At 34.5% G+C, this 72,089-nt stretch overlaps 1 long non-coding RNA gene across 1 annotated transcript; it reads right to left on the bottom strand.

Moving 5' to 3' along the window:
* Nucleotides 1–33,778: 33,778 nt before the first annotated feature.
* LOC136799436 (uncharacterized) lies at nt 33,779–62,268 on the bottom strand. The gene is made up of 3 exons (XR_010845524.1): nt 62,221–62,268; nt 36,966–37,283; nt 33,779–35,051 (listed from the first exon to the last, which is right to left on the bottom strand). It is a non-coding gene; the product is annotated as an uncharacterized lncRNA (long non-coding RNA).
* Between the last annotated feature and the right edge of the window lie 9,821 nt (nt 62,269–72,089).

Genomic DNA, 72,089 nt, shown 5'->3' with positions numbered 1-72,089 from the left:
ACCATGAATGCTGCAACACAATGCAACATCCTACAGAAAGGTTGCTTTTTCGAAGATTTCCTTGTATTTATCTTGTTAATCGACGTACTGAATGAAAATGGAATATGTTTTTAGGCTTCCATTTTATTTTAACAGTTTTAAGGATTGCTTATTCTTGCCTATCATGCTTTACTGGACAACTCAATGACACCCTTAATGTTGCAAGACAGTGCAATTTCTATAAGGAAGGTTATTTTTTCGAAGATTCCTTTGTATTTATCTTGCAGATCGACATACTGAACGAAAAAAAAATATGTTTATAGACTTCTATTCTATTTTATTAGTTTTTAGGATTGTTTTCTCTTGCCTAACATGTATTACAGGACAACTCAATGACACCATGAATGTTGAAAGACAGTGCAACGTCCTTAAGGAAGGTTGCTTTTTCGAAGATTCCTTTGTATTTGTCTTGCCAATCTACATACTGAACGAAAAAATAATATGTTTATAGGCTTCCATTCTATTTTATTAGTTTTTAGGATTGTTTTCTCTTGCCTACAATGTATTACAGGACAACTCAATGACAGCATGAATGTTGCAAGACAGTGCAACATCTTTAAGTAAGGTTGCTTTTTCGAAGATTCCTTTGTATTTATCTTGTCAATCGACATACTGAATGAAAAAGGAAAATGTTTTTAGGCTTCAATTTTATTTTAACAGTTTTTAGGATTGTTTATTCATGCCTATCATGCTTTACTGGAAAGTTCAATAACACCATGAATGTTGCAACACAATGCAACATCCTAAAGAAGTGTTGCTTTTTCGAAGATTTCTTTTAATTTATCTTGTCAATCGACATACTGAATGAAAATGGAATATGTTTTTAGGCTTCCATTTTATTTTAACAGTTTTTAGGATTGTTTATCCTTGCCTATCATGCTTTAGTGGACAGTTCAATGACAACATGAATGTTGCAACACAATGCAACATCCTACAGAAAGGTTGCTTTTTCGAAGATTTCCTTGTATTTATCTTGTTAATCGACGTACTGAATGAAAATGTATATAAATGAATATTCATTCCATTGTCGCTATTAATGATAGCCTTGGGTATATGTATCTATTTTTGATGATTACATTGTTTTCATATATACATGCACAATTTTATGACTTAATTGTTTCCTTTTCTCTTTTAATACTTGTTTTATATTCCCATGTGATTTTATGATTTTTTTAAATTTTTTAGAAATAACTGAACATTTTACTTGTAGCTTACTTTTTATCTGATGATGGACGTGAATGTTCGAAATATATTTTGTGATTTTACCTTATGAACCATTGCAGTTCAAACATTTATCTGTGAATGAAAATGGAATATGTTTTTAGGCTTCCATTTTATTTTAACAGTTTTAAGGATTGCTTATTCTTGCCTATCATGCTTTACTGGACAACTCAATGACACCATGAATGTTGCAAGACAGTGCAATTTCTATAAGGAAGGTTGCTTTTTCGAAGATTCCTTTGTATTTATCTTGCAAATTGACATACTGAATGAAAAAGGAATATGTTTTTAGGCTTCCATTTTATTTTAACAGTTTTAAGGATTGCTTATTCTTGCCTATCATGCTTTACTGGACAACTCAATGACACCATGAATGTTGCAAGACAGTGCAATTTCTATAAGGAAGGTTGCTTTTTCGAAGATTCCTTTGTATTTATCTTGTCAATCGACATACTGAATGAAAAAGGAAAATGTTTTTAGGCTTCAATTTTATTTTAACAGTTTTTAGGATTGTTTATTCATGCCTATCATGCTTTACTGGAAAGTTCAATAACACCATAAATGTTGCAAAACAATGCGACATCCTAAAGAAGTGTTGCTTTTTTGAAGATTCCTTTGTATTTATCTTGTCAATCGACATACTGAATGAAAATGGAATATCTTTTTAGGCTTCCATTTTATTTTAACAGTTTTTAGGATTGTTTATTCTTGCCTATCATGCTTTAGTGGACAGTTCAATGATACCATGAATGTTGCAACACAATGCAACATCCTACAGAGAGGTTGCTTTTTCGAAGATTTCCTTGTATTTATCTTGTTAATCGACGTACTGAATGAAAATGGATTATGTTTTTAGGCTTCCTTTTTATTTTAACAGTTTTAAGGATTGCTTATTCTTGCCTATCATGCTTTACTGGACAACTCAATGACACCATGAATGTTGCAAGACAGTGCAACATCCTTAAGGAAGGTTGCTTTTTCGAGATTCCATTGTATTTGTCTTGCCAATCTACATACTGAACGAAAAAATAATATGTTTATAGGCTTCCATTCTATTTTATTAGTTTTTAGGATTGTTTTCTCTTGCCTAAAATGTATTACAGGACAACTCAATGACAGCATGAATGTTGCAAGACAGTGCAACATCTTTAAGGAAGGTTGCTTTTTCGAAGATTCCTTTGTATTTATCTTGCCAATCGACATACTGAATGAAAAAGGAAAATGTTTTTAGGCTTCAATTTTATTTTAACAGTTTTTAGGATTGTTTATTCATGCCTATCATGCTTTACTGGAAAGTTCAATAACACCATGAATGTTGCAACACAATGCAACATCCTAAAGAAGTGTTGCTTTTTCGAAGATTTCTTTGTATTTATCTTGTCAATCGACATACTGAATGAAAATGGAATATGTTTTTAGGCTTCCATTTTATTTTAACAGTTTTAAGGATTGCTTATTCTTGCCTATCATGCTTTACTGGACAACTCAATGACACCATTAATGTTGCAAGACAGTGCAATTTCTATAAGGAAGGTTATTTTTTCGAAGATTCCTTTGTATTTATCTTGCAGATCGACGTACTGAACGAAAAAATAATATGTTTATAGACTTCCATTCTATTTTATTAGTTTTTAGGATTGTTTTCTCTTGCATAACATGTATTACAGGACAACTCAATGACAGCATGAATGTTGCAAGACAGTGCAACATCTTTAAGGAAGGTTGCTTTTTCGAAGATTCCTTTGTATTTATCTTGTCAATCGACATACTGAATGAAAAAGGAAAATGTTTTTAGGCTTCAATTTTATTTTAACAGTTTTTAGGATTGTTTATTCATGCCTATCATGCTTTACTGGAAAGTTCAATAACACCATGAATGTTGCAACACAATGGAACATCCTAAAGAAGTGTTGCTTTTTCGAAGATTTCTTTGTATTTATCTTGTCAATCGACATACTGAATGAAAATGGAATATGTTTTTAGGCTTCCATTTTATTTTAACAGTTTTTAGGATTGTTTATTCTTGCCTATCATGCTTTAGTGGACAGTTCAATGACACCATGAATGCTGCAACACAATGCAACATCCTACAGAAAGGTTGCTTTTTCGAAGATTTCCTTGTATTTATCTTGTTAATCGACGTACTGAATGAAAATGTATATAAATGAATATTCATTCCATTGTCGCTATTAATGATAGCCTTGGGTATATGTATCTATTTTTTATGATTACATTGTTTTCATATATACATGCACAATTTTATGACTTAATTGTTTCCTTTTCTCTTTTAATACTTGTTTTATATTCCCATGTGATTTTATGATTTTTTTTAATTTTTTAGAAATAACTGAACATTTTACTTGTAGCTTACTTTTTAACTGATGATGGACGTGAATGTTCGAAATATATTTTGTGATTTTACCTTATGAACCATTGCAGTTCAAACATTTATCTGTGAATGAAAATGGAATATGTTTTTAGGCTTCCATTTTATTTTAACAGTTTTAAGGATTGCTTATTCTTGCCTATCATGCTTTACTGGACAACTCAATGACATCATGAATGTTGCAAGACAGTGCAATTTCTATAAGGAAGGTTGCTTTTTCGAAGATTCCTTTGTATTTATCTTGCAAATTGACATACTGAATGAAAAAGGAATATGTTTTTAGGCTTCAATTTTATTTAGGATTGTTTATTCATGCCTATCATGCTTTACTGGAAAGTTCAATAACACCATGAATGTTGCAACACAATGCAACATCCTAAAGAAGTGTTGCTTTTTCGAAGATTCCTTTGTATTTATCTTGTCAATCGACATACTGAATGAAAATGGAATATGCTTTTAGGCTTCCATTCTATTTTATCAGTTTTTAGGATTGTTTATTCTTGCCCATCATACTTTACTGGACAACTCAATGACACCATGAATGTTGCAAGACAATGCAACATCCTTTAGGAAGGTTGCTTTTTCGAAGATTCCTTTGTATTTGTCTTGCCAATCTACATACTGAACGAAAGAATAATATGTTTATAGGCTTCCATTCTATTTTATTAGTTTTTAGGATTGTTTTCTCTTGCCTAAAATGTATTACAGGACAACTCAATGACAGCATGAATGTTGCAAGACAGTGCAACATCTTTAAGGAAGGTTGCTTTTTCGAAGATTCCTTTGTATTTATCTTGTCAATAGACATACGGAATGAAAAAGGAAAATGTTTTTAGGCTTCGATTTTATTTTAACAGTTTTAAGGATTGCTTATTCTTGCCTATCATGCTTTACTGGACAACTCAATGACACCATTAATGTTGCAAGACAGTGCAATTTCTATAAGGAAGGTTATTTTTTCGAAGATTACTTTGTATTTATCTTGCAGATCGACATACTGAACGAAAAATAATATATGTTTATAGACTTCCATTCTATTTTATTAGTTTTTAGGATTGTTTTCTCTTGCCTAACATGTATTACAGGACAACTCAATGACACCATGAATGTTGCAAGACAGTGCAACATCCTTAAGGAAGGTTGCTTTTTCGAAGATTCCTTTGTATTTGTCTTGCCAATCTACATACTGAACGAAAAAATAATATGTTTATAGGCTTCCATTCTATTTTATTAGTTTTTAGGATTGTTTTCTCTTGCCTAAAATGTATTACAGGACAACTCAATGACAGCATGAATGTTGCAAGACAGTGCAACATCTTTAAGGAAGGTTGCTTTTTCGAAGATTCCTTTGTATTTATCTTGTCAATCGACACACTGAATGAAAAAGGAAAATGTTTTTAGGCTTCAATTTTATTTTAACAGTTTTTAGGATTGTTTATTCATGCCTATCATGCTTTACTGGAAAGTTCAATAACACCATGAATGTTGCAACACAATGCAACATCCTAAAGAAGTGTTAATTTTTCGAAGATTTCTTTGTATTTATCTTGTCAATCGACATACTGAATGAAAATGGAATATGTTTTTAGGTTTCCATTTTATTTTAACAGTTTTTAGGATTGTTTATTCTTGTCTATCATGCTTTAGTGGACAGTTCAATGACACTATGTATGCTGCAACACAATGCAACATCCTACAGAAAGGTTGCTTTTTCGAAGATTTCCTTGTATTTATCTTGTTAATCGAATTACTGAATGAAAATGTATATAAATGAATATTTATTCCATTGTCGCTATTAATGATAGCCTTGGGTATATGTATCTATTTTTGATGATTACATTGTTTTCATATGTACATGCACAATTTTATGACTTAATTGTTTCCTTTTCTCTTTTAATACTTGTTTTATATTCCCATGTGATTTTATGATTTTTTTAAATTTTTTAGAAATAACTGAAGATTTTCCTTGTAGCTTTCTTTTTAACTGATGATGGACGTGAATGTTCGAAATATATTTTGTGATTTTACCTTATGAACCATTGCAGTTCAAACATTTATCTGTGAATGAAAATGGAATATGTTTTTAGGCTTCTATTTTATTTTAACAGTTTTAAGGATTGCTTATTCTTGCCTATCATGCTTTACTGGACAACTCAATGACACCATGAATGTTGCAAGACAGTGCAATTTCTATAAGAAAGGTTGCTTTTTCGAAGATTCCTTTGTATTTATCTTGCAAATCGACATACTGAACAAAAAAATAATATGTTTATAGACTTCCATTCTATTTTATTAGTTTTTAGGATTGTTTTCTCTTGCCTAACATTTATTACAGGACAACTCGATGACACCATGAATGTTGCAAGACAGTGCAACATCTTTAAGGAAAGTTACTTTTTCGAAGATTCCTTTGTATTTATCTTGTCATTCGACATACTGAATGAAAAAGGAAAATGTTTTTAGGCTTCAATTTTATTTTAACAGTTTTTAGGATTGTTTATTCATGCCTATCATGCTTTACTGGAATGTTCAATAACACCATGAATGTTGCAACACAATGCAACATCCTAAAGAAGTGTTGCTTTTTCGAAGATTCCTTTGTATTTATCTTGTCAATCGACATACTGAATGAAAATGGAATATCTTTTTAGGCTTCCATTTTATTTTAACAGTTTTTAGGATTGTTTATTCTTGCCTATCATGCTTTAGTGGACAGTTCAATGATACCATGAATGTTGCAACACAATGCAACATCCTACAGAGAGGTTGCTTTTTCGAAGATTTCCTTGTATTTATCTTGTTAATCGACGTACTGAATGAAAATGGAATATGTTTTTAGGCTTCCATTTTATTTTAACAGTTTTAAGGATAGCTTATTCTTGCCTATCATGCTTTACTGGACAACTCAATGACACCATGAATGTTGCAAGACAGTGCAATTTCTCTAAGGAAGGTTGCATTTTCGAAGATTCTTTTGTATTTATCTTGCAAATTGACATACTGAATGAAGAAGGAATATGTTTTTAGGCTTCAATTTTATTTAGGATTGTTTATTCATGCCTATCATGCTTTACTGGAAAGTTCAATAACACCATGAATGTTGCAACACAATGCAACATCCTACAGAGAGGTTGCTTTTTCGAAGATTTCCTTGTATTTATCTTGTTAATCGACGAACTGAATGAAAATGGAATATGTTTTTAGGCTTCCATTTTATTTTAACAGTTTTAAGGATTGCTTATTCTTGCCTATCATGCTTTACAGGACAACTCAATGACACCATGAATGTTGCAAGACAGTGCAACATCCTTAAGGAAGGTTGCTTTTTCGAAGATTCCATTGTATTTGTCTTGCCAATCTACATACTGAACGAAAAAATAATATGTTTATAGGCTTCCATTCTATTTTATTAGTTTTTAGGATTGTTTTCTCTTGCCTAAAATGTATTACAGGACAACTCAATGACAGCATGAATGTTGCAAGACAGTGCAACTTCTTTAAGGAAGGTTGCTTTTTCGAAGATTCCTTTGTATTTATCTTGTCAATCGACATACTGAATGAAAAAGGAAAATGTTTTTAGGGTTCAATTTTATTTTAACAGTTTTTAGGATTGTTTATTCATGCCTATCATGCTTTACTGGAAAGTTCAATAACACCATGAATGTTGCAACACAATGCAACATCCTAAAGAAGTGTTAATTTTTCGAAGATTTCTTTGTATTTATCTTGTCAATCGACATACTGAATTAAAATGGAATATGTTTTTAGGCTTCCATTTTATTTTAACAGTTTTTAGGATTGTTTATTCTTGCCTATCATGCTTTAGTGGACAGTTCAATGACACCATGAATGCTGCAACACAATGCAACATCCTACAGAAAGGTTGCTTTTTCGAAGATTTCCTTGTATTTATCTTGTTAATCGACGTACTGAATGAAAATGTATATAAATGAATATTCATTCCATTGTCGCTATTAATGATAGCCTTGGGTATATGTATCTATTTTTTATGATTACATTGTTTTCATATATACATGCACAATTTTATGACTTAATTGTTTCCTTTTCTCTTTTAATACTTGTTTTATATTCCCATGTGATTTTATGATTTTTTTTAATTTTTTAGAAATAACTGAACATTTTACTTGTAGCTTACTTTTTACTGATGATGGACGTGAATGTTCGAAATAATTTTGTGATTTTACCTTATGAACCATTGCAGTTCAAACATTTATCTGTGAATGAAAATGGAATATGTTTTTAGGCTTCCATTTTATTTTAACAGTTTTAAGGATTGCTTATTCTTGCCTATCATGCTTTACTGGACAACTCAATGACATCATGAATGTTGCAAGACAGTGCAATTTCTATAAGGAAGGTTGCTTTTTCGAAGATTCCTTTGTATTTATCTTGCAAATTGACATACTGAATGAAAAAGGAATATGTTTTTAGGCTTCAATTTTATTTAGGATTGTTTATTCATGCCTATCATGCTTTACTGGAAAGTTCAATAACACCATGAATGTTGCAACACAATGCAACATCCTAAAGAAGTGTTGCTTTTTCGAAGATTCCTTTGTATTTATCTTGTCAATCGACATACTGAATGAAAATGGAATATGCTTTTAGGCTTCCATTCTATTTTATTAGTTTTTAGGATTGTTTATTCTTGCCTATCATGCTTTACTGGACAACTCAATGACACCATGAATGTTGCAAGACAATGCAACATCCTTAATATAGGTTGCTTTTTCGAAGATTTCTTTTGTATTTATCTTGCCAATCGACATACTGAACGAAAAAAGAATATGTTTATAGGCTTCCATTCTATTTTATTAGTTTTTAGGATTGTTTATTCTTGCCTATCATGCTTTAGTGGACAGTTCAATGATACCATGAATGTTGCAACACAATGCAACATCCTACAGAGAGGTTGCTTTTTCGAAGATTTCCTTGTATTTATCTTGTTAATCGACGTACTGAATGAAAGTGGAATATGTTTTTAGGCTTCCATTTTATTTTAACAGTTTTAAGGATTGCTTATTCTTGCCTATCATGCTTTACTGGACAACTCAATGACACCATGAATGTTGCAAGACAGTGCAATTTCTCTAAGGAAGGTTGCTTTTTCGAAGATTCTTTTGTATTTATCTTGCAAATTGACATACTGAATGAAAAAGGAATATGTTTTTAGGCTTCAATTTTATTTAGGATTGTTTATTCATGCCTATCATGCTTTACTGGAAAGTTCAATAACACGATGAATGTTGCAACACAATGCAACATCCTACAGAGAGGTTGCTTTTTCGAAGCTTTTCTTGTATTTATCTTGTTAATCGACGTACTGAATGAAAATGGAATATGTTTTTAGGCTTCCATTTTATTTTAACAGTTTTAAGGATTGCTTATTCTTGCCTATCATGCTTTACTGGACAACTCAATGACACCATGAATGTTGCAAGACAGTGCAACATCCTTAAGGAAGGTTGCTTTTTCGAAGATTCCTTTGTATTTATCTTGCCAATCGACATACTGAACGAAAAAATAATATGTTTATAGGCTTCCATTCTATTTTATTAGTTTTTAGGATTGTTTTCTCTTGCCTAAAATGTATTACAGGACAACTCAATGACAGCATGAATGTTGCAAGACAGTGCAACATCCTTAAGGAAGGTTGCTTTTTCGAAGATTCCTTTGTATTTATCTTGCCAATCGACATACTGAATGAAAATGGAAATGTTTTTAGGCTTCAATTTTATTTTAACAGTTTTTAGGATTGTTTATTCATGCCTATCATGCTTTACTGGAAAGTTCAATAACACCATGATTGTTGCAACACAATGCAACATCCTAAAGAAGTGTTGCTTTTTCGAAGATTTCTTTGTATTTATCTTGTCAATCGACATACTGAATGAAAATGGAATATGTTTTTACGCTTCCATTTTATTTTAACAGTTTTAAGGATTGCTTATTCTTGCCTATCATGCTTTACTGGACAACTCAATGACGCCATTAATGTTGCAAGACAGTGCAATTTCTATAAGGAAGGTTATTTTTTCGAAGATTCCTTTGTATTTATCTTGCAGATCGACGTACTGAACGAAAAAATAATATGTTTATAGACTTCCATTCTATTTTATTACTTTTTAGGATTGTTTTCTCTTGCCTAAAATGTATTACAGGACAACTCAATGACAGCATGAATGTTGCAAGACAGTGCAACATCTTTAAGGAAGGTTCCTTTTTCGAAGATTCCTTTGTATTTATCTTGTCAATCGACATACTGAATGAAAAAGGAAAATGTTTTTAGGCTTCAATTTTATTTTAACAGTTTTTAGGATTGTTTATTCATGCCTATCATGCTTTACTGGAAAGTTCAATAACACCATGAATGTTGCAACACAATGCAACATCCTAAAGAAGTGTTGTTTTTTTGAAGATTTCTTTGTATTTATCTTGTCAATCGACATACTGAATGAAAATGGAATATGTTTTTAGGCTTCCATTTTATTTTAACAATTTTTAGGATTGTTTATTCTTGTCTATCATGCTTTAGTGGACAGTTCAATGACACCATGTATGCTGCAACACAATGCAACATCCTACAGAAAGGTTGCTTTTTCGAAGATTTCCTTGTATTTATCTTGTTAATCGACGTACTGAATGAAAATGTATATAAATGAATATTTATTCCATTGTCGCTATTAATGATAGCCTTGGGTATATGTATCTATTTTTGATGATTACATTGTTTTCATATGTACATGCACAATTTTATGACTTAATTGTTTCCTTTTCTCTTTTAATACTTGTTTTATATTCCAATGTGATTTCATGATTTTTTTAAATTTTTTAGAAATAACTGAACATTTTGCTTGTAGCTTACTTAACTTAACTGATGATGGACGTGAATGTTCGAAATATATTTTGTGATTTTACCTTTTGAACCATTGCAGTTCAAACATTTATCTGTGAATGAAAATGGAATATGTTTTTAGGCTTCCATTTTATTTTAACAGTTTTAAGGATTGCTTATTCTTGCCTATCATGCTTTAGTGGACAACTCAATGACACCATGAATGTTGCAAGACAGTGCAATTTCTATAAGAAAGGTTGCTTTTTCGAAGATTCCTTTGTATTTATCTTGCAAATCGACATACTGAACAAAAAAATAATATGTTTATAGACTTCCATTCTATTTTATTATTTTTTAGGATTGTTTTCTCTTGCCTAACATTTATTACAGGACAACTCGATGACACCATGAATGTTGCAAGAAAGTGCAACATCTTTCAGGAAGGTTGCTTTTTCGAAGATTCCTTTGCATTTATCTTGTCAATCGACATACTGAATGAAAAAGGAAATGTTTTTAGGCTTCATTTTATTTTAACAGTTTTTAGGATTGTTTATTCATGCCTATCATGCTTTACTGGAAAGTTCAATAACACCATGAATGTTGCAATACAATGCAACATCCTAAAGAAGTGTTGCTTTTTCGAAGATTCCTTTGTATTTATCTTGTCAATCGACATACTGAATAAAAAAGGAAAATGTTTTTAGGCTTCAATTTTTATTTTAACAGTTTTTAGGATTGTTTATTCATGCCTATCATGCTTTACTGGAAAGTTCAATAACACCATGAATGTTGCAACACAATGCAACATCCTAAAGAAGTGTTGCTTTTTCGAAGATTCCTTTGTATTTATCTTGTCAATCGACATACTGAATGAAAATTGAATATGTTTTTAGGCTTCCATTTTATTTTAACAGTTTTTAGGATTGTTTATTCTTGCCTATCATGCTTTAGTGGACAGTTCAATGACGCCATGAATGCTGCAACACAATGCAACATCCTACAGAAAGGTTTCTTTTTCGAAGATTCCTTTGTATTTATATTGTTAATCGACGTACTGAATTAAAATGGAATATGCTTTTAGGCTTCCATTTTATTTTAACAGTTTCAAGGATTGCTTATTCTTGCCTAACATACTTTATTGGACAACTCAATGACGCCATGAATGTTGCAAGACAGTGCAACATCATAAAGAAAGGTTGCTTTTTCGAAGATTCCTTTGTATTTATCTTGCTAATCGACATACTGAACTAAAATAGATTATGTTTATAGGCTTCCATTCGATTTTATTAGTTTTTAGGATTGTTTTCTCTTGCCTAACATGTATTACAGGATAACTCAATGACACCATGAATGTTGCAACACAATGGAACATCCTACAGAAAGGTTGCTTTTTCGAAGATTCCTTTGTATTTATGTTGTCAATCGACATACTGAATGAAAATGGAATATGTTCTTAGGTTCCTATCATGCTTTAGTGGACAGTTCAATGACACCATGAATGTTGCAACACAATGCAACATCCTACAGAAAGGTTTCTTTTTCGAAGATTCCTTTGTATTTATCTTGCTAATCGACATACTGAACTAAAATAGATTATGTTTATAGGCTTCCATTCGATTTTAACAGTTTTAAGGATTGCTTATTCTTGCCTATCATGCTTTAGTGGACAACTCAATGACACCATGAATGTTGCAAGACAGTGCAATTTCTATAAGAAAGGTTGCTTTTTCGAAGATTCCTTTGTATTTATCTTGCAAATCGACATACTGAACAAAAAGATAATATGTTTATAGACTTCCATTCTATTTTATTATTTTTTAGGATTGTTTTCTCTTGCCTAACATTTATTACAGGACAACTCGATGACACCATGAATGTTGCAAGAAAGTGCAACATCTTTCAGGAAGGTTGCTTTTTCGAAGATTCCTTTGCATTTATCTTGTCAATCGACATACTGAATGAAAAAGGAAAATGTTTTTAGGCTTCAATTTTATTTTAACAGTTTTTAGGATTGTTTATTCATGCCTATCATGCTTTACTGGAAAGTTCAATAACACCATGAATGTTGCAATACAATGCAACATCCTAAAGAAGTGTTGCTTTTTCGAAGATTCCTTTGTATTTATCTTGTCAATCGACATACTGAATAAAAAAGGAAAATGTTTTTAGGCTTCAATTTTTATTTTAACAGTTTTTAGGATTGTTTATTCATGCCTATCATGCTTTACTGGAAAGTTCAATAACACCATGAATGTTGCAACACAATGCAACATCCTAAAGAAGTGTTGCTTTTTCGAAGATTCCTTTGTATTTATCTTGTCAATCGACATACTGAATGAAAATTGAATATGTTTTTAGGCTTCCATTTTATTTTAACAGTTTTTAGGATTGTTTATTCTTGCCTATCATGCTTTAGTGGACAGTTCAATGACGCCATGAATGCTGCAACACAATGCAACATCCTACAGAAAGGTTTCTTTTTCGAAGATTCCTTTGTATTTATATTGTTAATCGACGTACTGAATTAAAATGGAATATGCTTTTAGGCTTCCATTTTATTTTAACAGTTTCAAGGATTGCTTATTCTTGCCTAACATACTTTATTGGAGAACTCAATGACGCCATGAATGTTGCAAGACAGTGCAACATCATAAAGAAAGGTTGCTTTTTCGAAGATTCCTTTGTATTTATCTTGCTAATCGACATACTGAACTAAAATAGATTATGTTTATAGGCTTCCATTCGATTTTATTAGTTTTTAGGATTGTTTTCTCTTGCCTAACATGTATTACAGGATAACTCAATGACACCATGAATGTTGCAACACAATGCAACATCCTACAGAAAGGTTGCTTTTTCGAAGATTCCTTTGTATTTATGTTGTCAATCGACATGCTGAATGAAAATGGAATATGTTCTTAGGTTCCTATCATGCTTTAGTGGACAGTTCAATGACACCATGAATGTTGCAACACAATGCAACATCCTACAGAAAGGTTTCTTTTTCGAAGATTCCTTTGTATTTATCTTGCTAATCGACATACTGAACTAAAATAGATTATGTTTATAGGCTTCCATTCGATTTTAACAGTTTTAAGGATTGCTTATTCTTGCCTATCATGCTTTAGTGGACAACTCAATGACACCATGAATGTTGCAAGACAGTGCAATTTCTATAAGAAAGGTTGCTTTTTCGAAGATTCCTTTGTATTTGTCTTGCCAATCTACATACTGAACAAAAAAATAATATGTTTATAGACTTCCATTCTATTTTATTATTTTTTAGGATTGTTTTCTCTTGCCTAACATTTATTACAGGACAACTCGATGACACCATGAATGTTGCAAGAAAGTGCAACATCTTTCAGGAAGGTTGCTTTTCCGAAGATTCCTTTGCATTTATCTTGTCAATCGACATACTGAACTAAAATAGATTATGTTTATAGGCTTCCATTCGATTTTATTAGTTTTTAGGATTGTTTTCTCTTGCCTAGCATGTATTACAGGATAACTCAATGACACCATGAATGTTGCAACACAATGCAACATCCTACAGAAAGGTTGCTTTTTCGAAGATTCCTTTGTAGTTATGTTGTCAATCGACATACTGAATGAAAATGGAATATGTTCTTAGGTTCCTATCATGCTTTAGTGGACAGTTCAATGACAACATGAATGTTGCTGCAACATCCTACAGAAAGGTTTCTTTTTCGAAGATTCCTTTGTATTTATCTTGCTAATCGACATACTGAACTAAAATAGATTATGTTTATAGGCTTCCATTCGATTTTATTAGTTTTTAGGATTGTTTTCTCTTGCCTAATATGTATTACAGGATAACTCAATGACACCATGAATGTTGCAACACAATGCAACATCCTACAGAAAGGTTGCTTTTTCGAAGATTCCTTTGTAGTTATGTTGTCAATCGACATACTGAATGAAAATGGAATATGGTTTTAGGCTTCCATTTTATTTTAACAGTTTTTAGGATTGTTTATTCATGCCTATCATGCTTTACTGGAAAGTTCAATAAAACCATGAATGTTGCAACACAATGCAACATCCTAAAGAAGTGTTGTTTTTTCGAAGATTTCTTTGTATTTATCTTGTCAATCGACATACTGAATGAAAATGGAATATGTTTTTAGGCTGCCATTTTATTTTAACAGTTTTTAGGATTGTTTATTCTTGCCTATCATGCTTTAGTGGACAGTTCAATGACACCATGAATGCTGCAACACAATGCAACATCCTACAGAAAGGTTGCTTTTTCGTAGATTTCCTTGTATTTATCTTGGTAATCGACGTACTGAATGAAAATGGAATATGTTTTTAGGCTTCCATTTTATTTTAACAGTTTTAAGGATTGCTTATTCTTGCCTATCATGCTTTACTGGACAACTCAATGACACCATGAATGCTGCAACACAATGCAACATCCTACAGAAAGGTTGCTTTTTCGAAGATTTCCTTGTATTTATCTTGTTAATCGACGTACTGAATGAAAATGTATATAAATGAATATTTATTCCATTGTCGCTATTAATGATAGCCTTGGGTATATGTATCTATTTTTGATGATTACATTGTTTTCATATGTACATGCACAATTTTATGACTTTACTGTTTCCTTTTCTCTTTTAATACTTGTTTTATATTCCCATGTGATTTTATGATTTTTTTAATTTTTTTAGAAATAACTGAACATTTTGCTTGTAGCTTACTTTTTAACAGATGATGGACGTGAATGTTCGAAATATATTTTGTGAATTTACCTTATGAACCATTGCAGTTCAAACATTTATCTGTGAATGAAAATGGAATATGTTTTTAGGCTTCCATTTTATTTTAACAGTTTTAAGGATTGCTTATTCTTGCCTATCATGCTTTACTGGACAACTCAATGACACCATGAATGTTGCAAGACAGTGCAATTTCTATAAGAAAGGTTGCTTTTTCGAAGATTCCTTTGTATTTATATTGTTAATCGACGTACTGAATTAAAATGGAATATGCTTTTAGACTTCCATTTTATTTTAACAGTTTCAAGGATTGCTTATTCTTGCCTAACATACTTTATTGGACAACTCAATGACGCCATGAATGTTGCAAGACAGTGCAACATCATAAAGAAAGGTTGCTTTTTCGAAGATTCCTTTGTATTTATCTTGCAAATCGACATACTGAACGAAAAAATAATATGTTTATAGACTTCCATTCTATTTATTATTTTTTAGGATTGTTTTCTCTTGCCTAACATTTATTACAGGACAACTCGATGACACCTTGAATGTTGCAAGACAGTGCAACATCTTTAAGGAAGGTTGCTTTTCGAGAAGATTCCTTTGTATTTATCTTGTCAATCGACATACTGAATGAAAAAGGAAAATGTTTTTAGGCTTCAATTTTATTTTAACAGTTTTTAGGATTGTTTATTCATGCCTATCATGTTTTACTGGAAAGTTCAATAACACCATGAATGTTGCAACACAATGCAACATCCTAAAAAAGTGTTGCTTTTTCGAAGATTCCTTTTATATTTATCTTGTCAATCGACATACTGAATGAAAATGGAATATGTTTTTAGGCTTCCATTTTATTTTAACAGTTTTTAGGATTGTTTATTCTTGCCTATCATGCTTTAGTGGACAGTTCAATGACGCCATGAATGTTGTAACACAATGCAACATCCTACAGAAAGGTTTCTTTTTCGAAGATTCCTTTGTATTTATATTGTTAATCGACGCACTGAATTAAAATGGAATATGCTTTTAGGCTTCCATTTTATTTTAACAGTTTCAAGGATTGCCTATTCTTGCCTAACATACTTTATTGGACAACTCAATGACGCCATGAATGTTGCAAGACAGTGCAACATCATAAAGAAATGTTGCTTTTTCGAAGATTCCTTTGTATTTATCTTGCAAATTGACATACTGAACGAAAAAATAATATGTTTATAGACTTCCATTCTATTTTATTACTTTTTAGGATTGTTTTCTCTTGCCTAACATTTATTACAGGACAACTCGATGACACCATGAATGTTGCAAGACAGTGCAACATCTTTAAGAAAGGTTGCTTTTTCGAAGATTCCTTTGTATTTATCTTGTCAATCGACATACTGAATGAAAAAGGAAAATGTTTTTAGGCTTCAATTTTATTTTAACAGTTTTTAGGATTGTTTATTCTTGCCTAACATACTTTATTGGACAGCTCAATGATGCCATGAATGTTGCAAGACAGTGCAACATCATAAAGAAAGGTTGCTTTTTCGAAGATTCCTTTGTATTTATCTTGCTAATCGACATACTGAACTAAAATAGATTATGTTTATAGGCTTCCATTCGATTTTATTAGTTTTTAGGATTGTTTTCTCTTGCCTAACATGTATTACAGGATAACTCAATGACGCCATGAATGTTGCAACACAATGCAACATCCTACAGAAAGGTTTCTTTTTCGAAGATTCCTTTGTATTTATGTTGTCAATCGACATACTGAATGAAAATGGAATATGTTCTTAGGTTCCTATCATGCTTTAGTGGACAGTTCAATGACACCATGAATGTTGCAACACAATGCAACATCCTACAGAAAGGTTTCTTTTTCGAAGATTCCTTTGTATTTATCTTGCTAATCGAGATACTGAACTAAAATAGATTATGTTTATAGGCTTCCATTCGATTTTATTAGTTTTTAGGATTGTTTTCTCTTGCCTAACATGTATTACAGGACAACTCAATGACACCATGAATGTTGCAAGACAGTGCAACATCCTTAAGGAAGGTTGCTTTTTCGAAGATTCCTTTGTATTTGTCTTGCCAATCTACATACTGAACGAAAAAATAATATGTTTATAGGCTTCCATTCTATTTTATTAGTTTTTAGGATTGTTTTCTCTTGCCTAAAATGTATTACAGGACAACTCAATGACAGCATGAATGTTGCAAGACAGTGCAACATCTTTAAGGAAGGTTCCTTTTTCGAAGATTCCTTTGTATTTATCTTGTCAATCGACATACTGAATGAAAAAGGAAAATGTTTTTAGGCTTCAATTTTATTTTAACAGTTTTTAGGATTTTATTCATGCCTATCATGCTTTACTGGAAAGTTCAATAACACCATGAATGTTGCAACACAATGCAACATCCTAAAGAAGTGTTGTTTTTTTGAAGATTTCTTTGTATTTATCTTGTCAATCGACATACTGAATGAAAATGGAATATGTTTTTAGGCTTCCATTTTATTTTAACAATTTTTAGGATTGTTTATTCTTGTCTATCATGCTTTAGTGGACAGTTCAATGACACCATGTATGCTGCAACAACATGCAACATCCTACAGAAAGTTGCTTTTTTCGAAGATTTCCTTGTATTTATCTTGTTAATCGACGTCGTACTGAATGAAAATGTATATAAATGAATATATTCCATTGTCGCTATAATGATAGCCTTGGGTATATGTATCTATTTTTGATGATTACATTGTTTTCATATGTACATGCACAATTTTATGACTTAATTGTTCCCTTTTCTCTTTTAATACTTGTTTTATATTCCCATGTGATTTTATGATTTTTTTAAATTTTTTAGAAATAACTGAAGATTTTGCTTGTAGCTTACTTTTTAACTGATGATGGACGTGAATGTTCGAAATAAATTTTGTGATTTTACCTTATGAACCATTGCAGTTCAAACATTTATCTGTCAATGAAAATGGAATATGTTTTTAGGCTTCCATTTTATTTTAACAGTTTTAAGGATTGCTTATTCTTGCCTATCATGCTTTACTGGACAACTCAATGACACCATGAATGTTGCAAGACAGTGAAATTTCTATAAGAAAGGTTGCTTTTTCGAAGATTCCTTTGTATTTATCTTGCAAATCGACATACTGAACAAAAAAATAATATGTTTATAGACTTCCATTCTATTTTATTAGTTTTTAGGATTGTTTTCTCTTGCCTAACATTTATTACAGTACAACTCGATGACACCATGAATGTTGCAAGACAGTGCAACATCCTTAAGGAAGGTTGCTTTTTCGAAGATTCCTTTGTATTTGTCTTGCCAATCTACATACTGAACGAAAAAATAATATGTTTATAGGCTTCCATTCTATTTTATTAGTTTTTAGGATTGTTTTCTCTTGCCTAAAATGTATTACAGGACAACTCAATGACAGCATGAATGTTGCAAGACAGTGCAACATCTTTAAGAAAGGTTGCTTTTTCGAAGATTCCTTTGTATTTATCTTGTCAATCGACATACTGAATTAGCCTCCGTCTCGGAAGAGGACTGGGCCCGAATTTGCGGACGTTTTCACAGTTTCACTTTCGTTTTCGGCTATACGACAGCGTTTTAAAGCAGAAAGCAGAGGAAATCTGTGAAATTATGGCAGGGAATGCTAACCTATTTTTCCAGTGTTTCTCAAGATTGGAGCAAGACTGAAAAATCATGAAAAATCGCTACTAGACCCACTCAAATTCATCAAAAACATCAACCAATTCAACTTAAACATCACCATAACCAACCATCATGACGTCCACGAGGAATAGAAATACTCCAAATCCGCTTTGCAGTCCTTCATCCTGTGCTGACGACCAAAACGAAGAAAGTTTAACCTGCTCGAAGTGTAATCGACTAGTTCACTACATTTGTACAAGGCTACCAGTCTGTAAAGACGGGAGAAGAACTGCGAACGCATGCAAATACGTGTGTCAAAATTGTGTGAAAGTAACTAAAGATCTTTTGGTCCTCTCCCCTCAACCTGGACCTCAACCATCCCTGCGAACGGCCGCCGAGCTTGCAAAATTAAATGAGACGATTAAAGAAAACGAAAAGACAATTAAGAAATTGAAGTCTAATGAACAACACCTTCTCGAGATTATGAATCTCAAAAAAAAGAGCTCACTAATCTAGAGAAGAAATTGTCTAATGACCCGGCGTTTCATACTGTCGAATATGTAGGAGAGTAAACTGGAAAAGAAACTAGAAACCTTCCGAACGGAAATCTTAACATCATTGAAAGAGGAATGTAAAAAATCGTATGCTGCAGCCACTTCTGCCAATGTCCAAGTGCCTAATGACAATATCAAGACCGCCGTTAAAGAGGTCCACGAGGAGGAGGCAGCAGAAGAAAGGGATAAGATCAGAAGATCAAAGAAAGAACATCATCATCCATGGTGTTGAGGATCCAACGACAGAGAGGATGCTACCAAAAAAGATGAAGCATGGGTGAAAACACTCATCGAAAAGCTCCACGTCAAATTAACATCAAGTATATCTCAAGAATTGGCAAATCAGTAGACGGGAAAAAGCGTCCCCTCATTGTTACTCTGAACAGTGAGGAAGAGAAAATGAATGTTTTTGGAAATCTCCCAGCGCTAAAAGGAATTGATGCCTATAAGGGGATGAGCATTTGCGAAGATCTAACTCCAGCTCAAAGAAAAAAGTACAAAGAGGCGGCAGAAGATGCTAAGGCACGAAATCAAACCGAAAAAGATGGAGTCTGGAGAGTGCGGGGTTTTGCAAAAAACGGATTCGGTGTAAAGAAGATAAACGCCAAAGATCGGCAATAAACCAAACACGAAAAAAAGACGTAACAAAGAAGAAAGACGAACAAACTAACAAACGAAAAAACCTTAACATACTATATACTAATGCAGACCAACTAACTAAAATAAAGAGAAAAGAACTAAATGAAGTGATTTCAAAAGAACAACCCGATATCATTGCAATTTGTGAAGTAAAACCGAAACATTCGAAAAAAGAACGTCTCATACAAGACTACCACATTGAAGGCTACTCCGAACCCTACGAAACAAATGCCTTAAATAATGTTGGACGTGGAATCATCGTTTTGACACATAAATCGATCAAAAATGTAGTCGAAGTGACACCCAATAGTGAATTTCAGGAGGTGCTTGCTGGAAATCAAACTCAAAGGAGCGGATTCTTTGCTTTTTGGATGTATGTATCGAAGTCCAACCAACACGCCAACATCAGCAAAAAACAATACAGCACTTAATCTTCTTCTGAAGGAAATAGCAATGAATAAGAAATACAGTCATAAGTGTATCGTCGGAGACTTCAACTATAAAGATATCAATTGGGAAAACTGGTCAACTCCTCACGATGACACGAAGGAAGACGAACAATTCTCGAAGCTTTAGAGACTCCTTCTTTTACCAACACGTCGATGAACCAACAAGAGCTAGAGGTACCGATACGCCATCACTTATTGACCTGATTCTGACAAATGAAGAAAGCCAGGTTAGCAACATAACCTATCTTTCACCACTTCATAAAAGTGATCACAGTGTTCTATCATTTACGTTCGAATGTTACCTTGAAACAGAATGCATTATTGAAAACTATAACTACAATAAGGCAGATTTTGAAGCAATGAAAGGACATCTTGAGAACTCTGACTGGGTTACAGGTTTCCATCAAAAAGCAGGAAAATGCAAACGTAAATGATTGCTGGAAGATGTTGCGAGATAAATTATTCGAGCTTAGGAATCGGTACGTTCCTCGTACGAAGGGGAAACATGCCTACGGAAAAAAGGGAAGTTTTGCAATCGATCAAGATATTCAACAAAGCTTAAAAGAAAAACGTCGCCTTCATCGCAAATGGATAAGATCAATAGGTACAACTTCGGAACAGAGAAATAGAGCTATTTACGCTACTGCGAGAAACAAGGTTACAGGAAAGATCAGACGAGAAAGAAGAAGACTAGAAGAAACGAATTTGTGGTCAAGCAAAAAGAAGCCCTAAGAAGTTTTGGAAGCATATCCGGAACTCAATGAAGACCAAAACGGGAATTTCCCTCTTCTCCTTGATCCAAATGATAAATCATCACTTCGTTTTACTGATGAGGATAAAGCTGACATCCTACAGGATCAGTTTTGCAGTGTTTTTACGAATGAACCTGCTGGATCACTACCTGAGTTTCCATCACGAACAGACACAGATGTAGCATTCGATCTAACAATCGACATGATCAAAAAGGAACTGAAAGATTTGAATCCTAATAAATCGCTAGGACCTGATGAGATTCACCCAGTCATGCTGAAAAAGCTGGCCTTTTACATAGCCGGTCCTTTACATACTATCATGGCCAAGTCCTTCGTAGAAAGTAAACTACCTGATGATTGGAAGACTGCACATGTGTCCCCGATCTACAAGAAAGGAAAAAGAACCTTGCAGAAAATTACAGGCCCGTTAGTTTAACATCAGTTGCGTGTAGAGTAATGGAAAGAATCCTAAAGAAACAAATAATGGAACACCTCACGAATGAGAAATTGCTATCAACCAAACAACATGGGTTCATGGGTAAACGATCGACAGTGACACAACTACTTCACTACTTAGACAAATGTGCAGACTCGATATCCAATGATAAGGTTGTTGACGTAATCTATTTCGACTTCGCAAAGGCATTTGACACCGTTCCACATCGCAGATTACTAAGAAAACTCGAAGCGTATGGTATCAGAGGAAGGGTACTTGGTTGGATGAAAGCATTTTTGTCCGATCGTTACCAATATGTGAAGGTCAATGGAAAGTTATCTAAGAAATGCCAGGTGCAAAGTGGTGTACCACAAGGAAGTGTCTTAGGTCCACTCCTTTTCGTTATTTACATCAATGATCTAGCTGAAGTTACCAACTCAGAAATGTTTCTCTTTGCCGATGACACAAAGCTTGTTGAAGAAATAAATAACGCTGAAGATGCAATTAGACTTCAGCACGATATCGAGGCAATGGAAAAGTGGTCTGGTGACTGGTTGTTGAAATTCCATCCTGACAAGTGCCACGTGTTGACACTAGGGAAATTCTGGAACATTCAACATGCACATCCTTACGAGATCGCTGGCTCTGTCCTAGAACATGTTGATCAAGAGAAGGATCTTGGAGTGATTATTGATAGTGAATTGAATTTCGAAGAACACATCTACACCAAGATCAAGAAGGCTAACTCGATCGTTGGATTGATTAATAGAAGCTTCGACTTCCTTTCTCCCGAGATGCTCCGCACACTTTTCATTGCATTTGTGGAGACCTCACCTTGAGTACGCGCAAGCTGTTTGGTCTCCACGACTGATCAAACACTCTGATGCAATTGAAAGTGTCCAACGTAGGGCCACAAGACTTGTCGGTGGTTATAGAAACCATTCATATGAAGAACGTTTACAAGTCATGAACCTACCCAGCCTCAAGATCCGGCGTAAAATCGGGGACATGGTGGAAGTATATAAACATCTTAATGTCTATGATAAATCTTCCCTATGTCAGAAACTCGTTCTTCGAAATCGACCTCAACGTAAGCACAATCTCGAATTAAAGAGGAATTTCGCTGAAGACGGCATTAGAGGATACCAAACGAATTCACTTTACTATAGGAGCATTGATACTTGGAACAGTTTGGCAACCAATGTTGTAAATGCACCGTCCGTAGGGAAATTCAAACTAGAATTGACAAACGAATGGAAAGATAAGATCTATAAATTGTAAAGATGTAAGATTGTTTCATAGAGGTCAATAGACCTGAGAAATACACTTCTATAAATTAAATTAAGACTATTGTTCTAGAAAGTTCAAGTTTCATAGAGGTCAATAGACCTGAGAAATACACTTCTATAAATAAAAAAAAAAAAAAAATAAAAAAATCTAAAGGGAACAATTGAATTCAAAAACTAACGTCGAGTGATCACTTTTTCCCAGTGGAGTGAGGTATTTTATGTTGTTGACTTGGTTTTCTTCCTCGGTCAATAAGATCTATCAGTGATGCTTCATCTGAGCCTCGACATCTTGTGTTTCCTGTAACATGCTGATAGAAGTAGCAATCTCGTACAGCTTCAATGAATCTAAATTTCAAGCTATTAACGCTTTTGTTCGTAGTCCAGTGTAGCCAGTTTATATCCTTTAAGTTTAAGTCTCCGACGAAACATTTAAGACTGTATTTTTTCGTCCAGCTGAGTTTTTGCATCAGCTTTAGCAATTTTTCGTTGTTGCTGTCAGAAGTGTCAGTCTTTGTTGGACTTCGATATACGCAACCGAACAATAAGGTGTCTTGTTTTGAGATTCTTATTTCCAGGAAGCATGTTTCTTCAAAATCAAGAAAATCTTTAAGGTGTACGATTTGGTTTGTTATTGAGTTATGTACATAGATTGCCACTCCACCCCCTGGAGAGTCTGGATCGAAGTCAGTTGGATATAGAACCAAATTCGGGATTTGGTAGTCTTGGACTAATCTCTTCTTTTCTTTTCTTTTTAGTTTCATTTCACTGATGGCAATGATTAGCGGCTTTTCATTTTCGATATGTTTTATTAATTCATTTTTTTTTCAAGCCTGAAGAAGAAAAAATGAACTTTTTACATTTTTTGGTACAAAAGTACTTTGAGAAGCCTGCTGAGACTTTTAAACGTATTTTCATTACCTTGAGAAATTTATTGATTCATTATCCCATCTTATTTAAATAATTCTTGACGTTTTTACTTTGAATATGAAATCTGTTCCGTTTTTTTTCTAGGACATGCTATTTTTTTAGACTAAATCAAACATGGATTGTGTACCAATCCTCACGGATGATCAGCGCAAAGCTATCGTTAGCTTATATTTGACCATCGCTGTTTTGGGTACCGTCTTAAATGTGCTTTCATTACATTGCCAATGGAAAACGCGTCGAACCCGTGAATTCAATAATTCTGCTCAGTTGATGGCAAGTTTAAGCGTATGTGATTTTATCAATTGCATATTTGTCGTGCCCGTCTTTTGTGCTGGATACCACTGGAAGTACATTGGACTGCGCCGCTCTAAAGCAAGGCTGTCTTCAACAATTGGAATGCGCTTTATTCATCTTGTCTATTTTGATGATTACTTCATCGGTACGGAAAATTGCAAGTATGCAAGATATCGTATAATGTCGCAGACGAATTAATCATTACGTGGCAGCAATTTCGACGTCGTTGTTTTCTCCTTAATAGCGGTAGTGAATGTGAATTCAATGCTTCTTGACCGCCATATTAGCTGTCTTAACCACATTCTCAATACCAACCCTCTATGCTCTCCTCTACAAAAGTATGCGGGCTAACCAGCAAGTGACACCAGCCTGTCAGCGCCGTCTTCGTAACAAAAAAGTGCTCAAGAATTTACTCTTTTTGACCACTTGTTATTTGATGTGCAACCTCCCAGCAATGTGCATTGTTATGTATGCTTTGATCTCCAAGAATAAGATGGTTTACTTTGAAGCAAGAGTTACGCACGCTATCGTGTGTTTATCCTCTGTGTTAAACCCTGTCATTTATGTTTTGAGGGATTCAGTTTACCGTCGAACTCTCTCCACTTTGTTGCATTTAAATCGTGTTGTGGCTCAGCGACCATAGCGTGCAGATAGAGCATCTGGCTATGGTGCCGGATCGTGCCTAAGAGTTCTGGTACTTGATGCCTCATGATTGATACTTTACAATTATAATTTACAATGAAGAGTCAAAGTAGAGAAACCCAGGACACCCTTTCCAACCTTCGAGTAAAAGCTGAAGAGAAAAGAAAGCCTCTGGGTCGTCCTTGTCTGGTGGTCGCAAAATGATTTACTAAAGTGAAAAGAATACTGTTTTGAAAGAAAACTTATCTTAGTAAGTACGGGTTAGTATGGTTTCCTATGAATTTTGAGATGTTTAGTGGGCTGTTTACTGAAGGAAACCTTATTGGAACAAAACAAACAGAATTATAAAAAAAAGAATCTGACTTGATAACATATTATTCACGTTTTTTTTTAAAGAAAATCCAAATTTTTTGAAACCTTCGGATGTTATTAACTTTTTAAGTTTCAAGTCTAAAAATGTTCTTAACATGTTCTTATTTTCCCCCATTTTTTATGTATTTTTGTCAATTTTCTTTAGCAGAAATTGGCATTTTTCGAGCCTTAAATAGGTTCTGATAACCTGTTCTTAACTTTTGGTCATCAAAGCCTTATGTTTCTTAAATAGTTAAAACAACGTGTATCATTCATCATCACATTATATTATCATTTTCATTTTTGAAATCCAACTTCCACAGAGAAAGCAGGAAAATGGTTAAGTTACGGTTTTTCATCAGGCCAAGATTGCACTTCATTATATATATTTTATATTGCTTTTATCATTTGTCTTAGAATTTTATCTGATATCGAAAGAATTTTATGACAACTATAATTTTAGGTGTAGAAGAGTTACTGCCTTGCTCTATTAGTGTATTTACGCCCTAAACGCCCGACGAGATATAAAGTAATACACGTTTTTTTTGAGTTTTTCTAAGAACATAAATTTTTTTTTAGCTTTAGTTGAGTTTTAAGCCTGAAAATAAAATTAAAATTTCTACGGCGATTGTTAACCGGTTTGACTGAATTATAGGGATCCATCCTAACCGTGATGAGGATAGGAAAGAGCTCTCGAAAACGAAGGTGTCCCAGAATTTGTGACTCCTTTGATTATCAAACAAGAGCCGCAAAGATGCGGATAAATATTTCCTTTACAAATGTTAAAATAATAATTGATGTCCTCAAAACTTTTTAAATTCACCGGCTATAATAAGGCAGCATTTTTTCGTTGTCGCATTATTTGTTAAGAATTTTTACTGTGAACCTCGTGTCAAGTTGGTTATTATAGCGATTATAGTATAATTTTTATTTGATAATATTCCACTTATGAATATATTTTCAATAGAGACCAAAATTAATCATCAAGTCCAGTGCTTTTTTCACACACATTAACACTTACGCACTTCCAGTATGAAATCAAAAATATTTGCTAAAGATCACCAAAATTTTCACGAGGGGAAAACTTAAAATCATATTAGTTGAAAAAAGAAGAAAAAAAAAACGTGCAATATCAAGGGGGGGGGGGGTTTCCTTTACGTACGACGGTATTGGGCCTTTTTACCACCGGTAAATCGGTATTAAAAAAAAAAAACGACGGGATCGGTATTCATTTTCTACCGGTATCGGTAAATTGCCTGTTTTTTTGTCGGTATTTCGATATTTTTATAATAAAAAACTATTCGGTATAAAAACTTTTTACCTTTTAGTTTCTTCACGATTTCATGCAGAAAAATTTCAAAAATAAGTCTATTCCGATTTAACCAGTAAAATTTCTTGCTCGCTTCGCTCGCAAATCTTGAATGTTTATTGACTTATTGTCATGGTAGGTAGCAAAATAAGCAAACTTACGATATCTAAACAAATATTTTCGTTATTTTTCTGCGGGCGCTTTTTTAATGACAACGATGAGTTAGATAAAATTTTCTCCTCAGCTTAAATGATGGTAGTCTCCGTATTCACTTATATTGCTACACAATACAATACACTGATACTGCAGTAATTAGACAGAAAGGGTATTATTACTCCTTCAATAATTAGTTAAAGTAGGAGTTCTAAAAATCTTGTGCAGCATCAACGATTAAAAATAATTCATCATGCACATGATGCGTTTTCAGCAATCTAGGCTTCTAAATTTTTTTTTCTGGGCGAAATCTTGGACGCCGCACCGGGTACGGCAGGTACGTGCTCGCCCCTTATTTTGCCAAACAAATGGTCAGTGTTAATAAAATCACAATTGTGAAGCATACAGATACAATAGCGTATTAGCCGTTTTTCAATTACACAGGAGAGAGAAAATTGTCGAAAAATTTTCGGCTCGCTTCGCTCGCGTTTTATTTCCATTTATTTTTTCCTCCAAAAGGAGGGTTTAACTTAAATTAGCGTCCTCTAGTTGCACCACAGCACCACCTCTATGAAGCCTGTGTTGACGTTCTACGCTTCTCAGCCTGATTGGCCAAACCTCGATTTTAAATTTAATTTTCAATATTAAAAGCATCTTACGGTCTGCGAGGAAGAATATTATGGGGAAAACTAATTTCATTTGCCTCCAGTAACAAGCAAGTAACTTTGCACGGAGACCTAAAAATATGCTTTATGAAAGCTCAAATAGCTGTAAAAGAGGCCTTAAAAATTCGGACGATATCGAGAATAAGGTCACAAAACAGCAAAAAACTTTATATATTGGCGAAAATCTTTAATATAAGAATAGTCAATCTGTTTAAAGAGACCATAAAAAGGTTAAATTGACCAAGGTCACATCGTTTAACAAAGTGTAAGCAAATTGGTTGCGTGAAGGTGAAAAAAATTTTTTCGCGCGTCGAATCGTGAATTGGCAAAATCTGTGGTGCAATGAATTGGGGTGACGGGGGCCTCATAAGTACAAGATTGTTGACAGTTTTTATTTTTTACTACCATTATGTAGGGGGAAATTTGTAAATCGCTCGATTTTTTTAGTCAAAGCACTTGTTATACATTTTTGGAAAGCTAAGGGGTAGGGGAATCAAAATAACTTGGGTGCCAATTTTTTTTCGGACACTTTGGTGTGATTTTCGGACAAATACGACGGTCTCAGGCAAAAATCATAGGGTGAAAAATTAATGAAAATTTTAGCTTGAGAAAATGGAGACCTGTTGTATATTTTTGGAAAGCTCTCAAAAAATTAAGATTAGTGATATATTGCGAGTATAGGTGATTTCAGTACCTAACTCGAGATATTGAGCTTCTGAAAGCGTAAAAACTGGACAAAACAGCTGTTTCTGGCTGAAATATCTCTAGTTAGGTAAAGAAATCACATATACTCTCACTCGGGTAACTTAATGCATGTCCCAAAAATGCATTAATTTTTCCGCCCCAGTTCCAGTCCCTAAACCATGACAAACTATACATTTTTGGAAGCGTATTTGGATGTAGAATACCGTATTCGGTGTAACTTAAATTCGTTCTCAGCAGAATTTCAGTTTTTTTAAGAAAACGTGATTATGACGTCATTATTTATGACGTCATAATTTTAAAAAGTTGAATATCTCGAACTATACTCAAAGCTTTATGAAAATTTGGACCAATGATGAACCTCAGAGGAGGAGAATTTCTTTCAAAAATTTGAAAATTTGCTGATGTCAGCATTTTTCGCAAAATTCGAATTCTTGCAATTTCTGCTGACGTCATAATTTGGGAAATACTAAAATTTGTAAACATCTAATGTAATTTATCACTGGTCCAATTCATAAAGTTTCTGATTTATATTTCTCGAGATATTCAACTTTTTGTTTTTATGACGTCATCAATCATGACGTCATAATTAGGTTTTCTTAAGATATCTCTAATTATACTGAGAAAGAATTTAAGTTACACCGAATACGGTATTCTACATCCAAATACGCTTCCAAAAATGTATAGTTTGTTATGGTTTAAAGACTGGAACTGGGGCGGAAAAATTAATGCAATTCTGGGACATGCATTAAGTTACCCGAGCAATATATCACTAAACTTAATTTTTTGAGAGCTTTCTAAAAATATACAACAGGTCTCTGTTTTCTCAAGCTAAAATTTTCATTAATTTTTCACCCTATGATTTTTGCCTGAGACCGTCGTATTTGTCCGAAAATCACACCAAAGTGTCCGAAAAAAAAATTGGCACCCAAGTTATTTTGATTCCCCTACCCCTTAGCTTTCCAAAAATGTATAACAAGTGCTTTGACTAAACTAGTCATAGCTTTCACTAAATGCCCCCACTGAAAGGTCATGTTATGCACTTATAAAGCTTTTAATGCTTTAAAGATTGAAACATAAAAAATAATCAGGAATAATTAATTGATTTGATTATTGATTGATTTAATTACTGATTGATTGATTGATTGATTCTCTATTGCTACTTTGCCTAATAAACAATAGTCAAGAGGATACTGCGGATAAAATTTATCAAAAAGTTCTGCGCCATCTTAAATAGGGCGAAATAGAAACCAATCCTAGCTAAGGCCCGGACTCCACTCGCCTACGCTTTGATTGCAATTCTCAAGCAAAATCTTTTATGTTGTTGGTCAAAAGAAAAATAAAGATATGCCATTGTGGTCCATTCAGACGTACAGTCGAGAAAAGTTGAAATGCGCCTAATTTTTTTAAAAGTGCATAGTACTTTTTCATGATGCAATCTTTTCTCCAAACTAAAAGCTGATTGAATCCATTAAGATGATCGCAGCGCAGACAATGAAAAGACGTGCCTTCAGGAAGCTAGACTTTTTGAGTTTATAGCTATATACTTTCACTTTATGGTGTTTCTGTATGACTGTCTGTGTGCCTAGTCTAACCACCGTTAAATGCCTTCGGGAAGGTCCCTCCTAACTTGGAAAGCCAGAATTGGAGCTATTTCACCAAACTACTGGAGCGTAAGTTATTACGTAGGCTATCACAACTGAAGAAGTTGAATGTATGCGCCTATACAAACTTTTTTCAGGTTTTCCAAATAGATTTACCACACTGAACAAACGGTGAAAACACTCTAAGTGAGGTAAATCTATTTTGAAGACCAAAAAAAAAGTTTGTTTACATCGATTCACATTCAATTTTGGATTCATATGCTACATTCTACTTTTTTATACTTTGCCGGTATCTTGTTTTACCGAGTTAAGAAAGATATTCCCGAGTTACGACCATATAATGGTCTTTAAAGCTTAAGAAGCTCTATAAACAATAAGGGTAGTTATTAATAAAATAACAGACAATATAAATTACAGTTTGATAAGTTTGAACAAAAATATCAACAAAATGTACATTTGAAAACTTGAGCAAATTTCTTTAAAGATTCCCGAAAAAGAATTGAAATCATTGCTGAAATGAACTTCTGACTAAATTACAGTAATTATTCAGTTTTAAAGACAAGAAACAAAATTAGACATACAAAACACTTTTTCCATTCAATGAATCGAATCAGCTCATCATCATAACCAGTCTGCCATTTTGTTTGTTTTGATTTGCAAAAGTAATATTGTAATCCTTGTTATGGTGTAATTATATACTTTTTCTATAATTTGCATTTATAACACTCGCTTCAGCTTTTCAATCCTAAATCAAAACTAATGAAATGCAATATATAATAATGGTAATAGCATATAACGTAATATGAAAATATGTATAACATTTACCGCTTTATAATTTACCGCCATATTTTTGCGGAACACTTAATTGGCCGGAACATACAATACGAACAAACGCGCGCGCAAAGATTCGAGATTCCTGTCCAATATCCTTGCGTGAAGCTATGAAGGCCTCCTCACTCGCTACGCTCGTTGCGGGGGCAAAAATTCGAGCGACCTCAAAAAAACGAACAAATTTCCCCCTACTAATAGATTTGATAACTGAAAATTCATTATTTTCGAAAAAAAACATAAATATAATATCGGTATCGGTATTAGGCTTCCTTCACCGACGGTATTACGGTATTTCACCCAAAATTTTGTCGGTATGACGGTATTTAAGACCCCTGAAAACCCCCCCCCTACAAGGTGAAAAAAAAAACTCCCACATCTTCATTGGAGACAGAGCAGACATCTCCAAATCAAATTTGCAATAGTTAAATACTAAAATGACGAAAAATTGACCTGATTCTAAGTTTGCTGATAATCAATGCTTTTAGTTTTGAAAATTCCGACGGTTTTGTCATGCTAAATCATTGATATGATTGAAGTAATAGACAATAAATCTTGCTGACGGGGCTGACGTCCTTGAAAACAATATAAATATATTTAACATTTTCCATAGTAAATCACCGCTCGAAAATACGTGTAATATGGCGTCATTACTTCCTTTTTCAAGGTTTCCCAAAAAGGTTTAACTATTACTCTTGTCTCCCGAACAGAAGGGGGGGGTTCCGAATGAACAGGGGGTAGGAAAATTTTCTAAATTCTAATACGCGGGGGTATGGAATAAGAGGGGGGAGGGGTAATTTGAAGACAGATTCTTTTTAACTGATATCAATTTTAACAACAACAAAAAAATTTAGCAAATAAACACGTAAAATAAGAACCAATACTAACAAAAAGGGAAATTTTAACAAGTTTAAGGTCTATCTACACTGTAATAAAATATTGAATTATTCGATTTTAATTATCGGGGGGTCTTAATAAGAACATAGATATATAAAAGCGCGTAGCGCTACGCGCTTTTATATATCTATGATAAGAACGGGGGGATGGATTTTTTCTCTTAACAATTAGGGGGGGGGGGGCGTCTATTCAGGAGACAAGAGTAGCATGAATATTGTCGCTGTCGCTGTCGCTGTGCAACTACCCTTGCACCTAAATCTGAAAAAATTTCGGTTGGATCCGCCGATGCCCAAAAACGAGGGCTGGGTTACCAGGATTCCCGCTGCTAAATCCTTGATGTGGTCTTGCAACATTCCGTAATATAAACCTTGCAGATGTTGAAAATTTTCCCAACCTTCAGAGCTTTTAGCGTGTATGTCAAATGAAAATTTCTGCATCTGAGTGCGAGATAATGATAAAAGATTCGTCCACAAAAAGTGACGAAGGAGCAAAAAAATATCGAATAAAGTTACCGGTTGGTCAACATAGGGGTCATAACTTTCAATACACGCTTTTTTTTTATAAGAATGGTGTTTTTTCATTTCATCATGGATATTCTTAACTTTTTGGCAAAAATCATCCAAAAATATTCTTACGGTATTCTTAGGTTAAGATCGAAATTGGCATTCTACAGGTTAAACTGCATTAAAAATGGCATTCTTAGGTTCAGTTGCTAAATTCCATGATGGTGATATTCTTACCATATTCTTAATTTTTTGGCCATTTTCATCATGGACATTCTTATGAAGTGTATTCTTATAAAAAGAAGCGTGTAGAGCAAAAATAAGGATGAAATTATTAGGGAAATGTTCCCAGTATCTTCCTCTTGTCTCCAGAACCCTCCCGCGCAATTTTGAATAAAAACTTTCGCAAAAGTTTACTAAAAGAACGCTGGTCAGGAAAAGCCAGTCGGTAGAATCTAGTTATCCGCTCACTACGGAAAGACATGATCAAGCACTGACGGATTTAAGACAATAGAACAAGTACGTCGGAAACCTATGTGGCCGAAAATTCAACTTTTCCTCATATGTCTTTACCATAAATTTCGGTATCTTCCGAAACTATTGCATGCAATTTAACATCGATGTCTTACTCTGCAACACAAATGTAGTGAAAAAAAGCTCTCAGAAAATTTCACTAAAGTTACAGCATACCACTAAAAGATTGATTATTTTGCATAAAAAGTTACGTAAGGTAAGGTAAGGTTTTGTATGGCTAGGGCGTATCCTCTAAAGTGTGATGAATAACTTCAAGTTTAGTTTTTCATCAGATTAGTATTATTCTGGCACTCAAAGGAAATCCATGGGAGAATTCATAGGCCCTTTATCCAATTTCGTAGGCAAAGCAACTTGCACTATATACTTGCTTGATGCCAGTTTTTGGTACCGTGAGTATCACAACATAAGAATATCATATATTAGGATGTGAAGACAGATCCCGATTTCATTCAACTTGCACAAAAGTAACCATGGCAATCTTCCAGGACCTTTGATGAAAGCCGTATCAATCAAATCACGAATAAGAAAGGATTTAGTGAAAGAGTGTAATTTCAGAACATAACATAGATTGTAGATTTTTTTATAAGCAAGTTTCTGCTCCTTGGTCAGGCTCGTGTATGTTTAAGTTCTCAAAGCATCCAGGCATAGCTTATGCTTATGAATCATGCTTATGATTCACCCCAAGCCAAGTTTTTAGTGGAATTTCAGAAATTTCGTAAAAATTTGTTCAAATTTTGGGAATAGTGGAATGTAGCATTAGTGGAATATCTTTTTTTTACATGACCTCTACCAAACCTTTTTAAACAGATAAAAAAATGACAACTTGAAAAATATGTTATTGTTAAGCTTAAGAATTTTGCAATTTTGAGCCTTCGTATGCTTATAAAGCGTTATAGCGCAAAAGTGCAAAAGAGATGATCTCTTGAATTTCTGAGCCTCAAACAATAGTATCTAAAATCCTCACCCATAAAAAATTTACCATCCTAATACAGCAATTTAAGACCTTCATTTTATCCCAAACGGATATGTCCGAGCCAAGAATCGAAAATTGACCCTTAGAGAGAGGAATTTTTGCCCAAATTTTGGAAAATCACGAGAGAGGAAATATTGAATTTCGTGATTTTTGTACCCTTACAGAGACTCAATTTTCATTTTAATGGTTTTTGTAACCCTTTGAGAGACTTTCGAGGGTCTTTAAAAGGGACCCTTATGGCTCGCACATACCCGGCACCCATTTTGCCTAAGTACATGCAACCCAGTGATGTGAATCGTCCATTGTATTCATATTGTTTTGATTTTGTTTTCCTCTTGGAATATCAATATCTAAGAATAATAAGAGGGATCGTGACTCAACAACGTCTCTTCCAAAATTTGTCATTTTCTCTCAATTTTCGAATATCTTTCCCGGCGTATCTTAGCTTTTCTATATCTTTCACTAAGTCACTTAACTATCTTACCAGGATAACCAGATTATATTTTCTCCTCTTCAACACTGATTCCCACTGACAGAATGCATTTGAGTGCTCCTGGAGGGGTGGGAATGACTTTTTTGTTGATATTTCTTTTCGTATGCTCTCCCATAGATCAATGTTTTAACCAATAGACGGAATTCTTTGCGAAATTTGTAATCCATTAAACTGTATATGATACCGTTGATAAAACAACGCATTGAGCCCAAACCAGTGACGAAAATCATGTAGATTCTTGTTTGAAGGGAGAATTTGAAGTAAAGATTCAAAGTGTGCCAGATATTTGTTGGTGCATTGACAACAAAGAAAGAGACAGTGATTGCCAGTAGAATATGTACTTTTATACGCCTGGTTTTCTCTTTACGCTGGTGACGAATTCCGGTTAAGCGATGTCGTACCTTGTAGCACATGGTTGTTCCACTGTGGCAAATCTTACGGATAGTTTTACTACCGATTTTCAAGACCACGTGCGATTTCTTCGAATGAGGACACAATTCTTCATTTTCATCACGTGTACTTCCAACGGAGCTTGCCATATTACTCAGTTGCCTTTTCTCCGTAACAAGGTACGTGTTGCAATCACCAGCGACGGACGACGCCTTGGTGATGAAGGACGCTTCAGAAGTATTTCCATCAAGCCTGTTATTATTCAATTGGCCGGGCGGCGTTTTAATTTGCACGTGCATCGACATTTTCTTCGTGTGACGTCGAACGAAATGGTAGATATGGCAGTGGAATAAAGTGCTTAGCAACAGCGGGATCACCATGAATACAACAAAATAGAAAATAGTAACCACCTTGTTCAATAATGGGTCCATTTCTTCTGCACATGCGCCAAAGTGATCATGAATCTTGAGTGAAAGGAGAATGGGGAGAATTACAATAAACAAAAAAACCCAAATGAATATACCAACTAGAAGAATGCTTCGATTTCGGAGTTTGTGAGTTAATGCGTTGATGACTCAAGATAACGTTCGATTGCGAGTAACAACATGAGAAGGATCGGGACACCTGCAGACATTGCCGACAATGCGTACACAATACGACACACTGCCAGTGAATGCACCCACACGAAGTTATTCAAATACTTCTCAACTTCGAAAGAGAGCAGGCATGCATGGATGAGATCTGCCAACGCGATCTGAAATCATTCAAAAGAAACCATTGAGATCATTGATATAATTTTACAAGATTGAAATTATTAATTATAATTTTCATACCTTTAACAAAGTATTTATACTATTTTTGGTGTGTTGTTTTTAATGCAAGTATTGCTATTGTCCATTAGAAGGTCAGTAAACGCGGGAAAATATATATGCGTAGAGTCAAGGCGTCAGCAGGGCGGTTTACGGCAGTGCTTACTCCACCCCAGGCTAACCACCGTTTTCAAATTTATCCCGCCTCCTAAACTACTCCTTTCTTTATTGATCTAATGTAGGATCATCTATGTGGGCTCGTGAATTATCAGAGCTTTTTTTGCATTGCAACACAGTCAAAATGGGTTTGAGAAGATTTAAAGATTTTAGAGATGATATATTATTTTAGATTATATTTACATCTACATCCAAGATAAAGGCTATGTTCATCAGGAACCAATAAATTTGCTCTATTGCAGATCATACCATTTTTACAGATTAGAGGTTTTATATCTACTTCAAATCATGGATTTATTATAGAGACTCTGGATAAACATCGAATGAAACGGTGGAGAGCGAAGTATTGTCTTTCTATTGTTTCAGAAAACAATCAATGTACAGACTTTGTCCGCAAAGGTCAACTGTCATGGCGGACTCTGATTTTGAAAAATGATTAATACTGTTATTTCTAAAAAAATTTAAAACGTCATAACGACGTATACAGTGGAACCTTTAATTAGCGGACACCATCGGGGAAAGGGGTTAGTGTCCGCTAATTAGAAGTGTTCGCCTTTTAGAAACTTTTGATCTCGGAGCTCCAATATTGAAATTATGCCATCCCAGGGTGTCGAAAATACAAAATTGGGGTCTAAAGTACTTATCTGCAGACACTAGGCCATAGAAGAACAAGAGAAATGTTATTAAAACGCAACAATTTAGTTTTTAACAAATAAAAGAAAATCCGTGATTTATGATTTCTTTAGCCCACCTAAATTCGTTGAATGGGTCAAGGGAAAACTGGAAATTTGTAGAAATAATTTGAATAATAAGACTAATAAGTGCTTGAAATAAAAATATCTAAAAAAAGTTTTTTCGATTTTGGACGTCTGTGACCCGTTTGATATTCAATGTCCGCTAATTGGAGAGCTAAAATAGGGGTTTTGGCCATTTCGTGCGAAAAAATTTGTCCGCTTATCAGAGGGTCCGCTAATTGAGTGTCCACCTTTTAGAAACTTTTTTATGAGGATTTGACTAGGAAACAGCCGGGGAAAATGAAATTGTCCGCTTATCAGAGGTGTCCGCCTTTTAGAGTGTCCGTTAATTGGAGGTTTTACTGTAATTAGTAATTAACTAGATGAGTTTCAATCTCGGAGGAAAACTGAAAGTCTCATTTGGGAATTGGATAAGTGTATTTTGATGAGAAATGCAATTAAAATGCTACGAAAAATCATTTAATGGCGGAAGGAGGGTGAACAATAATGTCATTACTGCGGACAAGGCTTGTACATGAGAAATTTGCAAAAATCAGCCCGTTGTTTTTCCAGTGTCTATAATAATTCCATGTTCAAATAAAAGCTTTTTTTCATTTTTAAGTAATAAACAATAAAAGTGCTCCTTTGCAATAGCCATTGATCGGACCTGTCATTTTCCAAAATCAGTCCTCGCAAAAAAATATAAGTTTTGTCGAAGCTAGTTACTGGCCAAAGTTAGTAACCACAAATTTCCTTTCAATTGTTTAACAGCCAATAGAATTCTGCGGACAGATTTGGCATCTACAAAAATACCCGGCTACTCTGTTATTTCTATCAAGATTTCTACATTATTATTTTTTTTAACTAAATGCTATACTTCGAAACCACACGAACAGAGTAGACGGGTCTCCCAGCTAGGGTGTTCATTACTGTTAGAAAAGCTTTTACCTGTAAAATAATGAAATGGTAGGAAGAGATTCTACGTTGTCTCACAAATTTGTTGCCACGTACCACAATCACCAAAATATTGAAAATGATACCTAATACCATTGAAACTGCTTTCATCCAAAACAAAGCATCAATAATGGTCTTCAAATTCATGTTTAGTGTTGAGATAGCATGGTTAGGGGTAGATATGGCGGTTACGTTGTCGGTGCAGTTAGAAAATAAATTTGAGTTTGTTGATGAGGTCAAATTTGTTGAATTGACCGTGCAAAGCGTTTGATTTGTCGGAATGGCGAGTTTGAATGTGAAATTTCTCAGTTGCTATAAAATAAGAGAGAATTAGATTATAAGACTAGTTAATAAATCAAAAGTAATATTTTTAAACTGGGAACAAAATCCTTGTAACAAGATTCCTGGAACAGGCACGGCGCAACGGATACGGCAGGTACGGTGGCCATCGTACTAGATTTTCACAGAAAAACACAGAAACTTTTCTCTTCGTCGGTAAGATCACAATGAAATCGCTTAAGTTTCCTCATTCGCCGTACCAGATATAAATATTAAATAATAAAGATTCTTTACGCTGGCAAAAGCAATAACAATGCAAAATATTTCCCCGTTGAAAATGTAAACCATTTGCTTACATTTCATCAAAGCATCCCAAATTGGTGGTCTGCATTATTGCCACCGCAGGAAGCCTAAAGCTTCCGAAGATGGCATTCATAGCTTCACGCATAAGGAAGTTGGGCAAACATCTCATAATCTTGCACGCATTTTTCAGTATTTTAGTTCCGGTTAAATGGTGTCCGGTAACATTCTTAGCTTGACTGTATTTCTATTGTTTTATCATCATTAAAAACACTTTTCCGGATTTGTTTTGATCTGATTACCCATTTTCAAAGCTCTATATGTCTTTTTTATTACCTTAGGGAGTCAAATTAAGGGAAATTCCTTTTTTGTCGGGAAATTCCCTATTTGAACCACAAATAGTTATTAACCACTCTGAGGAACGCAAATTAGAAATATGTATCCTTTTAAAAACTTGTCGTGTGACTGTTACATTAAAGAGGCAGTTTAGTACAGTAGCGTTTATAATATAAACAAACCATAGTATACCATTATTTTGGTAATAAAAGAGATGAAAAAAACAGATAAATAACTTTACATATCTATGTGATGGACACAAATTGCTTGAAATTGCTAATATTCGTAGACTAAATTTTGCTTCAGATGAGATGCCATTCTAACAGAAGTAACGGCTATCAGTAACATTTCTTTCCAAATTCAACAACTTATTTGATCGTTCTTCTGCGGTGGCACTTTAATAAAAATTATGGCTAGTGTAATTTTAGTAAAAAGAAGAGCTTTTAAGAGAGAACCAAAGTTTTAACCCATTTACACTCTGCATACATTCAATGAATGATTTAGGTTGGAAAACTATACGCCTTAAACAAAAACCACCCAACGGCAAGAATCAAACTATTTACTTATAAGGACACCCTTGTCTCAGTTCCCCGATGGAGCTTGAAAAACAAAACAAGATGAATAAAGCATCATTATTTCCCATCTAAAGTAACCAATTCTAGCCTCTTCGGCTTTTAAACTAACTTGTGATTCTGGGTCTTCCATCTATTTACAAAGCTCGCTCAAAACTGTGCACATGTATTTAATAAACCCCTGTGTCACAGACCCGCAGGGATTCCAGCTCCATATTGGAAAATTTAGTCAAATTTCGTCCCCGGTGGAAAAAATACCCGACAATTTCAGCCCCCCACAAATGGACTTTAATTTCATCTCCATTCGAAATTCTATGTGTAAAGCCACCATTCCCAATAGTTTTATAAAGCTTGGAACAATATAATCTTTATCCCTATTGGGAATTCGACAACAATTTTTTTCCTGCTGTGGGAAAAAAGTAAAAACCAAAATTAAAACAAAATTATCTACCTCCATGGCAAATGTATTTTGATGAATAGTATGAAACAAGCGTTTTAATTTTTATCTCCCAGTCTTCAGAAGTTTGTCGTTTTTTCAATTCAACTTGTAAAATTAATTTACCAAGCAAATTTTTTAACTGTTTTTTTTTGTTGAAGGTTTTATACCCTTTTTAGTAAAAAAAAAGGTCCAGAAAGTTCTTTTATATTATATGAATTCCCTTTGTGAAAACGTGATTGTTTTATTTTTCAAATTATTGTGGACTTATGAATATTGCACCCGGGGGGGGGGGGGGCACTCAAGGTAAATGACCTACCAGACGTTCGGCCCTTAAGGGTAGGTTTTTCATAGTTCAGTTAGTGCACTATAAGGGTAGGAAATTACAAGACTACACTGAACTGCACTGTAAGGGTAGGAAATTTTGGTAAAAGGCCAATTTTTTGGTAAAATTATCACAAAATTGGTCAATTTTGGAGGAAAAATTCCACATTTTCTTGGAAAATTGCAAAAATTTCGCCCTTACGGGCGAGAAATTTTGAAAAAGTGCACTGTAAGGGTATGATTTTTCATGGAAATTCACTGCACTGTAAGGGTCCGATTTTAGAAGCCAAATTTTGGGCCGAACGTATGGTCGATTTCAGATCGAGTGCCCCCCCGGGATATTGCATTATTTTGGACGACAATTTTTTTAAACAATAACTTTCCATATTTTATTAGTCTCTTCTGACGGCAAGTTGAAATTTCCCCTCATTATTTTAAGCGTGGCTAAGATAACCTAAGAAATAAAAATCCGTTAACACTTAATACACTCTCCCCTGTCAGGGCCAAAACTTGTCAACGTTTTTTTGGGTATTATTTGATGATATTACTCCTAGAGTAGAATTATCCATTAACACTGATATATACTACTAAAGTCATGCAGTTCCTGCGGATGATCCTAAATGAGGCCCCCAAGCGGTTAGCGTTATTACATGATTTGGGAATTTTTTTTTCGTGATTGTGTGATGAGAGGTCAAAACGTGATCGTGATTGAAGACAAATAAACCAGCTGCGCTGGAAGGTCGCCTAAATGGGATAGCTTTTTAAAGAGCTTAAAAGTTTGAAAAAAGTAAAAGGACGAAAAGCTTAACACTGTAACACGTGATTTACGAATGTGCAAAATCGTTAAAAAGCAATGTGCTGAAGTTGATTTTTAAAGTTAATGTTAGAAAAGATAAAATGAGATTGGAATCAGCCTGAAAAATATTCTTCAGAAACAAATATGTAATATAATATTATTTTTGTCAACCCTAAAATCTTAAAGGTTTTCAGAAAGTTATCATTTTTTTAAATTGACATTAGGTGGGATATGGTGAAAATAGTCTAAATTTGTTCTGAAGGGATAAAAAAACCGTTTGAGTTAAGGAAACATTCAAGTTATAGGGTTTGAGTTGGAAGACGGTCACTTAATCATATCATGTTTAACTTACTGTATATCAATGGATGTTTCTTGTTGTACAATTAAAAATAGTTGCTAGAAAGTGTCAATAAATTATTATAATAAATCTAATAATACAGTTGAAGTAATCTTAACAAAAGTAAAGATTTTGGAGGGAATTTAATATGACTGCGAGCTTGAAAAATCAGAGCAGCTAAAAGAACACTATTTTTATCTCTGGTAAGTTCCGGAGCTCTTCGCGGAGCAAAGTGATTCTTAACACAGCTCCGGAGTTCCGGTGCAGATCAATTGTCGTAATACAAGAAAAACGACACTTTTTGCTCAGGACGTTTCTGGAGCGCCGGGAGGGTCCAAAACTAAATTCCCGCCAAAATTTCTTCTTATAATGTAGGTGCAAAATGTCACGTTGTGTAATTAAAACTCCAGCAAATATCTTGATAACTCCATGTTTCAATGGATGGATGCTAGGGGAAACAACAACAATAATAATCAAAAGGGCCATTCCAGAGAAAGAATACATAACGTCACTCTCATCTTTGACTAGATGCCAGTAGTCCCCTACATAGAGACATTGTATGTTTGTTCAAGAAATTTTAAGTCAATACTCGCAATGGTTACACAAAATTGCATGTCTTGGAACGGTGAATCATCAATCAAATCTTGCTTTAGCGTTTAGGTGATAAATGTTCTTTTGTTTGCTTCACTTCAAATCTGCTAATTGTAGCTAAGAAATTCATGGTACAACTTGATCTGGAAATTAATACATTGGTTAGGTTGCCATATGCAGTGAGTGATCTTGGTTGGGACATGCTATCAACTGCTATCATAGATTTCGAGTAATTGAAACAATAATAAACTTCTTCTTATCTAAAATCTATCTTATTTTTCTTGTCAACACAAACACATCCATCTTCCAAAACCAAATTTTAACCTCAAAAGTGATTCTAGTGAAAGGAGGTTTGTTTTCAACAACATCACGAGTGTGGTAGTTTGAATGGAATAATATCAATGAAGAACCATAAGTTTCAATTTCAATTTTGAAGAATCATTATAGACCTTTTTTCAAAGAGGACGTCCTGTTGAATAATTATGTACTCCAGCCATAAAAACAATGATAGAGCCATACATAATTACTGTATCATGCATATTGTAATAATCATGCATGGTTTAATCAGAGTCTGCTAAATTGCGTGGGTTGCGTGGGTGCGTGGGTGCGTGGGTCGATATTTTTGCGTGGGTCATTTTTTTGCGTGGGTGCGTGGGTCAAAATATTTTTTGCGTGGGTCAAAAATTTTGCGTGGGTCAATTTTTTTGCGTGGGTCGAATTTTTTGCGTGGGTCAAAATTTTTGCGTGGGTCATTATTTTTTGCGTGGGTCATATTTTTTGCGTGGGTCATTATTTTTTGCGTGGGTCATTATTTTTTGCGTGGGTCAAAATTTTTGCGTGGGTCAAAATTCTCTCTGTAATTCGAAAAAATGCCTTCCCTTTGAAATTCGAACTGGTCACATCCAAAATGTTGGATTTGTTTTACATAACACGTTTTGGTTTATTTTGTTTATTTTGCATAGCTGTACAGTTCCGTACTTTCTGAATAACAATATGGTGAATTAGTTCCAATAAACGAGGTCGGAAAGAATGTTTCCAACAAAGGAGTGTCTTTTTATAAGAGGAAGCTTTATAGAATCTTTTTAGAAGCTTTATAGCTTCTTATAGCACGCTTTAATCTTTTGGGTTTCCTTTGAGTGTTAAAGAACAAAGCAAATGGCGACAAAATCTGAAAATTTTTTCGTCCACCCCACTTGTAATTTCTCTGATTTAAGTACATTAAAGGCCAATTAAAAAAATTGGACGAAATAAAGACGCTGTACTTTTTTTCAAAGCAAGAGAAAAGGGAGGAAAAAATTCCATAGAAAGAAAAGAAGCGGTCATATCTCATTTTTTTGCTTAAAGTTATAGTGTTTATTTCCATGACACTGAAATCCTGAAATATAGCATGCTAAAATTCAAAAGTGTGATCCTGAAGTGTGTCTACAAAAATTAGACGGGTGTGTGTTGATTCTGTATAATGTTATAGTAAATAAGTGCAACTATGTAAAATAAACCACAAGGTGTTACTACATAAAAACTGTGTGCTTTTGTTTAGTTTTCGTAGATATATACACAACACATTTTTGTATAAGATAACTTGGAAATTTTAATTTGACAAAAAAAACATCTTAGCTAGCTCGAAAGTTTTAATTTAGTAAAAAAATCGAGTTAGCTAAAAAATCACCAACAAAAACTTTGACCCACGCAAAAAATAATGACCCACGCAAAAAATATGACCCACGCACAAAATAATGACCCACGCAAAAAAAATATGACCCACGCAAAAAAAATGACCCACGCAAAAAAATTGACCCACGCAAAAAAAATTGACCCACGCAAAAAATTTGACCCACGCAAAAAATACTTTGACCCACGCACCCACGCAAAAAAAAAGACCCACGCAAAAATATTAACCCACGCAAAAATATTGACCCACGCACCCACGCAACCCACGCAATTTAGCAGACTCGTTTAATCATTGTTTTTCTGCTGGACTACATAATTATTCAACAGGGTGGCCTCTTTGAAAAAAGGTCTATTGTAGAATCAAGAATTATCTGCTGCTTGCAGTAGAAACTGTTGACAACTTTCACGAGGCTTTTAATTATCTCCGTTATTTAGATTTCATAAAACAAGTGCGCTAACTACTACGGAGCTAATTAGAATCTCTACACCGCAAATACTGTCTGATAAGTTTGCGTGGCGTAATATAACAGAGATAAAACGGCTTATGCAAGAATTTACGCGGGAAATAATTTCCCGAATCACCGAACATTTAATTCCGAATCGGGCGACCAAACTTTCACAAAAAAAGTCGTATGGAGAAAACACCGAATTTAAAGGTCTCCTTCTTGCGTGAGGCGACCAAAAATTGCGTGATATCGTGATCAGAGTTGCAACTTGAGGGGCCTCCTAAAAGCTGTATAGAAAATAAATAAAACCAAAAAATTCATTTTTCTAGAAAAATGTCGACTTATAAATATAAATCATTAAAATATAATCAATTTCTCAAAATCGGTTCCGATTTATATGAAACACATCAAACTGAATGGTATAATACGTTTTATGTAAATAAGATTTATAGTTTTTGAGAAATTGGCCCGTATACCAAACTGTCCGCTAACCGGCCTAATGACTCTACTTTGTTGCAAAAGTTCATAAAGTTACACAATAGACACGTAGCATAATAGGCGTGCAAATTCTAATTTCAGTTTGCCGAGCTTACCTTTTTGATGTGGTTTTATCATAGGAACAGTCACTGTATGCCAAAAAATTGTTTCTTAAGTGCTTTTGGCATCTCTTGAAATCTAAGGCAACAAATTTACGTCATTTGCTTTAGGTTTATACGTGCTTTCCGGGTTGCTAGCTTCAAACTAAATCTACTAATTTCGACAGCAGAGAGCAATCTCTATCACACCAGCGCTCTGTAGACAATAGCAAATTTATGAATGTGTGTTTTTCTGCGACAGGAACAGTGAGATTTTGACTGACTGAGGACGAAGGTAAATCAGCCCTTTTAGATACATATAAACTCGCTAATCCTGTTCATTATACAGTCACTGTGTATATGTTCGTAGTCCGTTGTCCAAAGCAATCAGAGAAACATTCACTTCTAGGTCAATGTCTGTGAAAATCTAAGTGGAACTGGACTTAATATATCGCTAATTAAACTCAAATTCAAAGCGATAAATAACTAAGCACACGGTAGATCGTGCGTGACGAAATTTCACCGGGAAATGTGGTTTAATCTGAAACTTGCTGGATGGTATTTCATAGAAAAATAATACGTTGGTGGGGACCATTCAAAAAGTACGTACGCTCAAAAATGGCATTTTTGACTCCCCCTCCCCCTTGTACGCTTCAGCGTACGTACGCTTTTTAGTACACCCCCCTAACCAAAGTCAAAACTTGAAACTCTTGTAACAGTAGAATATGTAGGTATCCAATCGTATTTTTAACAAAGTCTCAAGAAATTAAAAGAATGTACAAGATGAACAAAAATACCAAAGGAGAAATGAAAAATAACAATTGAAAATATTGCCCTTTTCTCTCAAAAAAGACAGTTTAGGAAAAATTACGAGCGTACGTACTTCTCCTCAAGGATCCCCCTCCCCCCTCGTATGCTTTCTTACGCTTTTGGGAGTACCCCCTCCCCCTCTCGAGCGTACGTACTTTTTGAATGGTCCCGTGTTCAATAGAAATATATTGGGCAATGAAATAAAACCACATACCTTAGCCGTAGATCATTTCATAAATATATATCGACCAAATTCTAAAGTCCGAATTTCACACCAATATTTGTTTAAACCACTATTTATTAAGCTTTGGCTTTCATAATGTAATGAAATAAACATGGCGAAAATGCCTTAAGCTAAATAAAGTCATTCAGTTTTGGAATTCTCAATGTTTCCTGAGTTCTAAGGAGTTGTCAATTTGTAAAGTGTCGATTGATAGGGTTACTATTACTTTGAAGGGTCTCGTCACTATTTCGATATTTTAGTGTAAGGTCATTGAAAGGTATTCTTTTCTATGATGTAGAAAGAATCCCAATTTCCAAATGGAAAAAAGCCTTTCGTACTTTTTACTTTTTTGTTTCAAACATTCCCGTATTAATAGACTAACAAGCGTCTGCCTTATGAGACACAGAAATGTGGGAATAGTTCTTAAAAAGAGCAATGAATGGTCAAATGAAACGCCATTGTGTTTAGCAAACGTAGTGAGCGAGTGCAAACTTAAGCTGCAGTAAAATACGCTGACGTTGTTTACAAGCCTAACACCTCGATGACCGGTTAAATCCAGTGATGGATAGAATGAAGGAGCCAAAATGTCGATGTTGTGAGGGTCGAAAATCCAGCAGGGAAAATTCAAAACTTTAGTGAATTTTTTAAATGAGAATGAAAATTTCAAGGTATATTTTTAGCCGGAAACGATTTTTTTTGCCGATTCTCCCGGTGAGTGGGAGTCCCAGTCAATTTTTGTCGTCAACAGCGTGGCTAGAATGTTTCGAGATTCAAACATTCAAAAATCAAAGTTAAATAAGAGAACAACATGTCGGAAAAGTCGACTTTAAAAACCGACACACTTCCACGGAAATTCTGTTAGCAATTAGCCTAACTAATGTAAACGAATATGATATCTCTGTATCTACATCCACCAATTAAAAGATTTCCTTTTCTGGGGCTCGTCGTCGGTTGACGAAAGATTATTTTGAGCGTTATAAAAATAAATTTGTTTACAGTACACGCAATTAATAATAAAGACCTGAGGTTTTTTGGTATTTTCTCAGATTTCCCACTTAATTAAACTTCGTGCGTCAAATGTGGGCTTAATCCCCTAATTTAGAGATTAAAATTCCATGGTTTTGAAAACAATTAACATAGAATGAAGAAAACTTTGTGAAATATTGGAGTTTATACAGGAAGGCGTGATCTTTAAGCCTTAGGGTATCGTTAAAAAGCCACAAACTAAACTGTTATGTTGTTTCTAATAACTTTTGATTCTAAATATAATTTTATAAATTATTATCAAAATGAAATCTTTTGTATAAATTTATTTTATTGAGCTTCATTTTAAATATTATTAGTTCCTACTAAAATAGTCGAACGTGCGCAACGCACTGGGCTCAACTTCAGTGGCTTCAAATCATTCATAGGCCCAATTGTAGACCCCCAGATATTCACCCAATGAACAAGTGTGCCAAATTTCAACCGAATCCGATCATTTTGGAGGCCTGTAGACTGCTCCAAAGCTTTAGCCTCGTTTTGGCAAAAAACTCGTTCCCAGGCCCCCAAAATCAAAATTTTTGAAAAATGCAAAAAGCAACCCTAGATATTCACCCAATGAACAAGTGTGCAAAATTTCAGCCAAATCGAACAATTTTTGAAGTCTCAAGGCTGCCCCAAAGTTTTAGCCTCGTTTTGGCGAAAAACTCGTCCCTAGGCCCCAAAAATCAAAATTTTCAAAAATTAAAAAAACACCCCCAGATATTCACCCATAGAACAAGTGTGCAAAATTTCAGCCAAATCGAACAATTTTTGAAGTCTCAAGGCTGCCCCAAAGTTTTAGCCTCGTTTTGGCGAAAAACTCGTGACCAGGCCCCAAAAATCAAAATTTTCAAAAAATGAAAAAAATACCCCCAGATATTCACCCATAGAACAAGTGTGCAAAATTTCAGCCAAATCGAATAATTTTTGAAGTCTCCAGGCTGCCCCAAAGTTTTAGCCTCGTTTTGGCGAAAAACCCGTCCCCAGGCCCCAAAAATCAAAATTTTTGAAAAATGAAAAAAACACCCCCAGATAATCACCCAAGGAACAAGTGTGCCAAATTTCAGCCAAATCGAACAATTTTTGAAGTCTCCAGGCTGCCCCAAAGTTTTGGGACATACACACACACAGACAGACAGACACACACACACATTCTCAGATTCTAACTCAACTGAAGTTGAGAACACAATAAAGTTTAATTTTTCTTTAAATCTTATGTTACAACCCTTCCTCGTGTTCAAAATAGTGCACAGTAGCAATTACAATTTCCTATCATTCTCGTCAAAATTTCGGGGTTTGGGACTTTGCCTGCCACTAAGCTTTTGATATTTCTCGAGGCTCAAATAGACCTTTTCATAAATTACGTCACGAGCCTTGTATTCAAACAATTTCCATGGTGATCACATACCTTGAGGTATTGAATGGTTTTGTTATGAATAGTAAGTAGTTGTAATAAAATCTGCTAGGAGTTAATCACCATGGAAGTAATTTCAAAACGAGGCAAGTGATGTTTGTGACGTAATTTATGAAAAGGTCTACTAGCATAAAAATATTTTTTTCTCGCATTTGAATCACAGACCTCCGTCTACCATTATTCATCAAGAAATGAAAAGCTCGACCAAAACCAAAACACCAAGAAGGACTTAACTTACATCCAGGGGGGATAAAGAAACGAGGCCCTCTTGTTATCACGGTTATCACGCCCCAACTTAAAAACAAACCACTTAAATTTCTAAAATAAAAACTAGTTAGAGAAAAAAAATCTTTCTCCTCACAATATAAATGAAGCGCAATCTTGGCCTGATGAAAAACCAAACTTCACCATTTTCCTGCTTTTTCTGTGGAAGTTGGATTTCGGAAAAATGAAAATGGTAATATAATGTGATGATGAATATGATACACGTTTTTTTTAACTATTTAAGAAACATAAGGCTTTGATGACAAAAAGTTAAGAACAGGTTATCAGAACCTATTTAAGGCTTGAAAACAGCCAATTTCTTAAGAAAATTGACAAAGATACATAAAAAATGGGGGGAAATAAGAACATGTTAAGAACATTTTTAGACTTGAAACTCAAAAAGTTAATAACATCCGAAGGTTTCAAAAATTTTGGATTTTCTTATAAAAAAAACGTGAATAATATGTCAGATTGTTTTTTTTATAATTCTGTTTGTTTTGTTCCAATAAGGTTTCCTTCAGTAAACAGCCCAGTAAACATCTCAAATTTCATAGGAAACCAGTACTGACCCGTACTAAGATAAGTTTTCTTTCAAAACAGTAGTCTTTTCACTTAGCCATACTTTAGTAAATCATTTTGCGACCACCAGGCAAGGACGACCCAGAGGCTTTCTTTTCTCTTCAGCTTTTACTCGAAGGTTGGAAAGGGTGCCCTGGGTTTCTCTACTTTGACTCTTCTATTTAATTGTAAAGTATCAATCATAGATGCATCAAGTACCAGAACTCTCCGGCACCATAGCCAGATGCTCTATCTGCACGCTATGGTCGCTGAGCCACAACACGATTTAAATGCAACAAAGTGGAGAGAGTTCGACGGTAAACTGAATCCCTCAAAACATAAATGACAGGGTTTAACACAGAGGATAAACACACGATAGCGTGCGTAACTCTTGCTTCAAAGTAAACCATCTTATTCTTGGAGATCAAAGCATACATAACAATGCACATTGCTGGGAGGTTGCACATCAAATAACAAGTGGTCAAAATAAGCAAATTCTTGAGCACTTTTTTGTTACGAAGACGGCGCTGACAGGCTGGTGTCACTTGCTGGTTAGCCCGCATACTTTTGTAGAGGAGAGCATAGAGGGTTGGTATTGAGAATGTGGTTAAGACAGCTAATATGGCGGTCACTAAAAGCATTGAATTCACATTCACTACCGCTATTAAGGAGATAAACAACGACGTCAAAATTGCTGCCACGTTAATGATTAGATTACGTCTGCGTGACATTATACGATCATATCTTGCATACTTGGCAATTTTCAAGTACCGATTGAAAGTAATCATCACAATAACACAAGATGAATAAAGCGCATTCCAATTGTTGAAGACCGCCTGTGCTTTAAGAGCGGCGCAGTCCAAATGTACTTTCCAGTGGTATCCAGCACAAAAGACGGGCACGACAAATATGCAATTGATAAAATCACATACGCTTAAACTTGCCATCAACTGAGCAGAATTATTGAATTCACGGGTTCGACGCGTCTTCCATTGGCAATATAATGAAAGCACATTTAATACGGTACCCAAAACAGCGATGGTCAAATATAAGCTAACGATAGCTTTGCGCTGATCATCCGTGAGGATTGGTACACAATCCATGTTTGATTTAGTCTAAAAAAATAGCAGGTCCTAGAAAAAAACGGAACAGATTTCATATTCAAAGTAAAAGCGAAAAAGAGTCAAGAATTATTTAAATAAGATGGGATAATGAATCAATAAATTTCTCAAGGTAATGAAAATATGTTTAAAAGTCTCAGCAGGCTTCTCAAAGTACTTTTGTACCAAAAAAATGACTTTTTAGCACTAAACTGTAAAAAGTTCATTTTTTCTTCTTCAGGCTTGAAAAAAAAAGAATTAATAAAACATATCGAAAATGAAAAGCCGCTAATCATTGCCATCAATGAAATGAAACTAAAAAGAAGAGAAAAGAAGAGATTAGTCCAAGACTACCAAATCCCGAATTTGGTTCTATATCCAACTGACTTCGATCCAGACTCTCCAGGGGGTGGAGTGGCAATCTATGTACATAACTCAATAGCAAACCAAATCGTACACCTTAAAGGTTTTCTTGATTTTGAAGAAACATGCTTCCTGGAAATAAGAATCTCAAAACAAGACACCTTATTGTTCGGTTGCGTTTATCGAAATCCAACAAAGACTTCTGACAGCAACAACGAAAAATTACTGAAGCTGATGCGAAAAGTCAGCTGGACGAAAAAATACAGTCTTAAATGTTTCGTTGGAGACTTCAACTTAAAGGATATAAACTGGCTACACTGGACTACGAACAAAAGCGTTTAATAGCTTGGAATTTAGATTCATTGAAGCTGTACGAGATTGCTACTTCTATCAGCATGTTACAGAAAACACAAGATGTCGAGGCTCAGATGAAGCATCATCTCATATTGACTGAGGAAGAAAACCAAGTCAACAACATAAAATACCTCACTCCACTGGGAAAAAGTGAACACTCGACGTTAGTTTTTGAATTCAATTTTTCCCTTGAGATTTTGTCTTCAGCGACAAAATACATGTACAGTAAAACAAATTTCGATGATATTCGAAATCATCTGATTCAAGAGAACTGGTGCAGGACTTTCATGGAAAACGGTAAAAACAAAACAACAGATGATTTGTGGAAATCTTTCAAAGGGAAAATGGACAAGATCATGGAGCAATACATACCAACAAAGGAAATGTCGACATCACATTGGAAAACAAAAGAAAGTGTCCCACTAACTGACGAAATCCGGAGACACATTGCAGACAAAAAGATACTTCACAGGAGCTGGATATCCAACCTAAGGAATGAGGGTAGCGAAGATCGTAGAAGATCATATACAAGAGCGAGTAACAAGGTCAAATCACTGATGCGCAAAGCCAAACAAAAGATAGAGAAAACTATAATTGACACCTCCAAACGAACGAAATCCAAAGTCTTTTTGGTCTTATGTTCGTAGTGAGCTCAAAACCAAAACAGGTGTTTCTCCACTCCTGCTAAACCCAGAAGACAAAGCGTCAATGAAGTTCGATTATATTGAAAAAGCCGAAATACTACAAGATTAATTCACCAGTGTTTTTACTATTGAGCCTGACAATGAATTGCCACCATTTGATCTAAGAACAAACACCGCTGCATCGGACATGCAAATATCAGAACATGCAGTAATGAAAAAAACTTCTCAAACTCGATGCTGATAAGTCATGCGGTCCAGATAGAATCCACTCAAGATTACTTAAAGAATTGTCTGATTAAGTTGTTCCTCCATTAACAATGATCATGAACAAATCAAGAAGAACAAATGAACAAATTTGAACGGGAAACACACGAACATTATGTTCACGAAAGAGGAAGAGTCACCGACTGATGAGAGTTTTCCTTTTCTAGATGCAAAAATCATGAAGCTAGGAGGGAAATTTGCCACAAGCACATATTACAAACCTACCCACACTGGCCTTTACACTAATTGGTACAGTTTCACCCCTAGAAAGTACAAACTCAATTTAGTCAAGAATCTTCTTAATAGAGCCTGGAAAATCTGCTCTAATGAAGAACTTTTCAAGAAAGATTGGGATGTGATAAAAGGGAACCTTTTAAAGAACAAGTTTCCTGAAAAACTTTTGAAGTCGTTAGCAGATAGTTTTGTTAAGAAGATGAACTCTGTACAAGATGAGACCGTTGTCATGACTGTTCCAAAGAAGGAAGTTTCTTTGACTTTACCATTTCTTGGGAACTCGTCTGAGGTTTTAAAGAAACGTCTATTGGCACTGTTTAGGGTTACATACCCGCAAATTGACCTAAAGGTCAAATTTTGCACCACTCTTCGGATTGCACATTTGTTTAATTTCAAAGATAAAATACCTTTAAGGTTTCGAGCTTGGATTGTGTATGGAATGCACTGCACAAATTGCAATTCTTTCTACGTGGGTAAGACCAAAAGACATGTTGCCACCAGATACAAAGAACATTGTAACCCCGAGAAACCCTCCGCGGTTACAACTCACATAATGACTGAAAATCATGATTTTTCCATAGATAATATGAAAGTTTTACATAATAGTAATTATCGGATCGATGAAGAGCTTTATATAAAAGAAACGCTGATCATAAGGGACCTCAAACCGGACTTGAATGAGCATGTCTCTTCATTCCCCCTTGAGCTCTTTTAGGATGTATGCGTTCCTTTGTGAAATTTAACAACTTGTAATTACCTGGTAGTAATTTTTTTAATTTTGTGATTTTTTAGAATGTTGTAAATTGAAATTCATTTTTGTTTTTTTTTTACTATACTTGTGATCATGGTGCAAAGAAGACACCGAAACGTCAAACAATGAATAAAATTAAATTTTTAGTTTTCACTTTTTTTATCAAATTTATCTGGCCCAGCAAGAAATTTTTTCAAGTTTTACTCAGAAGATATGGGCACAACATGGTTGTTAAATTTCGAAATATGGAACGCATACAGAAGAAAATTGATAAGTTAAATCTTGACATTGATTATTTGGAGAGATGTGAAAAGTTTGACATTATCCCATCGTTTCTATTTTTTAAACTTTCAAACAATCGATTACGGAACAGTAAAACCTATCATGATATTCAGCTGAGATTACTTAATGAAGAGATAAGACAACACAAAAAGGAGTTACGTGAACTGTTTCCAAAGAGAGATGAACTTTTGAATTTTACTGAATCTAATGTTACCTGGTATGATTTTTATGTCATTCGGTCAAAGTTAAAGTCGATTTGCAACCAAGAATCGTCACGGACTCAACAACGACACGAAAAGAAATTTCGTAAACTTTGCAGAGACAGAGAATTGAACTTTGCGTTTGATCCGGAAAAATTGATTCACAATTTTACTGATCGAATTCTCGATAAATCTCAAAAATCGGCCCTGACGAAAGGATTAAAGTTCGGATTACCACCCTTTAAAGCTGACACACACAGTATCCTAACAGAGTTCGAGCTTTGCTTCAAAGGTTTAAAGGATTTAGATATGAACACTGATGTTTACAGTAAAGATCGATTTAAGAACAAATTTGCCGATCTTGCATATTCTTACTGTCAAAATTACAACGATAAGAATGAAAGAAATCTCACTGATGATGAGATGAGAGGGCTATTTAACTTGAGCAAGGATAAGAGTATTGTTATTTGCAAAGCTGACAAAGGCAGGTGTGTTGTTCTTCTTCGTCGAGCTGATTACGTAGCGGAACTAGAAGTAATGCTTGGTGACACTAAAAAGTTCACCCGATTGAAAGACGATCCAACCATCAAACGCGAGGAAAAGCTAATTCGTTACCTCCTCAAATTGAAGAAAAACAACTCCATTACCGAGGAATTCTACAAGAAAGTCCGTCCTGGTGGTTCCCAGCCAGCTAGATTGTATGGTTTACCAAAAATACACAAAACCAACCATCCTCTCAGACCAATATGCTCATCCATCAACTCGTTCAATTACAAATTGTCTTCTGAATTGGCAAAGATTCTGTCTCCACATTCCACGAACAATTACACAATACGTAATACATTCGATTTTGTGAATGAAATCCAAAACATGGATTCCTCCTCCACCCATATCGCCAGTTTTGACGTATCGAGTTTGTTCACCTCAATACCACTTGACGAAACCATCAAGATTGCGTTGGATTATTTATTTGAAAACGAGTCTAATGTTCGTGGACTATCGCGAGACGAATTTCAAAAACTTTTAGAAATGGCTACCAAAGAGACTAATTTCATTTTCAATGGAAAGATATATGACCAGATTGATGGAGTCGCCATGGGGTCACCATTGGCTCCAGTATTAGCTAACATCTTTATGCGCAGTTTTGAGGAAAATGCTTTCAAAAATTGTCCTCAAGACGTAACACCTCCTAAATACTACCGACGTTACGTAGATGATAGTTTCTTACTTTTCAACAACCAGTCTCACCTACTGCCTTTCTTTAATTATTTGAACGGGAAACACACGAACATTATGTTCACGAAAGAGGAAGAGTCACCGACTGATGAGAGTTTTCCTTTTCTAGATGCAAAAATCATGAAGCTAGGAGGGAAATTTGCCACAAGCACATATTACAAACCTACCCACACTGGCCTTTACACTAATTGGTACAGTTTCACCCCTAGAAAGTACAAACTCAATTTAGTCAAGAATCTTCTTAATAGAGCCTGGAAAATCTGCTCTAATGAAGAACTTTTCAAGAAAGATTGGGATGTGATAAAAGGGAACCTTTTAAAGAACAAGTTTCCTGAAAAACTTTTGAAGTCGTTAGCAGATAGTTTTGTTAAGAAGATGAACTCTGTACAAGATGAGACCGTTGTCATGACTGTTCCAAAGAAGGAAGTTTCTTTGACTTTACCATTTCTTGGGAACTCGTCTGAGGTTTTAAAGAAACGTCTATTGGCACTGTTTAGGGTTACATACCCGCAAATTGACCTAAAGGTCAAATTTTGCACCACTCTTCGGATTGCACATTTGTTTAATTTCAAAGATAAAATACCTTTAAGGTTTCGAGCTTGGATTGTGTATGGAATGCACTGCACAAATTGCAATTCTTTCTACGTGGGTAAGACCAAAAGACATGTTGCCACCAGATACAAAGAACATTGTAACCCCGAGAAACCCTCCGCGGTTACAACTCACATAATGACTGAAAATCATGATTTTTCCATAGATAATATGAAAGTTTTACATAATAGTTATCGGATCGATGAAGAGCTTTATATAAAAGAAACGCTGATCATAAGGGACCTCAAACCGGACTTGAATGAGCATGTCTCTTCATTCCCCCTTGAGCTCTTTTAGGATGTATGCGTTCCTTTGTGAAATTTAACAACTTGTAATTACCTGGTAGTAATTTTTTTAATTTTGTGATTTTTTTGAATGTTGTAAATTGAAATTCATTTTTGTTTTTTTTTTACTATACTTGTGATCATGGTGCAAAGAAGACACCGAAACGTCAAACAATGAATAAAATTAAATTTTTAGTTTTCACTTTTTTTATCAAATTTATCTGGCCCAGCAAGAAATTTTTTCAAGTTTTACTCAGAAGATATGGGCACAACATGGTTGTTAAATTTCGAAATATGGAACGCATACAGAAGAAAATTGATAAGTTAAATCTTGACATTGATTATTTGGAGAGATGTGAAAAGTTTGACATTATCCCATCGTTTCTATTTTTTAAACTTTCAAACAATCGATTACGGAACAGTAAAACCTATCATGATATTCAGCTGAGATTACTTAATGAAGAGATAAGACAACACAAAAAGGAGTTACGTGAACTGTTTCCAAAGAGAGATGAACTTTTGAATTTTACTGAATCTAATGTTACCTGGTATGATTTTTATGTCATTCGGTCAAAGTTAAAGTCGATTTGCAACCAAGAATCGTCACGGACTCAACAACGACACGAAAAGAAATTTCGTAAACTTTGCAGAGACAGAGAATTGAACTTTGCGTTTGATCCGGAAAAATTGATTCACAATTTTACTGATCGAATTCTCGATAAATCTCAAAAATCGGCCCTGACGAAAGGATTAAAGTTCGGATTACCACCCTTTAAAGCTGACACACACAGTATCCTAACAGAGTTCGAGCTTTGCTTCAAAGGTTTAAAGGATTTAGATATGAACACTGATGTTTACAGTAAAGATCGATTTAAGAACAAATTTGCCGATCTTGCATATTCTTACTGTCAAAATTACAACGATAAGAATGAAAGAAATCTCACTGATGATGAGATGAGAGGGCTATTTAACTTGAGCAAGGATAAGAGTATTGTTATTTGCAAAGCTGACAAAGGCAGGTGTGTTGTTCTTCTTCGTCGAGCTGATTACGTAGCGGAACTAGAAGTAATGCTTGGTGACACTAAAAAGTTCACCCGATTGAAAGACGATCCAACCATCAAACGCGAGGAAAAGCTAATTCGTTACCTCCTCAAATTGAAGAAAAACAACTCCATTACCGAGGAATTCTACAAGAAAGTCCGTCCTGGTGGTTCCCAGCCAGCTAGATTGTATGGTTTACCAAAAATACACAAAACCAACCATCCTCTCAGACCAATATGCTCATCCATCAACTCGTTCAATTACAAATTGTCTTCTGAATTGGCAAAGATTCTGTCTCCACATTCCACGAACAATTACACAATACGTAATACATTCGATTTTGTGAATGAAATCCAAAACATGGATTCCTCCTCCACCCATATCGCCAGTTTTGACGTATCGAGTTTGTTCACCTCAATACCACTTGACGAAACCATCAAGATTGCGTTGGATTATTTATTTGAAAACGAGTCTAATGTTCGTGGACTATCGCGAGACGAATTTCAAAAACTTTTAGAAATGGCTACCAAAGAGACTAATTTCATTTTCAATGGAAAGATATATGACCAGATTGATGGAGTCGCCATGGGGTCACCATTGGCTCCAGTATTAGCTAACATCTTTATGCGCAGTTTTGAGGAAAATGCTTTCAAAAATTGTCCTCAAGACGTAACACCTCCTAAATACTACCGACGTTACGTAGATGATAGTTTCTTACTTTTCAACAACCAGTCTCACCTACTGCCTTTCTTTAATTATTTGAACGGGAAAACACACGAACATTATGTTCACGAAAAGAGGAAGAGTCACCGACTGATGAGAGTTTTCCTTTTCTAGATGCAAAAATCATGAAGCTAGGAGGGAAATTTGCCACAAGCACATATTACAAACCTACCCACACTGGCCTTTACACTAATTGGTACAGTTTCACCCCTAGAAAGTACAAACTCAATTTAGTCAAGAATCTTCTTAATAGAGCCTGGAAAATCTGCTCTAATGAAGAACTTTTCAAGAAAGATTGGGATGTGATAAAAGGGAACCTTTTAAAGAACAAGTTTCCTGAAAAACTTTTGAAGTCGTTAGCAGATAGTTTTGTTAAGAAGATGAACTCTGTACAAGATGAGACCGTTGTCATGACTGTTCCAAAGAAGGAAGTTTCTTTGACTTTACCATTTCTTGGGAACTCGTCTGAGGTTTTAAAGAAACGTCTATTGGCACTGTTTAGGGTTACATACCCGCAAATTGACCTAAAGGTCAAATTTTGCACCACTCTTCGGATTGCACATTTGTTTAATTTCAAAGATAAAATACCTTTAAGGTTTCGAGCTTGGATTGTGTATGGAATGCACTGCACAAATTGCAATTCTTTCTACGTGGGTAAGACCAAAAGACATGTTGCCACCAGATACAAAGAACATTGTAACCCCGAGAAACCCTCCGCGGTTACAACTCACATAATGACTGAAAATCATGATTTTTCCATAGATAATATGAAAGTTTTACATAATAGTAATTATCGGATCGATGAAGAGCTTTATATAAAAGAAACGCTGATCATAAGGGACCTCAAACCGGACTTGAATGAGCATGTCTCTTCATTCCCCCTTGAGCTCTTTTAGGATGTATGCGTTCCTTTGTGAAATTTAACAACTTGTAATTACCTGGTAGTAATTTTTTTAATTTTGTGATTTTTTTGAATGTTGTAAATTGAAATTCATTTTTGTTTTTTTTTTACTATACTTGTGATCATGGTGCAAAGAAGACACCGAAACGTCAAACAATGAATAAAATTAAATTTTTAGTTTTCACTTTTTTTATCAAATCAAGAAGGCTTCGTGCCGGTTGATTGGAGACGAGCAGAGATTTCGCCTACATATAAAAAAGGAAGTCGCAATATTGCAGCCCAGTAAGTTTGACTTCAATTGTCTGTAAAATGACCAAAAAAGCACTAAACTGTAAAAAGTTTATTTTTTCTTCTTCATTTTCATCTTCATTTTCTAAAAATCTTCAGTCATTTTTCTTAAAAAATCATTTAATTCTCTGAATTGTGATATATTAGAATTGAAGAATTCCTTGAAAATGACAAACAAAACATAGATTAGTTAATGCACACTACGTTTCTTTTTTTGTAAAAGTTATTCATAAAAGATGTCTCGTGACAATTATTATTTTGCAATAAAAAGTTGCAGGTGGATTTATATGGTGAAGTGTGTGTGTGTGGGTTGCAACAAATATGGGTTGGATTTATTTTGTAATAATTTTTAGGTATTATTAAAACTTCAGTTAAAAATTATAAAATTTGCCACTGAGGCCAGAGAATACCCTGGTGTAGTAAAAATATTAAAGTGCTTTATCTCAGATAACATTAAGCAACACAAGTCCCTAAGAATTTCAAAATTCTATTTATGTAATTGCCAGTATATACTGCATTATTCCTAAGATGACTAATGTTCAAACCTACGGATCACGGAGTATATCCAAGCTAAACCCGACTGAGAATAACAATGCAGTAACCAAATTGGCTAGGTCTAACCTTTTCTAGTTGTTTACAACCTTTAACTTTCGTTTAGGTTGGATTTTAGTAATTATACTAGCCGTCACCCGGCGTCTCACCCACCGAGTAGAGTGTTGTTGAACACATCAAAACCCCTTGGGATAGTGCATAATTATATCATTTGCCAAAATGGGCAAATATCTGAAATGAAAGAATGACGAAAAGGAGAATATTTTACAGTAAGAAAACCAAAGGAAATTTTATATTTTCAAAAGGAGATTAAATATTTTCATATACTTTCATATATAAAAACACCCCTGTGTCACAGACCCGGTGGAAAAATAAGCCAAAAAATCGTCCCCGGTGGAAAAAATATTTCAACCCCACTGCGAAATTGCTCTATGATTTTATCCCCATTGAAAACTGAATGTAAACAATTGCACTCCAAAACTATCCCCACTGGAATATTCGAGCTGGAAACAATAGATTTTCTATCCCCATTGGCATTTGATAGAAATTCACTGAGGGAAAAAGTTCTACCGGGGTACTGAGACAGAGTTGTATAAAAGATTGGTAAAAAGGTAAAAATCAAAGTAACTTTTGGAGTTATATATTTTGAAATACATGCCAAAAAGTAAAAAAACTTTCAAAACAGAGAAAAAATTTCATAATTTCCAACAGAATGCAAAAAAAATGTCAAAAAGAAGAGTTGTCATGCCAGGAACTCACTTGAAAAAATTGTCAATTGACACGAAAGTTTTCTTCATTTTTTAAATGCATGTGGAAGAAAATGTCAAGTTCACAACAAAAGTTTTTCCACATTTTAAACGCACATTGAAGAAAATCTCCAAATTCACGTGGAAAAATCCTCTACAACCAAAGTTTTCCACGTTTTAAATGCACGGGGAAGAAAATCTCCAATCTTAATTTTTTGAGAGCTTTCCAAAAATATAAAACAGGTCTCCGTTTTCTCAAGCTAAAATTTCCATTAATTTTTGTCCCTATGATTTTTGCCTGAAACCGTCATATTTGTCCGAAAATCACACCAAAGTGTCCGAAAAAAATTTTGATTACCCCTTAGCTTTCCAAAAATTTATAACAAGTGCTTGTAACAAAACAATTGAGCGATTTCAAAAAATTGAACAAAATTCCCCCTACTACACCGTTTGGGCACCGGAGGTAAACAAACCCGTTTTTGCCTGTGTTTTCTTAGGGAAAGTTGGTTTTTTGAGCTTTTCTTAAGTTCTGTTGAACACAATTCCCTCAAATTTTAGAATGTTCAATATATTCATGATATTATACCACCCTGAAAATCTTTTGCCAAAAGAAGATAGCTATCACAAGTTAGAAGCTGAAAGCCCACGTTCCCCAACCCCTTGCAGGCAAAAATGCGTTCGTTTACCTCCCAAACAATTTTATACACAACAGTGGAGCACAAATTTTCCCGCGCCATTTCTGAGAAGTTTAAAATACGGGAAAGGTGTATTCAACTCATGAAAGCATAAAAACCAAAGAAAATTAGCGAAAGAGCAACAATAGTTGTTTATTTTTCGCCGCCATCTTTGTTTTGACGGTTAGAAAGCAGTATGGTCCGATCAACAATAAACTTCCGAACCGGGCGACGTTTCCCGATCGGCAAGGAGAATAGAGCACCGTACACATATTTCCCCCGACGTGTCTTGAAGAAATGACGTCTTCCGTCTCGGACAAAGCACACCCCACCAGAGCTCGATTTAAAAAGAGAACGTCATGTAAAAATTCACGAAAATGACTATTTCTAAACCTTGGAAAAGGATACGCAAACCATTCTGATTTTTACGGAGGAGTGTATCAAGAACTGGAACAAGACGGTTTAAGATCAATTTGTTGTACATCTTAGCGCGGCTATCGGCATTAAAGTTATACCCCTGTAATTAGATGCAAGGCTAAGGTAACCTTTTTTGGTACAGGGATAATACCTCCCGTCAGCCAAGAAGAAGGAGGCTGGCAGTTTTCAAACGTTTGATTGCAATTGCGATGCTTTTGGAGTGCAATTTGTAAACATTGAATTTCGAGTCAATCAAAGTCAATTTTCTAGTGGGGCTCAAATTCCATAGGTATTTTCCCAGCGGAACAGCTTTTTCGTCTTTTGCCCTCGGTGGCTGCTTTTGTTTTCCCACCGGGGACGCTGGCTATATTATAGCTTTGAATTAATTTAGAATTCGAGCAGCAGATAACAATAAGATAATAAGAACTTATCATCTCTAATCGTAGGGGGCCAAAACCTGGGCTTCTGTGACATCTTTTTTACGACTTAACCATTTTTAAGCTATTCCAAAGAACAGTATATATTTTTGAGAGGGAGGACGCGGATTAGGCCCGGGAAAACTTTTTATGACCAAAATAGTGACGCCATAGGCAAAACTGCAAGGGAAAATAAGGGGTAGGAAAATAGCTGATTTTCGAAAAGTCAAAATAAACGAAAATGATTGGTACCATCAGAAAGAGCATGAAAACCTGAGCAAAAAATTGTATTACAACAACTCTCTGACTAAAAAAACACAAAGAAATACTGCCGCTTTAAGACCAACTAACTGTTGACGTCAAATCTTGTCTTGATCGTACTGACGTCGGTATGTTTTTGAACTTCAAGCGGCTGTATTTCTTTGCGTGTTTTAGTCAGAGATTTGTTGTAACAAGTATTATTATTTCCGCATTTGATGTAAGCTTTGGACAATGGGTTGATCTAAATACATGATTCAATGCATAACTCGACGAAGATTAACTAGTGAAAGTGTGAATCTCCAATATCATTAGCTCTGTTTTCAGTCTGCATATATGTACATAATGTATTTTAATTGAGATTCTTTTGCAAAATTAAGGGCTCTGACCATAGTGAATTTTTCATAATTGCCGTGTTTAAAATGTGTTTTCTGACTGATGTAATAGACAAAACTATGGCATGTTATACATTTTCTGTTAGACAAACTATTCCTGAATCTGAAAATTCAAAAATTGCATTGAAAAAATTTGACGAAGAAGAAAATGAAGACTTTTGCGAGGAAGAGTATTTCAACTTTGACGAGCTTAGTTTCGGCGAAGAAAAAACATTTTGAAAATTTTTTCCTAGTAGATGGTGTATCTTTTACCGAACAATAAAAAGTTTTGCGGAAAATTTTTGTAAATGTTTCTTTGTCTCGAAATCTTCAAAATAGTGGTTTTTCATCGATTTTTCATCTGGATTTTGCTTAAAAAAACAGTCATAACTTTTGACACATCGTTTTAGAAAGATTTTCCGCAAAATTTAAAATAGTTCAATTCTTTGCGGACAGTGTAAAGAAATTTTGAAACAAAAAAATTAATTACCCATTAAAACTAAGCACTTTTTGTAAAAAGAGGGTGGTGCAACATATTATTAACATCTTTTTAAAGTTCATAACGTCATTTTTGCAATTAAATTCTTAATTACTCTTAAGGGATTCGATTAAAAAGCAATTTATAAAGGCAATTCTTTGTTGAAAGTGTTAAGGAACCTGAAATATAACTTTTATGTTCAAATACCAAAATCAATTTTTGGACTATGGTCAGAGCCCTTAAGTATTTCATGCGCGAATTGTTAAAAAATAATGGGAAATATGAATAAAGCCTTGGGGACGCGAGAAGATTTTTTCGCATTGGTACACTGCAACATGCTCCATCCCACCAACCTGAAACGCTTTTTCGTGTCTCCATTTCATTTTTCTTTCTCCCAATAAAGATCATTTTTTGCTCCGGGACAAAATCAGCGTGTCTTTTGGGTATTTCCCTCACTTTTTGTCCCATGAAACAAAAAAAGAAACCATGGGACACGCACTTTTTTCTTGTGTTGGTGATGAAAAAACATGATTGTAACAAACTCGAAGCAGTTTTCAAAAATTTTGGAGGGGCCAAGTTCCCTGCAAAAAGATCGTTGGTATTCTATTCTTTTTTTTTTAATTGAAAATTTTCCCTACAAGATTTTTTTGCAAATTTTCCATTATGGGTCTTAAAATGGGTTTTGGACAAAAACTTTGAAACAGTTGAAAAACATCATGACCTCATTTTCCTAAAACAACAAAGCTGAAAACGCAGTGGTTTTGAGCTATGACCCTCTAAAGGTTAATCATATAAATTAGACTACAACTACACAGTTGATTCTCTCTAATTTGATCGAATTACAGAAAGTAATTTGAACCACTTTTCAGCTGTGGGGACCAATATTTTAGTTCGAATTACAGAAAGATTCGAATTAGGTTCGAATTAGAGAGAGTAGACTTAGTCAAATAGAATTGATACAGTATACTTCATAAACCAACTTCACAAAAAAGCTGATTGGTCAGTCAAGACACGATAATTCATTTATAAAGGAATCAGTAAACATATTATCTAATAACCCTGCCGCCTTACATCCTTATTTCGTCTTAATTGGTGAAAAAACTGTTTTGAAAATAAAAGCTCTTGCGGCTGAAGCAGTTCCGTAGCAAGGTATATTTTTGGCAACCAGTGCACTCATTAGTTGAAATGATGAAGAGCACGTCTCCGATGCGAAAACCTGAAATTGAGCACGTTATTGCATTCACAATATAAGCAGATACATTTTGAAATGAGAATTATAGATATATAGGAAGATATTGAATTCAGAATAAAAAACAAATGCGTCAAATTTGTCAAATTTTCCTTTTTTCAAAAATTTGTATTTTAAAAATATTCTAGCCCTTTAGAAAAGCAATTTGTCTTCTGCTGCCAACACCGGTGTACTGTCAGTGTCGCAGTAGCGTGGTGGGTTGTCTGAAATTTGGGCAAACTGGGGAGGCCATTTTAGAAGATTTTGATTTGGAGCCCCCTATGAAAAATAAATATCTTTTTAAAAATAACGTGAGCGAAGCGAGAACTAAAATTTTGGGGTATTTTCTCTCTTTTTGGCCAAAAATTGCCATAACTAAGGTGTAAAAGAGCAAGCATTTTTCTTATAAAAAAATGTGTACGCAGACTGAGAATAATTATTGGAGATTCACACTTTCACTAATTAATCTTCGAGTTATGCATCGAATCATGTATTTAGATCAATCCATTGTCTAAATCTTGCATCAAACGCGGAAATAGCAATGAATGTTACTTTGATGACAAAGATTGACGTTCAACGGAAGATGAGCAGATGAAGTTTAAGAAAAAATTTTCCTTGATCAATAATGAATGATAACTCATTTTATAATAATTTCTGAAGACAGAATTCGTAAAGACTACAAACAAAGCCGATTAGCTCAGGATGTGTCTTGACACGCCTTTGAATGATAATACTCCATGATATGCTTATTCCTGTAAATATCTAAGTCACGCGATTGATATTGAAAACCTACAAAACTTTGATATCCAAAGAAATAATTCAAGTTGTCCTTTCATCCTTTCCATCGGAAAAAATACATCTAGCCTTGAAAGAATCTTTGAATAGTTTATTCAATGCATTGGTATTTAGTATTTTCTGATAATTGTTTTGTTGTTATTAAATCATACAAACACATTTGATACACCAACACAACACTAATGATACTCAGATATTTCCATTAGTCGTCCGATACATTTCTGATCACAAACTCTTTTTAGTTACTATAAATTATTCTTTGCAGCTCGGGCTCGAAATTAATTCAAAGCTATATATTTTCATGTGATGCGATCGTTCGGTGTTAACATGGAAACAAGGAACATAGCCAGCGTGCTATGATGACCTTGCATTATTAATTTACCGGAAGGGGTACACACCAACATCCCTGTGTCACAGACCCTTTGGGACCCCAGCCCCACTGAAAAATTTGGCAAAAATCTTGTTCCCGGTGGGAAAATACCTTTCAGCCCCAATAGAAAATTTACTTTGATTTCATCCCCACTCAAAATTCAATGTTTACAAATTGCACTCAAAAAGTATCGCCACTGGAATTTTTAACCTTGGAACAATTATAGAATTGCTATCTCCATTTTGATTTTAATAGAAATTTTTATACCAACTGAGGATGAAAGTCTAACCAGGGCTGTGAGACAGGGGTGTAAACCAAGTTTGAAAGCTGATAAGAACTAAACCCTTGAACTTTAACCCTGGAGAACTGGGCAACTATCTGTATAAAAAAGCGTAGAACGATAGTGAACAAAGAATGTATAAAAGTGATTTAATGGTACTTAAATGACCTTATAATTATCCAAAAGATTTAATCCTCAAATTATGGGTAAATTTACGTCATTCGCCAATAAAACGAAACAAAATTGATGAAACAAAAACCTTAATCAAAATACCAGCAAGGCCTATTAAATAAGATTTCCTTTTACACAGTTGTGTGTGTATTTTTTTGGCACAAACAAAGTCATAAAATGCGGTTATTTTCTGGTTACAATTACATCTCAAAATGCAATTGGTGGAAAGAGTGGTCAGGACTTTAGCCAGTTAATTATAATTTCACTTGCTGATAATTCAGAAATATCAATTCCGTTTATCTTCCATAATAGAATGGATTCAAATCGACTTTTGCAGTACTAGTCTAGTAGAGTTGGTCGAAATTTCACTAAAACCTCGACAAGCTCCCCAAATAGCTGAAATTTTGCATAGCAGTCTGTAATAGAAGACTAACTCGCAGAAAAAAAAAGTCCTGTCCATAGGACGATGGCAAAATATTCTACTGACCGAAAATGGAAATGGAAAAAAATGGATCCTCTTCAAACATCACCACAAGGACTTCAGTTCTGATGTATGTAAGCATTATGGAGTTATCTTAGCATTTCGAGATAATGAGCTTCAAAAAGTGCAAAAAGTGGACAAAATAGCTGTTTCTGGCTGAAAAACACTATTTTAAGGGTCAATATCTCGAGTAAGGTACAGAGCCTATACTCGCAATATATCTCTAATATAATTTTTTGAGAGCTTTCCAAAAAAAATATACAACAGGTCTCTCTTTTCTCAAGCTAAAATTTTCATTAAATTTTGACCCTATGATTTTTGCCTGAGACCGTCATATTTGTCCGAAAATCACACCAAAGTGTCCGAAAAAAAATGGAAACTATGTTATTTTGATTCCCCTACCCCTTAGCTTTCCAAAAATGTATAACAAGTGCTTTGACTAAAAAAGTCGAGCGACTCAAAAAATCGAACAAATTTCCCCCTACTATGTGTCTAGTTTGAAACTCGAATACTATGTGCTCCCTGCACTAATTTTTGCCAAAATACCCCTGGGGGCAGGAAACTCAAAACTATTTATCATCATTATTCATTTCATTCTGACGTGTTTCCACGAGTTTCTTTAAAAAATGATTTTTAACGACAGAAAGGTCAAAAGGTGGAAATGGTTTCATGTATTTTGATGATGTTTAAACAATACTGGAGAGCTGACACGATAATTTATCACTTTCTGCCAGTTTCATCAATAACAGTTTCATCATAAATTCCTTCCAAATTCCACGAACTTGTAATGGAAAGACTCAAACTTTCGAGTTCTAAGTACAGTACTGTATTATTTTGCACCCAAAAGCAGCCAATGGCTAGACATTCCAAATTATCTGTTATGAATGGCAACTTTCACTGCAACGTATTCTTGAAGAAATCTAGGTTCCTGGAAATTTTCATTTGTTCCGAGTTTAAATTAAACGATTCCAGGAAAAATTCATCTGTATTTAATTGAGCGCCGAGATGTTCCTGGAAAAACAGCATCTGCATACTCTTTGGTCCTGGATTATTAAGTCAGGGGACATCTAAGGAATGCAAATTTTTCGAAATTTATTGCTCCTGAATTTTCGGAACATTTTCGGAATTTATTTTACTTCTTCCTTAGATCTTTTGAACTGCTTGGAAAATAGCTGGCTCCTTGATTTTACTCTGAAATCCCCCCCCTGTCCAAGACTATTTCGAATACCTTTTCCACTTTTTTTTTGCCTGTAATAATGTCAACCCCTTCAAACATTCTTACATATTAAGGCCTGCCTCAATATAATCCGAAGCTTTAAATGTTCAATAGAATTCAGATAAGTTTGCAGTTATGTGTTAAAGGTACCTTAAAAGAGTAATTTTTGCGGCTATCTAATTTAGCAGATGGCTGGAAAAAATAAATTTGATGAAAATTTAGTTTGACGGTTGCAGGATATTTTTGGACAAAATCGTTATTAAATTTAAGGGCTCTGACCATATAGTCAAAAAAATTGTTAAGGGATTTGAAGATAAACTTTTGTTTTGGGTTCCTTGGTACTTTTAACCAAAAATAGCGTTATACAGGGTGTCCCTAATTAAAGTATCGAGTCGAAACACAACTATGAGTAGAAAGTTTTATGTGCGTGTTCACAAAATTGTATTTTAAGCTCTCCCTCTTTTTTCTTTGTCATTACGATTAATTTATACGTTGTAACTACCTTTTGTAATAAGCCTGTGTGATGGAGAACGTTCTTATATTTTAGCGATAACACACACAAACTTTTCTACTCAGTCGCATGTTCAAACTCGATACTTTAATTAGGGACACCCTGTTCAAGTTGTTTGGAAATTTATTCTATCAAGAGTAATTAATAATTAATTTGAAAAATTACGTTATGAATTTTAAAAAGACGTTAACCAAATGTTATATTACCCTTTTATACAAAAAATGCTAAGTTTCAATGGGTAATTAACGTTTTTCTTTCGAATTTTTTTCAAATTGTTTGCAAAGAAATTAACTATTTGAAATTTTTCGGAAAAATTTTCTAAATTGATGTATCAAAAGTTATTACTCTCTTCGTACGAAAAATTGGGATGAAGAATTGGTCAAAAACCTCTATTTTCAAGATTTTGAGACAAAGAAGCTTTTACAAAGATTTTCCGAAAATCTTTTTTAGTTAGGTTAAAGATACACCTTCTAACGCAAAAATCTTTTCAAAATGTTCTTTCTTCGCCAAAAATAAGGTCTTCAAAGTTGAAATACTGTTCTTCGCAAAAGTCTTCATTTTCTTCTTCATCAAAATTTTTCATTGTGACTTTTTAATCAAAGATTCATCAGGAATAGTTAGATTCAGGAATAGTTAGCCTAACAGAAAATGTATCACATGCCATAGTTTTTTGGCTACATCAGGCAGAAATTTACATTTTGTAAATGGCAAATACGAAAAATTCAATATGGTCAGAGCCCTTAAGCAAAAAGTTTATCTTAAGGCCTCAGGTATAGCAGGAATTCGCAAAGATACATAAAATGATTTAAAATTTGCGGGAATTTAATTTTGCAGATAGCAGGAAAAATATTTTAGCGGCTCAACGACTGTAAGACACCCTATTTCGGATGTTTTCAAAATAGCACGCAATGTGTCAAAAGTTCGTGCTATCTCTAAAAAAACTGAAAATAGGGCGCTTACTAAGCTTGAGGGGTTAATTTAATTTTGAGGATATCAGGTAAATCCGCCAAAATGTTTAATTATTTTCCGTGTATTTTATTTGGGTGCAGAACTTTCGAATAGTATTGAAATTACCATCAGGAAAATACAAAGAGAAAGTAACAACCATTCCAATCAGAGACCGTACAAAAAAAATTTTTCACACTTTTTGATCATGTTATTAAACAGCTACAGTGCACACGGTTGTGGGTTCGATCCCTAGCCGGGTCATACCAAAGATTCCCAAAATGGTACTTGATGCCTCTCTGATTGATGCTCAGTAACTAAAGAGAAGGATCAAGGGTAAGTGCAGAAATCCAGGGAAATGAGTGGCGCCCTCCCCTACCTTCGGGTAGACAGCTAGAGAAAAAGGAGCCTTCGGGTCGCCGCCGACTGCGGTCACAAACTTACTTACTTACTATTAAACAATTGACCAATGCCAAAAGCAAGAGGATTATTTGATCGCAACTGACCGAATCGATTTTAGCCATTGTTTTTGACAAAGAAAAAGTTAACAAACAAAAAGAGAGTTATAAAAATAGTGATAACAAATGGCTTCCAGACCAGGGTTTTTCATACGCACGTATGTTCCAATTTCTGGCTTTTCTTTATTTCCATAAAGTGATTAATGTCAAAATAATAAATCAAATCAATATACGATCGCCCTCCCAGATAGTATACTGAAGTATTACTTAATTTTCTGAAAATTCTGAAAATTGCCTTATAAATTATAGCCCCTATTAGTCAGGACTTTTAATTTAAGTCGATGATGGGGTTCAATATGATGCACTTTGTTCACGCTGTCAGCAAAAATAAGTGCTTTAAATTAATAAGCAGCAATTGTTTCAGTTTTGGTCAATTTAAGCACCCTATTATCACTCAATTATCTTACTAATGAAAGAGTCATAATAGGTTTGTTTTTCTAGAAATTTCAAAACCGAAGAAAATTTTTTTCTGAAATAATGTGACCAAAATACAAGAACTAATACAGTGTCGCTCTTATGAAACCACTTAAGTAATTTTAGGGTTCAAATTATATCGTTAATGGATGCTAGCAATAGATCTGTTAATTCTAACCACGTCTATTAACAGCTTATATTAATGTATATTTGAAGAGGTACTTTGCTGGAACCACAAAAACCAGAAAAAGACTTCGTTTCGTAAAAGTGCAATACATGTGCGATCGTCGCACATGCTTTCTTAATCTTTATCGCATCAGACATAAAAAAATCACACGTTCGCACAATACCGTGTATCGGCCCTAATACTGGTAGCCAGTTGATAGACGATAGAGTCTGTCCTAATATAATCTGCAGCAGAGACAAGATAGGCTGTAACTTTTGATAGAATTCGAATTAGATAGCAGTTTTGTACTTGTTGAAAAGATAAGCAGGCCTGGCCTTTTTTGTCTTCGCTGCAGACTATGTTGAGACAAAATTCGATTCTTATAACCATATTTTTTCAGAAAACAAACTTTGAAATCAAGCTCAAATTATGCTTGTCATATGCTTACTTTTCAGAAAATATTGAGATTGATTTTTTCTGTAAATAATAACAAGCTCACTCATTCAGTATATTATTCTCTGAATTTTTCAACAGTTTATATTCAAACTTGAGAATAAAAAACAAATCATTTCATATGCACATCTCAATGACTCGCATGCTTCGATGTGCTTATAAACGTTACGCTTGATAAAAAACAAGTAGTGCCACCATTGGAAAAATTTGAAAATACATTGCAAATCTGGGGGGCTTCTAGACAGAATGGCCGAATGTATGTGCAGAAGCTTAGAGTGTCCTCTTTAAGCTAACCGAAATAGTTAGGGCCAGAAACTTTATCAAATTCAGGAAAATACCAAACAGTTTTTGAATGCGAAAGTTGGCTGTTTTTTCGCGATGGAAAGAGACAGTTGAAAATGTTGATAAATTTTACTGAAGGGTATAAATTTCGGCGATTTATGCTGCTCTGTAAGATTGCGGTCTTAAAAGCCAATTTTTCCTTCTTGTCGCATATACTGTCGACTCACAAACCAAGCGCCCACAGGAAACTTTTTTACCATCCAGCTTCGTGTTTAAGTTTTGACCTACATCCAATATTATCAGTAATAAGTACCATCTTATACTAATTGTTTTTATAAAAGCCAATATAAAGCTAAGCCTGAGGTTTTTTTTAATTTTTGTTGTTGTCTTGGAGCAGTCGTTATGAAGACCTAAATCTGAGCCACGTGATTTAAGAAATTATTCTTAAATGTAAATGTACTATAAGTGGACACAGACCCAATATGGGTGTTTACAGTGAACAATTCTATTCTTAATCCTTAAATCCTTGTAGTCATTTAAACCGCAAATTGATTAAATTCACGCAAATCGCGAAAAACGCAAAAACGGATGCGTGTATTAATCCGCTTAAAATTTAATGACAGACAAAATTTAGTTCCGTTAGCCACTTAAATTATATTGCTTTCGAAAAATGAGCAAAATTGACGTTCAAATATATTTTATGGGATTTTATCAAATTACTCATAAAAGAGGGCCAAATGATCTTACGCCATTTAGTGGTGAATTTAGAATGGATACCTTTGCGGCAGATTGACTCTATTTGAACCTCAGCAAATGTCGGATTCCAGGTATGTAATCTTTAACCTATACTATCATTAATTAAAGTGACATAAGTTCCTCAAGATAGTACTGCAATATCTTAAATCGTCCCCCACTGATCTCGGGTAGAAATAATATAGACTTTGAAAAAAATAAGTTTAGTCCGCATTGAACTAGCCTGACCCAACCCTACCACATGGGGATTTTAGCTTCTTTTTTTTTAATTTTACTTGTGTCGTACTGTCCTTTTCCTGCAAAGAAGAATTCGGTACAGGCTATAGCCTGTAGTGCTGAAACGAAGAGAACTAGGAAATAAGGAATAATTTGTCCCTAATTTCCGATCTTCCTCCGTGTCAACATTTTCATGCCCACACAATTTCTAAGTATTATTACAATTTAACGATTTCTACGAAATAATGAAAATATTCAAATAAAATGTGGACGTGTTCGTCAAGCTTTCCCATGCAAAATATTTTTGAAAAAAATTCCAAAAATTTCATTTATGATACATTTTTGAGGTTACGAATGGAAAATATATGCAACGTTCAACGAATAGCGATATTATTTAATTGTTCGTCTGATATTTCACTTGGCATTCAATGTTTGATTTCCTAGTAAAGGGATATTTTATTTACTTTTTTTCTACTTTCAAAATTTTCAATACTATTGATCGTTAGGTTAAGAGTAAACTTATCTTTTTACATATAGATAATATGATAGGGATATGATAGCAATCTATCAATCATTTGCTTACCATGGATACCAGAGTTTAGCTTTCTCTGAAATTTAACCTTTGGTAAAAAGAATTTTATCGCGCTGCCTCAATGACATTACTATGTATTCAAAGAATCACATATCTAGTTTTTTACATGTCTTTTGAGACTTATGAATATAAGTGAAAAGAAAACATGTCACTGACTCCCAAGTGCGTAACAATAATTACCCAGTCTTTAACAATTTTCGTTACTTTTTCGTTGCGTTACTCGATTCCTAATTATACCTAGAAAAATATGTATATTGAGATGGCTCTCTTTCATTGAGTCTTTTCTACATTTGTTTGGTGTGATTTGATTAATTTTTATCTTTAACCAAGGTCCTGGATGGTTGCCATGGTTACTTTTGTTTTGTCTCACTGAGTGCGCGTTGAATAGAATCATTGTTTGTCGTGACAGTGTAATATGGTCATGGTATCATTTGCCCGTAATTTTCATGGGCAAATAAATACAGTTGACGCTCTCTAATTCGATCTTCAAGGGGAATTCGATTTTCATCGAATAAGGGAGCTTATCGAATAAGGGAGCGTCGGTTATGAGAGTTTCTAGTTGACGAGGTTTTTAAATTTCATCGAATAAGGGAGCCTATTCGAATAGTAGAACGTCGAATTAGAGAGCGTCAACTGTATGCGTAAATGAGGAGGAAGGGCGCCCGTAAATAATATGGTCAAATATGGCAATATCTTGGCATCAATAGTTAGCAATCCAATATCCAGTTTTTTTCAATAGTGCACTTCAGGAATCTTTAATCAAATTAAGGCCCGGAATAGAGTTGATGACGTCAGCTTTTGATACGTAATTACGTAATCAAATTATGATACAAATGAAAACATGTAAACAAGACACAGTTTTGATGAACACCTGGACAAAAAGGAAACTGAGTGAAATTTGTTTCAAGACTGTTAGCCAATCACTTTACGATTTTTTTCTGACGAGGACAAATTTTCAGCCATCAGGATTGAGAGAAATAAGGAGAAAAGTTAAAGAAACAAAACATTACAGATTCTAAAATTGATTTTAAAGATGCAAAAAGCAATTTCAAGCACAATTTTGATAAAACTACGAAAATAATCAAGTCTGCAAAAACAATCAAAGGTGACAACAAGGCTCCTCTATTAAAAGCTATCCACCCACAGAGGTAGGGGAAGACGCAATCCTTTCTCCTTGGATTGCTCAAATTACCCTTGAACATATGAACCCACGACCTTGTGCACCGTAGCCTAATGCTCTACATAGTAATAGTACACAACGGTCGTTAAAACTGGTGGATAGTAGCTCATTAGTAAATCGTTGAAAATTAGGAGAAGTAGACTTACAAGACATACTTAGAATTGAGAAAACTTTTTAAAATGTCTCCTTCCCGCCCCTGACCATTACTAGGACTGAAAAGCTGAGGAACCAGAAAGGTTCTCAAAAAATGGAGATTTTTTAATTACATTCTGAATTACGCTTTACGTCAAGTCTACTGTAATTACAGAATAAACACGTAATAAAAATCCTAGTCTTAAGATGTGCATACCACGGAAGCCCGATCGGGAAATTCGAAAGATAAAATACATTCTATTTATCTTATTCAAGTCTTTGTAATAGTTTA

The sequence above is a fragment of the Clytia hemisphaerica genome, unplaced genomic scaffold (assembly GCF_902728285.1).
Source record: "Clytia hemisphaerica strain Z4C2 unplaced genomic scaffold, Clytia hemisphaerica genome assembly, whole genome shotgun sequence".
Classification (NCBI taxonomy): domain Eukaryota; kingdom Metazoa; phylum Cnidaria; class Hydrozoa; order Leptothecata; family Clytiidae; genus Clytia; species Clytia hemisphaerica.
The sequence above is the reverse complement of the archived record's forward strand: the minus strand, read 5'-3'. Positions and strand labels throughout refer to the sequence as shown.